At 34.8% G+C, this 72089-nt stretch overlaps 2 protein-coding genes and 1 pseudogene across 11 annotated transcripts; all 3 read left to right on the top strand.

The window, feature by feature from the left end:
* The first annotated feature begins 7407 nt into the window (after nucleotides 1-7407).
* Nucleotides 7408-11645, top strand: LOC132605926 (L-ascorbate peroxidase 1, cytosolic-like). Of its 4 annotated transcripts, none has more exons than XM_060319200.1 (10): nucleotides 7408-7770; nucleotides 8934-9062; nucleotides 9620-9794; nucleotides 9888-9953; nucleotides 10491-10539; nucleotides 10671-10756; nucleotides 10844-10923; nucleotides 11045-11147; nucleotides 11236-11294; nucleotides 11406-11645. In XM_060319200.1, the coding sequence occupies exons 1-10, from the start codon at nucleotides 7751-7753 to the stop codon at nucleotides 11419-11421; spliced, it is 783 nt and encodes a 260-aa protein (XP_060175183.1). In that variant the 5' UTR covers nucleotides 7408-7750; the 3' UTR covers nucleotides 11422-11645. The 4 variants fall into 4 exon arrangements, with proteins under 4 accessions (XP_060175183.1, XP_060175188.1, XP_060175185.1 ...); XM_060319205.1 differs by having other exon boundaries at nucleotides 7410-7770; nucleotides 8939-9062; XM_060319202.1 differs by having other exon boundaries at nucleotides 7411-7737; nucleotides 8939-9062.
* A 29491-nt stretch (nucleotides 11646-41136) lies between these two features.
* Nucleotides 41137-42340, top strand: LOC132607685 (uncharacterized mitochondrial protein AtMg00810-like; annotated as a pseudogene).
* Nucleotides 42341-44670: 2330 nt separating this feature from the next.
* LOC132605924 (uncharacterized) lies at nucleotides 44671-55219 on the top strand. Of its 7 annotated transcripts, none has more exons than XM_060319195.1 (14): nucleotides 44671-44849; nucleotides 46583-46681; nucleotides 47702-47829; nucleotides 47931-48084; nucleotides 48211-48323; nucleotides 50424-50507; nucleotides 50588-50636; nucleotides 50748-50839; nucleotides 51163-51295; nucleotides 51535-51614; nucleotides 51700-53132; nucleotides 53293-53406; nucleotides 53495-54350; nucleotides 54772-55219. In XM_060319195.1, exons 2-13 carry the CDS (start codon nucleotides 46589-46591, stop codon nucleotides 54115-54117), a joined length of 3096 nt encoding a protein of 1031 aa, XP_060175178.1. In that variant the 5' UTR covers nucleotides 44671-44849; nucleotides 46583-46588; the 3' UTR covers nucleotides 54118-54350; nucleotides 54772-55219. The 7 variants fall into 7 exon arrangements, with proteins under 7 accessions (XP_060175178.1, XP_060175179.1, XP_060175176.1 ...); XM_060319196.1 differs by having other exon boundaries at nucleotides 44672-44849; nucleotides 48214-48323; XM_060319193.1 differs by having other exon boundaries at nucleotides 44672-44849; nucleotides 51157-51295.
* The last annotated feature ends 16870 nt before the right edge of the window (nucleotides 55220-72089 follow it).

The raw sequence follows: 72089 nt of genomic DNA, 5'->3' as shown, positions 1-72089 counted from the left end.
AATCCACGGTTTTTTTTTTCTCTTTCTATTATAATATACAAATTTTGTAATTGATAAGGATAAAGATGAGATGTTGTAACCACCTTTAGAAAAATTAGGCTGACTTTGAATTCAAAAGTTCAATTAAAATTTATTTTTTAGTTTTAAAAATTAAAATATCAATTATTATGGGATATTTTTTGGTTATTAAAAAACTTTGTCTTAATTCTTATTATTGTTGTCTTAAATTTTCCGAGTGACTTGTTATTAGTTTGTCACTTGGCTTAACCACATTGCTTGTACCTCTCCTTTTTTATATATATATAGATTCAGGTTAGCCTGATTGAATTGATTTACATCGCTAGACATCCTTCTCTATCTTTTCATTACAGTTCTTCCTTCCGGAAATTATTTGCATCGATATTATTGTATTTACTATTTGTGCGTGATCAAAGCGTGTATTTCATTTGACAACAAACACTACATAAAAAATTTGGACCATAGTTATCTTTCTATAACATATTTTTGTCTTACTATAAAAAATTTCCCTCAAGTTTTTATTCACATATCAAAATCGCAAAAAAGTATCTTTTTTTTTCCTTCAGATATTGCAGATCTCCTTTGTGTTTCGGATAAGTAATATTATATTAAACTTTAAAATGTTATTGCTAAAGATAGTAACATTTAAAAAGAGGTTTAAAAATCGTATGTGTATATACACACACACTCTTACGAAGCTTAATGTACATAGTCTGAAAACCTAATTATCTTTAAACATCAAAGGAATGTCGACTGGTATTAGAAACGTTAATGGAAATTATTAGTTTTTTACTTACAAACGTTAATGACAATTACGTATTAGGTTTTTCTTTAAAATATATGTAAGTTATTTTGTTTTTGATTTGACCATCCGCGTATGTTTGGTTTGTTTAGTATCTGTATATGTTAATTTCTAATTTGTTATATAACTTGTTTAGGTTTAGTTTGGAATAAATATCAAGTCACAGTGGATTACCAAAAATAGCAACCATTATAGAGGCCCTAAATATTAGGACTTTAAATAAGACTCCAAAAATAGCGGTGGATTTTTCTTACCTTTTCAAAAATAAAATAGGTGAAATAATACAAATATAATTAAATAATAATTTGAGGAAAATATTAAATGACAGTTTTGTCTATTGTAGAGTATTTTAATTAAGGATAAAAAATTCAATCAATATTTTTAAGGTCCTTCGTACTTTTAATATAGTATAAAATAACATAATTAGCTATATGTCTCACTGAACAAAAAATTAAAATACTTTGTGCAAATTAAATGCGCTCTTGATAATTGAGTCCATATTCACTTTATGAGTCAAAAGGTTTCCTCTTTTTTTTTTTCTTTTTTTTTTTTTTAATTTAAATAACTCTTTGGCTCCTAAGATAGAGATTTGTTTAGATTCTCTACTCATAATCATATTATTTGACTTGAGTATTCCATCAAAGATTAGTGGCAGATAGCTAATCTAAACGCAAAATTTGTGATTGGTAAACAAATTGAACAAGGTCTTTTTTTAATATTAACAGTAGGTATACATAATCATCTTTTAGTAACCTTTATATTAAAAATATAATTGAGGCATGTCTCATCTGAACACGTAAAATCTGATGCAATATTTTAGTTGATTTTAAAGTTCTAAATATTAGGGAAGTAATAAAATGACTATTTTGTCTAGTCCGAAAAAAAAATTTAAAGGAAAAAAAAGGTGAACGACATTGTGCGTTGCATGTGTGCATAGCGTGACACATTAGATGGATTTAATATCTTCTGAATACGTAAAGATGATGTATTTAATTAAAATCAATCATTAATTTTACAAAAAAATTGAACCAAATTTTAAATCAACTTTCATTAATTAGCCTTATGGATTACGCGTGAATGTATATATTTGACATACAAATAAAGATATCCATATTAATAGAAATCTAACAATTAAAAACAGAAAACTCTAACCTTTTTTCTTGGCCTCCGAGCTAGGTAGCAAGGTAGAAAAAATTAGCAAGACAAAGCAATTGAATTTGTTGCATGAATCAACTAATCTATAAAAAAAAATTAGACCATTAATCACACATCAATCAATCATGTGCTGGGTTAACCTATGTAAATTATATAAGTTTATATAATTGAAAACAAGCACAATCTCAAAAGAAAAGGTCGTCGAAACATGGTCCTAAGGAGGTTGCTTTTCCACCATTGCTAATATTCTTTTATAGATGTACAAATGCACTTTTCTAACCCTAGTAGGATTTTATTTTTCATAAGATATGAGAATATAGTGTTTAATAACAACTCTACTCTTAAAATTTAATAATAAAATATTTATAATCCTTTGTTCACATTAGAAGTCACCTCATTAATCTCTTCTAAATTAAGTTGGGAACAAAATTATTGGAATAGAAGTCCTAAGTGGATGGAAAGTAATTGACATCCATTTTTCCTTTTAATATTTTTTATTTGTGTTGATTTGAATTATGGGAATTCTACGAATGGAATATTAAATAAGAAAAGAATGTAATGGCTGAATTATTAATTAATGACGATGTCCTAAATTTTAGGATAATAAATTTAATGGGGAGTGAAAGTCTTCTACTATTGCTAACAGAAAACGTGTTTTTATTTTTTGGTTTTAAAAGTATTGCTTAAATTCATTGGTGTTCAAGTAAAAGGAAAGAATTTAATCTTACTCAATTTCAAATTCCAAAATATTAGGAGTTTGTACATAGGTCAAATAAGAGTTTAATCTTATTTAATTATAAAAATAATTAAATAATAATAAGAATGTATTAAATGACAACTTTGTCTATTGTGGAGTCTTTTAATGAAGGGCAAAAATTTCAATCAACATTTCTAAGGCCCTTCATACTTTTAATATAGTACTAGTCTCTATAAACATGCAGTTGCACGTTATTCTAAGTCAATCCTAATCATAGTAAAAATAATTAAATAGTGCTATTTATTTTATGAGTTACAAGAATATTCGTATAGTATAGGATTGTAACTACTTATTACTTTTTGGAAATTCATATTCTCGGTATTTAGTTTTTTCTTCATTTCCCCATATAGAAAACATGTACGGATTTTAATATCTCAGTTGGTTGACTAGCTAAACTTTCGCCTTGTTGTTGAGGGTTCAATTTCCCACCTTATAATCCCCTCCTCCATTTCTCCTTTGCCTATCCTTAAACATGTTATGACTAAGATAATTCAATATGAGATATTAAGTGACTATGAAGTTCGTAGCTAATTTCAACTTTTCTTTTAGTGTACCCGTAGCACTACGACCAATCACAAATCTTTTTTCTCGAGAAATTTGTAGAATTTTTGTTATCTTCTTTCTAGTGTAATACAATAAAAACTCTTCGGGTAGTTAATCGTGTATATTAATCAGCAATGTAATATGTACAAATACATAGTCTAGCACACACCCCTAACTATCCCAGAATGGAAAAAAAAGCATATCCACAACTATGTGCTATGTCAAAATCAAAGAGCTAAAGTACTACTATAATATAAATAACCTCATCTCTCTTGCTATGCTATCCCCAAATAGAAAAAGAAAAGGAGATTAATTTACTCAGAATATATAATGTGAGCAAGTTCCTGGTCTACTTGAGATAATTAGTGAATGAAGTTCCTAGTAATAATAGGATACTATTCCTAACAATAATAATATTCCTAACTTAGGTTTAAGTAAGTTTTGTTAGGTTTAGGAAGTATGTTCAATACGAAATAGGATTAGAGCTTATTAAGGGTATAAAAGTCCTTCAGTATTTGAAGGATAACATTTATATTCATGCTTTTAAACTAGTATAGATAGATATAGATTATTCCATCCATCTCAATTTTTGTTATATAATTTGACTAGGCACGAAATTTAAGAAAGAAATGAAGATTTTTAAAATTTGTGGTCTAAAACAAGTCATATGTATTTGTGTGACTATAAATCATTTCATTAAGGATAAAAGAGAAAATTTTAAGTTAAATTATTTTCAAATATAGAAATGTATCATTCTTCTTGAGACAGATTAAAAAGAAAAGTGTATCACATAAATTGAGATGGTAGCTCAAGACTCATGACACTGGACCTTGAGATCTTTTTGTTTTTTTTTCCGCACTATTTGAGTTATGAATTTATATTTTCATGTTATTCACTTGCTTTCTACCTTTTTTTTTCTTCCATAAATGAAATGGATTTTGCTATGTCAGTGGGCTTGTCTATAGGGTTGGTATTTAGATCTGTTTGGATTGACTTATTTTAGGAGTTTTGAAGTATTTTTATAATAGTCAAAAAGTGCTTGTAAATACGTATTTTTTAAGTTAAAATAATCCAAAAGTTATTCATAAATTATAAGTTGATCCAAACAAGCTCTAAATGTCGTAACAGCTTAAACAAATTATGTGGTGACAGCCCCTTGGATCACCCACATGTGCTCATTTTCACGCCACATTACGAGAAATAATTCGGCAGCCAGAGAAGTGAGGACACAAGGAATAATTGGCGAATTAACTTTCATTATTTAAAAGGAATCTTGGATAGTTTTTATCTGTTCACATTTGTTTTTAAAGAAGAAGAAGAAAGATGTTTTCCATTAGAAATGACCTGCTTACCCACAATGTGCTTGTATTGATGTGTCATTTTATTCTTATTTCTAAACATAAACTATGACACCAAGAATTGAAATTAAAGTTTGTGTTAGATTGTGATAGATAGAAGGAAAAACAAAAAATAAAAACATGAGTAAATCTGTTCTTACATGATGAAGAATAATGATTTAAAAAGTCATGAACAATGAGCATGGCATAATCAGCGTACAAATAATTTGGATATAAAATTGGACTGAAAAATAAGAACATATGTATGTTTGGTCTTGCTCTTGGAACACCTTATTTTCTTTTCTATTATATAATATCTGCAGGGATATAATATTGTTGGTGCTTGATTTATAAAATTATATACCTAACTTTTAACATTTAGTATAAGGTATTTTGTCATAATAAAAATACTAGTGAATAATAATGCACTAAAAATGAAAAATAGTAAAAATATACGTAACTATGAAGAGTGCAAGTCTAATTATTATTATGAAAATCAAAGAAAGCTTGTAGGAATAAACTTGGAGAAATTATTAGGGAGCAAAACAGATGATGCTAAACTCATGCTATTATTCATTATAATGTTCTTGCATTGGGTCAAATAAAAAGTACATCATATTTATAGAAAATTAAAGGAAAAAAATAAAAAAAATTGTATTTTCCTTTTAGAGCTTAGTGTCTGCTTTAGTGTGATTTACGAAGGCTAGGTCCGGTAATATCCAAAACATATGAAAAGAGATTGGGGTTAACCTAAAAGAAAGTAAATATTTCACCACTAATGTGGACCTTAAACTTGGAAGAAAATTAATTTTTTTTGTAGAATATTATTATTATAATATAAAAAGAGAATAAATATTTTGCCATTATGTAGCTATTAAATTAAAGTAGAAGAAAAGTAATTACTACAAAATATTTCTAAATGTAGAGAATTAAAGGAAATAAAGTAGAAGAAAATATTGTATTTCCCTTATAGAGTTTAATCTAAAAGGAAGTAAATATTTCACAATTAATGTAAATATTAAATTTAGAAAGAAATTAAATATTTAATAAAGTATTATTAATTAAGAAGAAAATAAACATCATGCCATTAGTGTAGACACTAAAGTAGAAGAAAAGTAATTAAGAGCCTGTATGGATGGGCTTATGCCTATAAGCTGTTTGCAGCTTATAAGCTAAAAAAAATAAGTTGGGGTAGTCCAACTTATTTTTTTTGGCTTATAAGCTGCTTTAGATAAGTTAAGTCAAATGGGCCCAATTATTTTTTTGAGCTTATTTTAAGCACAAAATGACTTTTAAGCTGACCAGCCAAACACTCAAAAAAGCTGAAAACAACTTATAAGCAACTTATAAGCCAATCCAAACGGGCGCTAAGTATTTTAATTTGAAAGTTGAAACTACTAAGACAGTCTTTCATTTTTCTTCTTTTTTTCTCATTGTTCATTTGCACCGAGGACATTTTAGTAATTTAATATAGTAATAATTTAAAGTCTGCCTTGATGTAGGGGTGCTTATCGGTCGGTTTGGTTTTGTGTATTATCCGTTCAGTTTATTGATTTTCGGTTTTTAAATATGCTAAATCGATAAGATCTTCGTTATTGGTTTCGGTTTATCGGTTTTTGGTCCTTAACGGTTCAGTTCGATAAGAAAATCCTCCTCTAATTTTTTTTTGCTTTCTCTGGTTTCATTTGTTCATATATACACTGTCTTCATACATAAAAGACTAAAAGTCTACACAAATTACAAGCAGAAGCAAATTCAAATACGTTATTGCTATTTGCTAAAACAAACTTCTTTTCTTTCACGTTAAGTAGCAAACTTGGATGTTGTGTTAGCAAATTCAAATACGTTATTGCTATTTGCTAAAATAAGCTTCTTTGCTTTCACGTTAAGTAGCAAACTTGGATTTTGTAGAAGCAAATTCAAATAAGTTGTTGCTATTTACTAAAACAAGAAAAACTTGTTTCAAGTTTTTCACTTTTTTCACAATTAAAACAAGTACATTTCAAAAAAAAAAAAAAAAAAAATTATGACCAGACACAACTCTAACTCCAACTCCAAAATTCCAAAATGATTCTTGTGGCCAAACGCTCACTTGGCCCCGTTTGGATATGGTTTCAAACCATGTTTGGACATACAATTTGAATATTTTAAGTTGTATTTTCTCTTATAGACATAAAACCCCACAAATTGTGAAAACTATCAAAACATTTTCAATTCTTATACAATCTTACCAAATGAGCAAATCATAGTTTATAACAAAATTAGTACACTACTAGAAGGTTTTTCTAAAAAATGCAACATCAATTAATTAAACTTTACTTCAATAAAATCGAAAATTTAACATGAATGGTAATGTAACTACTATTTAATATAATCTTCCAACATAAATTAAAGGTTGGTAGACATAAATAAAGGTTGATCGAAGTTAATGAGATGGGTAATTGTTAAAAATATTTACTAACTTATGGATTTTTTTATAAAATATTAACTTATGGGTTAAATTTTGTATTTAAAAAAGTTGAAACCATGGTTTCAAACCTCAAATCATGTTTTTTGAATGATTTGGGTTCAAACCATGATTTCAAACTATGACTGAAAATTGATAACCAAACGCTAGTTTGAAATTATGGTTTGAAAATTGATGGCCAAACGCCTGCTTGGTGAAACGTTTTGACAAAAAAATTTTAAAAAATAGTACGGAGTAAAACGTTTCTGGAGTCCACGATGCAGAAAATTCAAATTCGACTTTTCCCAATAACAAGAATTCGTCATACTTTCCTTCAATTTTCAATTCACTCACCTACCCATACAACGAATCCATTACATTATTAAATTTAAACAAAAGGAAACCATTCAATTACATTACACTATTCATATTTCAATCTTTAAAAACGGAAATCATTAATAACATTACTGATTACACTATATGGAACCAATCTCAGCTGTCTAATTCATACCTCAATCCTTAGCCACACGATCATCTTAATCCTACGGTCAACATTCATTTAATAGAACCTTCGTTTCCTCCCATTTGGCTTTATAAATGTTCTTTCATTACAGTGCTTGTGGTCTGCTTGTGCTACTCTAACATTTTACCCTTTTTCTCGATATATCTGCCTTTTCAGGTTCTCATCTCAAATGCAGTTCTATTTTTGTGTGTGAGTGTGTGTTTTTTTTTAATTATATATTTCATTCACTTGTTATGGCTTTGATGTTGTGAAATATGTGCATAGATGTTTTTGACCACGATTTTTAGTTTGATATATGAGAATTTTTGTTTCTCTAATGCCTTTTTTTTGTCCGCTGGATTATGTGCTCTTAACACAAGCGGATCTGTGATTTTACATATATATATATATATATATATATTTATTTATTTATTTACTTTTCTTAAAAAATTGTGTATATATGTTTTTTCCCGATGAATGTGTATAGTCATGTAGATGTTTTAACTCCGATTTTAGTTTGACCAGAGGTTTTGGAGTCTGTTTGGCCTAGCGGTTTTGAGGTCCAAAGCGTTTTTCTTTTAAGTTGTTTAGTCATTTATTAAAACTATTTTTAAGTAGAAGCGGAGACAAAAGTATCATAAATATATATTTACCCTATATCCATCACCAATTTGTGGAATGATTTTGAATTTTATTTTGGTTGTTGTTTTCTAGTATATTTAAATTAATATCAATATTTAATATTTATTTTTTATTATATAATTGAAAATTTGAATATGTACTTTTAAATTTTAATTAAATAAAAGTAAAAGCTTTTCATAATAGATATTCAAAATAGTTTCTCTCTGCAAAATAATCTTGATAGATTCATATTTGTCATTTTTCGTGAAGGTTAGCCAAACAGTACTATCTGCTTATTAAAAGAGTCAAAAGAACTTTTTAAATAAATTAGCCAAACACAAACAACTTCTTCTATTTTTCTGAAACACTTCTCAAATTAAGCAGTTTTTGTCAAATACTTTTCTTTTCTTTTCTGAAGTTTGTGTCCGTAGTCTGAAGGGAAAATGACGCTCTATGTCTACTAGGAGAAAATATTTACGCCACGTAGCCTATATTTTGAGTTTGTTACCTATTTAGCCCATAGTTATGTATAAACACCTTTTATATACACTTTTATATATACAAGGTTGATAGACTATCTTTTGATTTCTCTATGTAAAGCAATAAATGATCTGTTTACACATTATATTTATGTTTTCTCTAACTACAATGGTTTTGTGACAAATACATAAGCCTTCTTTACTATAGTTAATATCTTGATATGTATTGGACTGTGAAACTTGGGATTTTATTTGTGCTTAATTATTGTGTAGAACAGTTACTATGGGTAAGTGCTATCCCACCGTAAGCGAGGAGTACCTTAAGGCTGTTGACAAATGTAAAAGGAAACTTAGAGGACTCATTGCTGACAAGAATTGTGCTCCTATTATGCTCCGTCTAGCGTAAGTTAATTTGGCATTGTTCTTGTATTAATGATGATAGTGTAGCTATGTTTTATGCTCCGTCTTGCGTAAGTTAATGGTTGGATGATTAGTTTGACAGTGAATACAACACATTAGATCAAATGGTATAATGAATTGTAATATTTGAGGATTGTGTATGGAAGATGGTATTACACATTTATGTATATTTGAAAAAGGAAGTGTTAGCTGAATTGAGATGTAGCAGTAACTCTTTTCCGAGAAAAAGAAGAAGGGAAATTTTCAAAAATACACTGCTCGACACAAAATATTAAGCCACGTAGCCCAATATACAATATTACAACATTATACCTAGGGGAAAGCATTATACATAATGTATCAACCTTGTATTGAAGTGTATATTTGTGTATAAAAGGTGTTTATACACAAATATGGACTAAACCGGGTAACCAACTCAAAATATGGGCTACGTGGTGTAGATATTTTCTCCTAGTAGACATAGAGCGTAATTTTCCCAAAAAAAAAAAAAGAAAGGGAAAATTGTTTAGTGGCCTTGAAGATATTTTATGTTGTTTCAGATGGCACTCTGCTGGTACCTATGATGTGTGTTCCAAAACTGGAGGTCCTTTTGGTACCATGAGGTTCAAAGCTGAGCAATCACATGGAGCAAACAATGGTATTTACATTGCTCTCCGACTCTTGGAGCCCATTAGGGAGCAGTTTCCTATCCTCTCCCATGCTGATTTCTATCAAGTATGTACTCTTGTATTGGTTGTTGCGTCTGTATTTTTTACGTTATGCTTACACAAAGTGCAGAACTGACTTGTTATTTTCTTTTTGGTGCAGTTGGCTGGTGTTGTTGCTGTTGAAGTTACCGGAGGACCTGATGTTCCCTTTCATCCTGGTAGAGAGGTTAGTCAGAGTCAGACTGTCTTTGACATGTAATGAATAGTTCTTACTTTCAAATTTGAGGCCTGATCCGTAAGGAAAAACTGACATGTGATACCGGGAACTTCTATCCTAGTCCTTTCCAATATTATCAGTGGATTGTTGCCCAAATGGTATTGGTTAAATAAGACATTATGATATGCATATGCTGAATTCTAATTTGATGATTCATACTCATCTTCCTTTTCCTTCTTAATGTACAGAAACTTTGTATTATTTTTATACTAAAAATGTGTCATGTTCATCCGTCTGCATGACTAATCATATTTATACCAACTGGATTCTAATTTTGCAGTTGGTTTTTTGAGAAGGCCATACTGTTTGATTTATTTGAAATCTGTTTTCTTGCCCCATATTTTAATGATTTGTAAAGTGATTGTTCTCTTTTTGCATTTAGTACTTCATTAAAATTTTCTTGCTGATCTATAAGTGACTTTATCATGTCTATATTAAATTACTCCTTTGGTGAAATCTGAATTTATGTTAACGTTGCTATGCCAGGACAAGCCAGAACCACCTGTTGAAGGTCGCTTGCCTGATGCCACCAAGGGTAAGTTCTTCCTTTGCAAATTGTCTTATTATAGCTTTATATAGCAGATTCTGATTGCAGAACATTGTGATGAGGAACATAAGTTTCTTTCAATTTGCCTGCCTTGATAATAATATGAAAACCTAATGCAGGCTCTGACCACTTGAGGGACGTGTTTGTGAAACAAATGGGTCTTTCTGACAAGGATATTGTTGCACTCTCTGGTGGTCATACCTTGGTTTGTTTCCTGCTTTTACTGTTTAAGTATATTTGTTGCGAGGTTCTATTCCTCCGTACTTATTTTCTTAGTGATATTTTTCTCCAGGGAAGGTGCCACAAGGAGCGTTCTGGTTTTGAGGGACCTTGGACTGCCAATCCCCTCATCTTTGACAACTCATACTTTACGTAAGAACAGTAAGCATACATGATCTTTTTCAGTTCTCCGTTTGTGGAATACTTCTTCGAAAAAAAAGTTCTCCAATATTATCAGTCTATTTTGTTTATAAGACATATTTATTATTGTCAGGGAGCTTTTGAGTGGGGAAAAAGAAGGGCTTTTACAGTTGCCATCAGATAAGGCTCTCCTCAGTGATCCTGCTTTCTGTCCCCTTGTTGAGAAATATGCTGCAGTCAGTATATATAAACTTTAAATACTTTTCATGTAAGTTGTAATTGCCGGCTGTATGACTGATAGGAGCAACTCTTTGCTTATGTCAGGATGAAGATGCCTTCTTTGCTGACTATGCTGAGGCTCACTTGAAGCTCTCTGAATTGGGGTAAGCATATATTTCATTGAAAACTCGTCTGTATATCTGCTTATTGAAGACTCATCTACAATTCTCCTTGGGATATTGTGTCTCACCTATGAAATTGTTCTTCAATGCCAGATTTGCTGAAGCTTAAGAAGGTTATTTTGGAAGAGCTGGGAGTGGTGGCATGTTTTTGTTAATGTTTTCCTTTTTAAAAGCTCGCTGGAGTTGGTTGTCTTCTTTTGCTGCTTATATCATGATTTAAATTTGGCAGCTATATTAGACTGATGTTGTCACTCTCTTCCAGTTTTATAATCTTGGCAGCTTATATTAGACTGATATTGTCACTCTATAAGCTTCTATTTCCTTTTGGCCAAATTCATGCGTCCCTTGTTGTCACCAATTTTCATTTTGATACCTAAATGTTTGTTCCTATTCGACACTTCAAGTATATTCATAAGTGTATTGAATGTACTAAAAAAGGAAGTGTGTGAAGCTCACACGCGGTGTCATGGAAAAAGTAATGAATGAAGAACAACCATGTCAAGTTGTAGTTAAAATTAAAAAAATGGTTTTCTTACGAAAAAATAAAATTTCTCTATGGTCTTCTGCTTCTGTCAAACATCCACTGCTCATCTTTTTATTCCTGATTAGATGGCGTATGCCCATGCTGCGTACGGGTCTAACACTTTGGATTATAGTGTATCTATGTTTATGTAGTTGTGTTTGGATAATGACAATATATATATTTTATATTACTAATAAACATACATAAGTTTGATATACATATACTATGTTCAAAACACGATTAATATAACATTATAGTTTGTGCTTCGTATTCAAAACTTTATTATATTAGTATTTGTTACGAATATAAAGTTTGCAAAAATTTATTAATATTTTTTAAAAGAGAAGACTTGTTTAAAGGGAAATTATTTTCTTCTCTTTGAGACAAAATAATCGCAATATTTAAGCATCAGTTGATATTTTGAATTTTAATTCGATTAATTCAAAAGTGTAAAATATTCTATTGTTAATGTATGTAGATTAGACCTAAACAATACTTATTATTTTTTATCAAATTTTGATTTGGATAATTCTAATTCAAATTATTAAATTAATTTTACATGTTTAAAACATTAATCAACATGGAATATCCCTAGCTACTAAGAATTGAATTCATTTTAGAGTAGCGTTATGTTTACGTTCATAAGGATCATGTCAAAAAGAATGAAAGTTAGCCTTAACATACCTCAAGTCGTCCAAGTAATCCAACAAGAAGCTTATCACAACTAGAGAGCGCCACTCCTAAAATGAATGCATACACTATGTTCAAAACACGATTAATATAACATTTTAGTTTGTGCTCCGTATTCAAAACTTTATTATATTAGTATTTGCTACGAATATAAAGTTTGCAAAAATTTATTAATACTTTTTAAAAGAGAAGACTTGTTTAAAAGGAAATTATTTTCCTCTCTTTGAGACAAAATAATCGCAATATTTAAGCATCAGTTGATATTTTGAATTTTAATTCGATTAATTCAAAAGTGTAAAATATTCTATTGTTAATGTATGTAGATTAGACCTAAACCATACTTATTATTTTTTATCAAATTTTGATTTGGATAATTCTAATTCAAATTATTAAATTAATTTTACATGTTTAAAACATTAATCAACATGGAATATCCCTAGCTACTAAGAATTGAATTCATTTTAGAGTAGCGTTATGTTTACGTTCATAAGGATCATGCCAAAAAGAATGAAAGTTAGCCTTAACATACCTCAAGTCGTCCAAGTAATCCAACAAGAAGCTTATCACAACTAGAGAGCGCCAATCCTAAAATGAATGCATACACTATGTTCAAAACACGATTAATATAACACTGTAGTTTGTGCTCCGTATTCAAAACTTTATTATATTAGTATTTGCTACGAATATAAAGTTTGCAAAAATTTATTAATACTTTTTAAAAGAGAATGACTTGTTTAAAAGGAAATTATTTTCCTCTCTTTGAGACAAAATAATCGCAATATTTAAGCATCAGTTGATATTTTGAATTTTAATTCGATTAATTTAAAAGTGTAAAATATTCTATTATTAATGTATGTAGATTAGGCCTAAACAATACTTATTATTTTTTATCAAATTTTGATTTGGATAATTCTAATTCAAATTATTATATTACTTTTACATGTTTAAAACGAAACAAAGTAGAAATTTGATTTTCTATTTAAACGAAGAACTATTATTTTTTAATTTTTGGTGAATATTCTTGGTTTAGCTCATTTTACTTGTCATGTTGTCTTTTGTACGTTTTTTTAAGGAAATGTCAATTAGAATTATAATTTGGCGAATTTACCTTATTTATTATTTGATCTCTAGTTAATATTATTTTTTCTTTTACGACATTAATCTCTTTTCACATTTATTTGAGTAAGAATAAAAATGAAAAAGTAATTAAATTCTATCTTATTTTAAAATATAAATATTTTAAGTATATTTATTTTAGTAAACATAATAAATAAATGACATGGCGGAATAGCAAATACAACAGTTAAATATCTAGATTAGATATCAGGCTAATATAAGAAAAAAAGGAAATTGTATGGTTTGACTACTTAACCTTTTGAAAAAAAAAACAATAATATGGGGTTCACGTTTTTTGCTGTACAATAATTTCATTGGTTGATACGCATATGGCAACGAATCCACCATTATTGACTTAATGGGGGTACTTTGAATTACATGAATATTGTTTGATTTTTTAATATGGGGTGCATTTTTATTTTTTATTTTTTATATTGCTTGATTTTTTTAATATGGGGTTCACTTCTTTTTTTTAACATGAATTTGGAGGTGTTGGGGTCCACTTTATTTTATTTTATTTTTATTTTTATATTGCTTGATTTTTTTTAGTGTGGGTCCACCTTTTTTTTTTTTAATACATCAGTTAGAGGTGGACGACGAAACCACCCCAACTCCTGCTTCTAATATAGTATAAAAAACAAATGTCAAATTTTCCGTCGTTGTCTTCTTCCTCACTGAATGACAACCTCATATTGCTAAGCAAAATCCAAACAGGGCTAGAGATGGATTCCAAAACTACCATTAACATAATCAGATGTAAAGAAAAATTCTGCTGGTAATTTGTGTTTTAGAACAGTTTGTTAGAGAAGGAATGTTTCAATAAGTAAGCAAATAATCATGAGACCTATCTTGTATTTCTAGAACTTGAGACCTATCTTGTATTTCTAGAACTGACTTTTCCGCTAGGAAACTTTTGTTAAAAAACTTCTTGAATATTAGAGAGCTGGGGAATTGGTACTAGTATTGGAACATCTACATGGATTAGGAATTGTATAAAGAGATTTGAAGCCAGAAAGCGTAATAATGCAAGAACACAAGCATATGATGCTAATCGATTTTGATCTCTCAACATACCTATCTCAGTCATTAAACTTTCAACTTAGTAAAATTCGAACACACGCCGCTGAATCTCCATAATAAGGAGGAGAAGTGAAAAATATCTCGTTTCAACAAATTTTGCAATTTAGAAATCTGTCAAGAGGATTATTTTTCACGTAGTGATTGAGTTTCACTCATTCAACAAATCATAATGTTCGCAAGAACTAATTCACCGCGTTTATTTAGAGACGATGAGTTCTTTGAATGTGATGTGTCCTTGCCCCTATATAGAAACTAATGAAAATGTGAGTTTTTAAGAAAGAAAAAAGTAAAACGCTTTTTTTTTGTCAATTCACGTCCCTAAAGAAAGTGCATACACTTCTTTCGCTATGTCAACTGTTAAAATATGATAAATATTGTAGAGATATTTAAATATGGTAGAATATAATTAGACCTTAATTGTAGAATATTCTAGAGAATCTACATTAATTGTAGGTATTTTATTTCCTTTTGCTTCTTACTTTCTTGTGTATAATAGGGATGTAATCTCTTGTATGTATGTAATGAATATAAACATTCATTCTCCAAACTCTCTCTGGTTTCTCGTTCTCTGTTTCTAACATGGTATCAGAGCCTGTCGTTTGAATTCATATTCACTCTTCTTTTCTTCTCGTGTTAATTTGTTGATAGCACTTACCGCTCCATCACTTTGCTGGGTCTCTTCTGTTTTTTCTTCTCTTTCTTTGTCGATGTCAATTTATTGAGCGAATATCATGGACAAGAATGATATTTCTCAATCTATTTCTGTTGTTCGCAATGGACCTAACCATCGTCATTGGTTTGAGGCAATGCGTAGTTTTCTGAAAGGGAGAAAGTTGTGGCGATATGTCACTGGTGATTTAACCTGTCCAAAGCAAGGTGAGACTGAAATCAATGAAAAGTTTGTTGATCGTTTGGAGGATTGGGATAGCCGAAATCATCAGATCATTACATGGCTTCGTAACACTTCTGTTCCAAGTATTCATCTTCAATTTGGACAATTTGACACTGCAAAAGAGGTATGGGAACTTCTGTTCCAACAAAAGAGGGAACTTGTTTATGAATTCCTTTCTAAGATGGAATCCATCTGGAACTAATTGACCTTGTCCGAACCTATGTTGAAAAATTCTGATGATGCTGCCAAGTTTTTAGCTTACTGCAATAATGATAAATTGATTCAATTCTTGATCGCTCTTACTAATGATTATGAACCAACCCGGGCTGGATTGCTTAATCAACAACCTTTGCCTACTCTTGAAGATGTTCTTCCTTACCTTAAATCTGAAAAAACTCATTTAAGCCTTTCGCGACCAATAGATGATTCGGTTTTTGCAGTCACTAACAGGATTGGTGGCAAATTTTGTCGCAATTGCCGTCAAACTGGTCACTTTTTACACGATTGCCCAACTATTGAATGCAATAAATGTAAGAAAAAGGTTCATATCTCTAGGAATTGTCAAGAAAAAGGTTCATATCTCTAGGAATTGTCCTCTAATATGCCGGTATGGTAAAAAGGAAGATCACTTGATTGAGAACTGTCCTACTCGTCCTCAGAACAAAAATCAATCTCGTGTGAATCAACCTTCAAATCCTGTACTTGCAGCAGCCAACAATTTTGGGACTTCATCAGTTGCCTCATCAGTTGACCTTCAATCTCTCCTCAGTCAAATCCTCTCTTCAACTGGTAATACCCCTTGCAGCCCTAGTTACTCCCTCAGGTAATTCATCTTGGTACTATGATTCAGCATATTGTAATCACATGACACACTTTTCTAAGATTTTTTCTTCTCTGACTGCTCTTTCCAGCCCATCTTATATTAATATCGCTGATGGATCCAATATGAATGTTAGTCATAAGGGATCTATTTCTTCATCAGATCTTTCCTTGCTTGATACTTTTGTTATTCCCAAATTAAAATTTAATCTTATCTCTGTTGGACAATTATGTGATTCTGGATATGATGTAAACTTTTCTTCTCGCGGTTGTCAAGTGCAGGACCCTCAGACGGGACAAATCATTGGGAGAGGCCGTAAAGTTGGGCGTATGTTTGAACTCACCAGTCTGCACGTTCCTCAATCATTTTCTGTGTCTCGATTATGTGTTGTTGCTTCTAGTTTTCCTCTGTCTTTGTGGCATCAATGTCTTTGTCATTGTTCTTTGAGTAAACTTTGCCCTTTAATTTCTAGTGGGTTGTTAGGTCATGTTGATGAGAAAAGTTTGGATTGTATTGCGTATAAACAGGCCAAACAACCTGCTTTAGCTTTTAATAATAATACTTCTATTTCAGAATCTCCTTTTAATCTTATTCATTCTGATGTTTGGGGGCCTTATCCAGTACCGAGCATGATTGGGTCACGATACTTTGTCATTTTTATTGATGATTTTTCCCGGTTTACATGGATATATCTGACGAAAAATTGTTCAGAATTATCTCAAATATATATTAATTTTGCCAATATGATTAAAACTCAATTTGGTAAAATTATCAAAGTTTTTCATCGCTAGAATGCTATGGAATATTGTAGTTCTAATCTTTTGAATTTCTTGTCTGAAAATGGTACACTTTCTGAATTTTCTTACCCCGGTACCTGCCAACAAAATGGACAAGCAGAACGGAAGCATCGATATATCCTTGATTCTTTTCGGGCCATGATTATTTCTTCATCTTGTCTTGAGCGTTTTTGCGGTAAAGTAGCTCTTACGACAGTATTTACTATCAACAGACTCCTATCTTCTGTTCTTGGAAACTTCTCTTCTTATGAACGACTTTATAAGGTAGCTCATGACTACACATTAATTAAAGTATTTGGTTGTGCTTGTTTTATCCATCTTCAAACACATGAATACACAAAATTAGATCCTCGTGCTCGAGTTTGTTTCTTTTTAAGATGTGGGATAGAACATAAAGGTTATCGTTATTGGGATCCTGTGTCAAATTGTATTCGTATATCTCGTCATGTTGTCTTTTGGGAACATATTAAATTTTTCTTACTGTCAAAGTTTGAGTCTATTCCATCAAGTTGAGTGTCATTTTTTTCTCATCCTTCTGTTGAGCTCTTTCAAAGTGATTTTGATGCAGGTTCATCTGGTGAGTTAAACATTGCACCCCAGGGTTCAGCCATTTCCTTTGGTGAAGCCCCATCTGATGGTTTAGCCATTTCCTCACTGTCAACGTTTGAGTTTATTCCATCAAGTCGAGTGTCATTCTTTTCTAGTCCTTTTGTTGAGCTCCTTCAAAGCGATTTTGATGCAGGTTCATTTGGTGAGTTAAACATTGCACCCCAAGGTTCAACCATTTCCTTTGGTGAAGCCCTATCTGATGGTCCAGTTCATGATAATAGTACAACATCCACTTCTCATGATGAATCTCAAATTGATGGCCCCACAGTTGATACTAATACTAATCCTGAGGTACCCTCATCTTCTCTTCTTCCTGATAACACCTTATCTTCTTTTAAACATCAAGAAAGAGAGAAACATCGTCCTAATTATCTTCATGATTATCAGTGTTATTGTACCATGCTTAATTTACACGAGCCTTGTACATACAAAGAGGCATCTACTTGTCACGACCCAAACTGGAAGGCCATGACGAGCACTCGGGCCCTACCTGCCGAGCACCGCTGTTATACCCCATTTTAACCGGGTTATAGTAGAGTACAACATATTGGTGATTCCTATTTATTTTATTTTAAGGAGTCGCCACCTAATTAATTTAACGGTGAATTAGGACACCTAGAGGTTAACTAAGGCAAAGTTAAAACTAAACCTTCGTTAAAAGTCTGCTTAACCAATGTGATTCCAGGTAAGGGCTCTATATTTTCCTAAAGGGAAGGGGTTAGACATCCTTTAGAATCCGTTAACTACGGTTGTCCGGCCAAACTTAGGTTAATTAATTAAAATGAGAATTTGTATAAAAGAGGACTTTAAATGCCATTTTAAATAAAACTTATAAATATTGCTAAGACTTTAAATAAGATGCTATTTAGAAATAAAACTTGTAAAAGATATTTTGCATAAAAGAGGATTTTAAATACTCTTTAAAATAAAATTCACAAAATGTTGCTAAGGTTTTGAAAGAAAAATATAATAATGCTATATAAAAATAGGTTTATAAATACATATTAATTGATTCTTTTATGATTTAGGAGTATGCACAAAAATAGCTAATATGAGTTTATTTATCCTTTTATCATTTCTCATTAACTATGCATAGCTGAAAATATACGTGATTGACTCCAAACTTGAAGGGTCATTTACAAAATATGCTTGAGTTTATATTTGCGTATTAGTGGCGTTTTGAAACATTTATGATAAAATATGATTCTTTTTTACTTAAAATATATAGGCATGCCATTTTGCAAATCAATTATTCCAATTAATAAATACTATAAATAATTTTAACATAAAAGGGAATGAAACTTATGGAACTAATGTTAATATCTATCTTAAATTTACTACCCATTATACTAAAGCTAAACCTACTAATTCATTAGGATTCATCTAGGTTAAGAAAATAAAAACAAAATAAAAGTTAATCCCATAATACAAATTAAATGCAACAACATAAAATAGAGGTGTAGAAAGATGTAATGAGATGGGCCTAGCCCATTTTGGGCTGCTGCTGTCTGCTTCCACTGTTATGGGCCTCGGCCTAGAATTCCTTTTTAAATTTTTGCTGCGGGTGGGCTGACTCGAGAGGAGGATTTTGTTGGGCTTTTAGCCCAACATCGAATGCGGAGGATGAGGAGTCCCTCGGACTCGTATGCGATGGTCATGCATAAAACAAAAGAAAGGAAGAGGATTAGTATCTAATCGACGAATAAGGTTAAACATGTACAAATTCAAAACAGGTCGATAGGTCATATATAAACTGCATAGACAAATGCAATAGCACAAAATATTCAGAGTATACCTGGTATACCTGAAAGGTATATATTAATATACGGTCCTTGTATACCCGGATATACATTAAGGTTTATATACAATGTATACTTTGAAGTATACCATACCACAGAAAAAAAAAATCAGGCAGGGCGGGGACAAACCCATACAAGCAGAAAAAAAATGCAGAAAGAAGGAAGGAAATTCGCGAGCACCAAAGACATCCCAAAGCAAGCACAAAGCACAGTTATACGTATAGCTAGAAAAGGATTACCCAGATATCTTAATATGGTTCAAATAGATAGTCAAGTGAACGTGCATATTTGAAATTTCACTCCAAATTTAATCAGCTGCAGCAGCTTCACCCCTTATTCGAATATACCTTAAAGATATATACCCATATGATTCATACAATGCTTGCCAATAAGTTTAAACAGGTTCAACTCAGCATGGAATGATCGTACAACATACAGTTAGAATGTTTTATCAATAGAGAAACTCCAATATATTTTAGAATCCAACAGAGCACTAACATATACTTAAAGATACTGAAGCTGGATCTAAGCTGTTGTTCAGCCTTATTTAGAGCAAAAAAAAAACATAGAAGGCATACGAACTGGGAAACTCAAACATCTTATCCTATAAGAAGGCTTATCTTGGCTAATTTATATTAGTTGATTAGGGTTTCAAAGAATACAAACGACACAAAGAGAAAAACCAACAGATGTACCCCAAGCCATATTCGAAAGTCATATGTTTTTATTAACCATTCCCGAGGTTCAAACAAAGACAGATCTGGAATTTTGTTTCAATTCCACAATAAAACCAATCCAAACTGTACGCAATGCAAATAGGAATAAAACCCACAAACACTTGGAAAACTATATTCATGCTCATACCATCATTAATCTATCATTTACCCTTTCAAAACTATTGGCTTAAGCCCAATCAAATGCTGAGAACTAAAGCATACCAATAATCACCTAAACAGTAATCTAATCAAGTGGCATCCTCTTTATGACAAACCACATAACCAATAAACCAAAGACAAATGCCAAATAATGGACAAACAAGACATTAAGAGACAACACAGAACATCTTATGGCAATCTGATTCTCTTTAAGTGTACAGACTTAGTTTTCACTCTCATAACTCATATTTTTACCCATCTCGGGCGAAGAAACAGTGGAAGGACGAGACCCTTTATAAATAAGGAATTTGTTCATATAGGCTTAAGCTAAAACATGCAGTTAAAAAAGGTTTAAACTAGGCAAACATACAGTCATGCTCAATTATAGAACTTATCGTATAAGGCTTCAAATGGATTAAGCTAACTTAGGCAAACCAGGTAATTCAAATACCAAAACGTCAGGGTCCTTCTCCTTCAACTATAATTACAGTTTCAAATTGAACAAACAAACTAGGCCACTTTGAGTGTAATTTGATACAGATTACAACACTAAGCAGAATAGACTTAAGGACTAAACATAGTGTCATACCAACTACAATATGAAGCAAACAAACTAAAGACTAAATACAGTTCCTCATCAACTGCCACAGTAAGCAAAACAAACTAAATAACTGAACATAATTTTCTTACCAGCTGCAACATTAAGCAAAACAAACACATATCGAGCTGCTCATGAATGCATAGGAACCAAAACCCAAGTAAAAAAAAGGTTGATATGTATGCGAATACATGTTTGGATGACAATCGACTCATTCGAAATATAAAGGACAATTTGGATTAAGAACACATTAAACCATAATAAACATCAATCTCTAAACTTCCTCAGACCGAAATGATACTTGACCTTGCTAGACATGCTTTCAAATGCGTACAACAGTCCACAGAGAACATTGTACACGTATAAATGACTATCAATACATTAAGAACATAAACCCACAGCCTGAAACAGAGAAGGTAGTGGTCACACACAGCCTTAAAACCGCTAACCACATGCTAGTATTATTCAAACGACATAACGAGGACCAAATTATCCACTAAAGAGTGAAACATACTAAGCTTAAGCTAAATAAGAACTAAACCAAATTAATCTAAACAGAACGGGAATTATATCTATCAGCATTATGACGCTGCCTAACTAACAAGCATGTAAAGCATATAAAAACACATAACACAAAGCAGAAGGTGCTCGATTCATGGATAAATAAATAAAAGGGGTGTTGACTGACCTTCTCCGGGTGCAGCGAAGTGGGTGCGGGACTTCGATATCCACTGGAACACTACAGACTCCGGTTTCAAATTTACTCGGACTCGAATCAGTTGCAGGAACCAAAAGGGAATCAGAATAATCTTTTATTTTCGAATAAATATCCAAACGATATTAAAACTGATGAAGACTTAATAATTTTAGACGGGAATTTGAAGCGATCAAAAGAACTCAAAACTTTAGGGGATTTCTGCGGCTAAACAAACTTGTTCTTGGGGAATTTCATGAATCGAAAAAAATCCTCCTTTCTTGGGGTAATTTCATGAATCCAAAAATCCTCCCTCTTTTCGATTCCACTCCACCACTATTTATAAGGTTCTTTAGGTTTTTGTGTTGAAGAAGGAGAGAGAGGAGCGGGGGGGACAGACGAAGGTGGAGGATGCAGAGGAGTGGGGAACAGGAGAAGTGGGGTGGCAGTGGCAACGTGGGGGGACAGGGCATGGTGGAGTGGCAGAGGCGTGGGCGTGAAGGAGAAGTGGGGTGGCAGAGGCGTGGGCGTGGAGGAGAAGAGAGGGAGAGAAGGAGAGAGAAGGGAGCGGGAGGGAGGATTAGGTTTTAGGATAAAATTTGGGCCAGTCGGGTCGGGTAATAATTTGGGTTGGGCTGGTCCGTTTTGAAATATTGGGCTGGTATTTGAAATGTGGATTAGGTATTAAAATGTGGACTGGTTTTGTGAATTAGTCCGAAAATAGTATGAGTTGATTGGGCTACTACATCTATTTAAATAGCTTGTGTTAAAATATTAGTCAACATAGAATATGCAATCATTAGTGCTCAGATAATAAAAAATGGCGTTGTAATAGCCGTGCAATAAACACTATTATTTAATTATGCAAAGATAAATGTGATGCGTCTGCGTAAGCTCGTAAAATGCCGAAATGATAAAAAAAATGTGAATTATAATAATAATAATAATAATAATAATAATAATAATAATAATAATGATGATGATGATAATGATGGATAGTAACTGTAATAGAATAATGAAACGCCGGTATTGATAAGAGGCTAATAATTATAGTAGAAATATAAATATATATTTTTAATTTTTCAAAAAAAAAATATTAGAAGCGTAAGTAGGTATTTCGGAGGAGAGGCGGGACAAAATTGGGTGTCAACAACTTGTCCCTCTTTGCCCGGTAATGATGAAAAGAGTTGTCGGGCAAAGACGTTGACTCAATAGCCTATTTTGTCCCGGCTAAAGGAAACTTGAGAGGATTATGACCGAACTCCGGTCTCTGAGTTGCCTACATATCTCGGACTGCACGAGAATCAGGTCGAGTGTAGTTCTGGGACAACTATGACACCTTATGACTAATGAATCCCGATTGGCCAGAATCTTTGCATAATATTATCCCAGTGTTGAATTATGATGACAATGAGTATTATGATAGAACTTGAGAATTCTGAAAAATGCAGGTAGAATACTTGGGATTAGATACGAGTGTTCGAGGTAGATCCTTGACCCGTGTCGGGAAGTCTGATTATCCTTCCTGACAAATTGCCCCAGTTCGCTGCCGAAGAAATAGTTCCACGAATTGATGTGTGATGCCAACTTTAATATTGTCAAAAGCCACAAGCTAAAAACAATTGTTAGCAATAAAGAAATATATGTGTAAATAAGACAGGGTTGGAGAAGTTTACACTTGTAACCCCTGTTTCGAAAGTTGAATCCACAACATACTCTGGAGATGAATTAAATTTATGGCTTCCACTTGAAAAGGAATTAAGTCGACATTGATATCCACCTTAACGAGAGTTAAATCCACATCCACGTTTATTTTAAGGAAATCTAAAAATATAAATCCACATCCTCTTCTACTGTACAAAAATATAAATCCACATCCACTTTCACTGTACAAAAATATAAATCCAGATCCACTTCCACTGTACAAAATATATAAATCCACATCCACTTCCACTGTACAGAAATATAAATCCACATCCACTTCCACTGTACAAAAATTATAAATCCACATCCACTTCCACTGTACAAAAATATAAATCCACGACCACTTTCGTGGTACAAAATATAAATCCACGTCCACTTTCGTGGTACAAAATATAAATCCACTTCCACGTCCACAATATCCACAATGCATAAAATAAATTCACGTCCACTTCCACAAAGTTTTATAATGGAAAAATATAAATCCACTTCCACGAAGTCATTCGTGTGAAAATGTAAATCCACGTCCACTTTCAAAAGGTTTATAATGCAAGAAAAATAAATCCACGTCTACGTCTACAATGTAAAAAGATAAAACCACTTTCACGTCTACAATGCAGAAAATAAATCCACGTCCACTTCCACAAAATTTATAATGCAAGAAAAATAAATCCACGTCCACGTCCACAATGTTTAAAATGTAAAAAGATAAATCCACTTCCACGTCCACAATGCAAAAAATAAATCCACGTCCACTTCCACAAAATTTTATAATGCAAGAAAAATAAATCCACGTCCGCATTTCACGGAACAAAAAATGTAAATCCACATCCACTTCCACAGTGCAGAAAAATAAATCCACGTCCACTTCCACAGTTCAAAAATATAAATCCACGTCCGCATTTCACGGTACAAAAAAAATGTAAATCCACATCCACTTCCACGTCCGTATTACACGGTACAAAAATAAATCCACTTCCACGTCCGTATTATACGGTACAAAAATAAATCCGCATCCACTTCCACGTCCGTATTATGTGGTACAAAAAATAAATCCACATCCACTTCCACGTCCGTATTATATGGTACAAAAAAATAAATCCACATCCACTTCCACGTCCGTATTATATGGTACAAAAAATAAATCCACGTCCACTTTCAAAAAATAAATCCACATCCACTTTCCACGGTGCAAGAAAATAAATCCACCTCCATTTTCACAAACTTTAAAAATAAATCCACTTCCACGTCCACAATGTTCATATGAATCCACATCCCCTTCCACAATTTTATTTTTTATAATATAAATCTACTTCCACTTCCACGTCCACATCCACAATGTAAAAAATGTAAATCCACGTCCACTTTAAAAATAGTATTGTAGAAAGGTATCCACGTTTATATCCTAATCCATGTCCCGTTGTGACGGAAGTTAAATCTATAATTATCCCCACAATTTAATATATGATGCAAGATTTCGATCTTATTATCTTATCAAACACCACATTCTAAAAGAACTTGTTAGCGACTTGAAATAAATAAATATGTACCAATAACAGGTGTCCAATGTCAATATCCACTTTGAAGAAGGTAATCCACGATTATGTGCACTTGATCCATCGAGAAATGCCACGAGTTAAAACAACTGTTAGTGATAAGAATATGTAAATAGCTGGGTTTGAAAGAATTATGCTCACAGCCCTTGGTTGAGAAGATAAATTCGTGTCCACTGTTGCGATCAAAATTTCATGATGAGTGGAACAACATCCATCGTTTAGCGCAAGCTACCTTTGCATCCACATTGAAGAATATTTGCCTTTTTGAAGAAAGCTAACTCTTTGATCACGTCCATAATTAAAATTTTAAGAAGAGTCAAATATGCACCACATTCATGTTAATTGAACCTGTCTCATCAAAGAAAAATTGTGAGTTTAAAAGAAAATTGGTTGACTTGTGCATATCGGGGAACTTGGATCTTGAATTGATTCTTGTCTTAGTCACGTCCACGTTCTTCGAAGCCTCACCACATATTTTGCCTTGCCGGGGAGTTTCAGTTATAAAAGGTGTATTTTGAAAAACAAGAGCGACGAGATTTGGATGATTTCGAAGGGAAATACTTAGTGACTCTAATGGATAAAATAATTGTGAAGATTCAAATTCAAACTTATCAACATTTTTAGAAAGATATGGGCGGACTTTTATTTAAAATCGTTGAACATTTAAGACCACTTTTGTGCTACTTCTAAGAATTGTCCCAGTTTCCAGTCCTGGAGGCACTTGGTTCTAAACAATTGGAAAGTGAGAACTTATAATGAAAGTTTATGGAAGCGATTTGACCGATTTCAAAAATTTGTCCCAGTTTCAAGATACTAGGACATATGAATTTAAAAAGTGGGAAGACCAAAATCTTATATAAAATATTTATGTATCTCATAGGAACCAAAATGGTTGGACAAACTGAAGATATTGAAAATTTTAAAATAGAAGGGCCGAACCCGCCTCGGGTTGCCTACGTATCTCAAAGGAATCAGGCCAGACGTAGTTCGTGAGCAAAATAAGAACTTTTGAGTTTTTGTTTTAATAATAGGGAGGGCCGAACCCGATGTGGGTTGCCTACGTATCCAAAAGGAAATCAGGCCACACGTAGTTCAAACCCACAAAACAAAGACACTGAAATATTTTGAAAAGAGTGGCCGAACCCGATATGGGCTGCCTACGTATCCAAAAGGAAGTCAGGCCAAACGTAGTTCATTACAACAAAACAAAGTCTTAATTTTAGAAAGGCCGTAACAAAACATAGAGGCGACATGACAAAAAGAAACTAAAGGTTCTAGCTGATGCCTCCGGCCTATTACAAAAGGAAATTTAAACTTAAATTACTGAAAACTCCCGGCGAACCGGGGCTAAGATAAAAGTCCAATTCTTCAACTCAGGTCCTGGCTCGGCAGCTTATAAGGTCAGTATTTCAGCAGAGTTTTTGATTACCACAGCATGATCATCTTCATCTTCCACGAACAAGTTCTTGATCCCTTCCATAATATCATCATAGGCAACTTCAACAGTCAGATCTAAAGTTTTTGAGACGGCAGGTTTTGAGAAAGTTTGATCAATGGTGGGAATGGGTTTTGGCAATAAAATCTCCTTCGCTTTATTCTTTCGTGCTTTCTTCACTTCTTCCTCAGTTGGTTCATATCCCAAACCAAATGTAAACTATTGCGTAGGGAGAACTACAGACTCAACCCGCCCATTTAATGTCTTTTCTAACCCAAATCCAGGTTGGTACCCATTTTTCAGCATTTCCTTTGCAACCATAATAGCGGCGCACGACCTTTTTGATTCTTGAGTTTGACACACTTCACCCACTTTAGTGACATTCACAACCTCCCAAGCATGGTAAGTTGTTCCATCGAACCCTCCTGTTGCTTCGATGAATGGGATGGATTGTTCTCGATAGATAGACGTGTCCCCTTCTCCATGTATGCATATTTGTTGTTGATCCCACTCAAATTTGATAGTTTGGTGCAAAGTAGATGGTACAGCTCCAGCCAGATGGATCCACGGTCTTCGTAACAGCATGTTATATGTCGTGGAGATATCAAGTACTTGAAAATCCATAATGAACTCAACAGGTCCAATCATCACTTTCAACTCTATTTCTCCAATAGGACGCCTTTGAGCCCCATCAAATGCTCGAATATTCATATCACTTGTCTTGAGCTCACTAATATTATATCCGATCTTCTTCAGACTTGTTAGTGGACAAATGTTAAGTTCAGAGCCCCCATCGATCAACACTTTAGACACAAACATGTTACGACACTTGACAGTTATATGGAGTGCTTTGTTCTGACTGCACCCCTCTGGTGGGAGTTCTTCATTATCGAAGCTGATTTGATGACTGTCAAGCACGCGCCCAACTATCGTAGCTAGTGTCTCACTAGTTGTTTCGCTTGGAACATAAGCTTCACTCAAAATCTTCAAGAGCGCATTTCTGTGTACATCTGAACTTAAAAGCAAAGAAAGGATAGGAATCTGGGCATTGGCCTTTTTCAACTGATCCACAACTGAGTATTCACTTGCCTTAATCTTCCTAAAAAATTCCTCTGCCTCTGCTTCTGTCACGACCCTTTTGGGAGGTACATTGCTCTCTTTAGTCTGCCTCAATCTAGCTAGCTCTTCTGGGGTATAGCTGTCACGACCCAACTCCGTGGGCCGCGACCAGTGCCCTAGCTGGGCACCTATACGTACCTGATACCCAATTTAGCATATTATCAAAATAATGTAATATAATAGTAACATTAGTGGATGCTACAGAATTTAGCAGAAAAGCAGACTTGGCACACAGAAGCCGATAAGGCTGTCATAAAACCAAAACATCCCAAACATATGTACAGAACCCACACAGATGTATCCACAGACCTCTACAGAACATATCATAATCATAAGACGGGACAGGGCCCCGTCATACCCTGAACAAAGTACATATCCAGATAGCAGTGACAGACTGTACCAAAAGATGGGCTCTGTAGAAGAGAGCACCCCAAAATAGCAGAAATGGGATCCTAAACGTGCGGATCAGCAAACCTGTCGTCCGTACCTGCGCGGCATGAAAACGCAGCCCCCGAAGAAAGGGGGTCAGTACGAAATATGTACTGAATATGTAAAGCGGAATCACAGAAGTCAAATCATAATGATTACATAGAATGGGTACAAAATCCAGAGTGTCAAATGCATATTTCCAAATCAGACAGAATGTGTACAGAAACATATGTCATATCATATCATATCCGGTCCCTGCCACGGGACTCGGCAGACAGAGTGTGGCCACCCTCCCGACGCTGGTGCCACTATACAGAGGAATCAGAAAAAGGGGCGTGGCCCCGTATCATATAATGTCATATCAAAATGGCCATAACAGATCAGATCAGAATAGGCGGACATGGCACATCATACTCCACAGACCCATGTACGCGTATACCTGCCCCCTCACATCGGGACGCGGCGAACAATGCAGAGAATTACGCTTGACAACATATCCTGGCCCGGGCTCAGTGTGGGAAACATTGGGACATCCACGAATGGAGTAGTGAGAGACTAATGCAATTTAAAAATATCATAAGTATTTTCAAAGACTCGATGAGGCGTAGCAAAGACAAACAGATCAAATGGAGTCAGACGGAATCAGAATTAATACAATTCGGATATCATAATAATTTACAGAAATATAACTTTACTGAAGTCATTCCGAGTGTCCAAATAATTTATAAGATTTAATAAAATATTTAAAATAATATTCGTTAAGCGATTAGTAGGGTAATTAAAACATTTCTTTCAAAAATCGCTTAAAAAGGAAGCTTTAGCATATTAGGGGCAAAACCGTAAATAGTGGGCCCGCCTCGGGACAAATAAGGCGGCGGGCTCAAATTGTGCCCTCTAAGCATATAGTGCCACCTAAAGAGGTTATACAGACATTCTATGACTTTCTGAATAATTTAGAGCAAGTTTGCATAATTTCAGAAAAAAACGTATCAAAGAGGTTCAATTCTACTGAAGGAAAAACTGAAATTTTGTCTTGCGGATTCCGAGGGCCAAGAGGTCCTTCGAGGCCCGGATCCGACCCTAATACACTAAGGGCATGCCAAGGGAAGAATTGGGTTTGCTTTACATACCTTTCACGCTCTTTAAGCCTTTCCAAACTCACTTCCCGTTTCGTCGAAAAACTGCAATTGGTCAAGTTTACCAATTGTAAGCTATGAATACCAAAGTTCCAACTTAATGCATATTTGGTTACCGAAATTTCGGCAACACTTCCCCTATACATATGACACCCCGAGAATTCAACTTGGCTAGAAATCATCAACAACAACCCAAACGACAACATCAATATCAACAATGAACATTAAAAACACAAATATCCTTCAACTTGTCATTTTTCTCATAAGTTGACATAATCTTCAATTCAACCCAAACTTTCGAACTAACATCATGAATTCACATCCATTATCACTCAAGATCATCACAATATAGATTTAGAGACATTTCATTTCATTTTCCTTAAGATATACACTCGATATCCATAATATACAACTTTCCGCCAAAGTCTTAACTTATGCAAAACATCAAATCTTTGGCATACAATTTCATAATAAGTTTCCAACTTCCAAATTCATCAATGATCACCATAATTCACAACCAAACAACTTCATTTCCTTAATGTCGGAAAATCATACTAAAACGACATAAGTTTCTACATTCCAATTCAATACAAACTTATATCATTCTAACTTCATTTACATATCAAGCATCACAATAACACAACTAATGCATTAAACAAACTTGATCCATTCCATTCCAAATCCATTATACCACACGGCCATAAGCCTCTTTTAACACTTCAACTAAATCATTCAACTTTCAATCCCAATATTCATTTCATCACAATCACAACTAGAATATAACATGAATTCAATACATTTTGGCTATACAACATAGACACCCTCACGGCTACACACCTACAACACACACCCATTTTGCAAACTTCCATTTCTTCATACAATCAACACATTTCTACATACTACAACACAAACAAAACTCAACAACACAATAAAAAGGTAGAAATTCTTACCTTTTCTTCAAGTCTTCTTCACTTGAATATATGATCACTTTGGAGATTCTAATGCTTCCCACTCCAAACCAACTATACCAAGATACAAAGGAACCTCGAATTAGTAGGAATTTAACAAGAAATGAATTTTTGAAGCAAGATTTTGGTGGGTGAAATTCTATGGTCAAACCCGAAATCACCCTTGCTCTCTCTTCTATTTTTGTTTTGTTGTTCTTATCTTCTAGTTCTTTAGTCTTCTATGATATAAGTAGTTGAAGTGCTTGGTCACATGACCAAGCACATGACCAACTAATATGGGCTTGGATCAAGGCCTAGAGTGGCCGGCCTTGCACCCCTTTTTGGGCCTCACTTTCAATTCAATTTTTTTTGAGCCCAATAGCTTATGGATCGTATTTTGTAATTCCCGAAACTAATTTCCAAAATTCCAAAATTGCCCTTAGCCTTGTCCCACACTTTCATGACTCTATTATTTCATGCATAACTCCTATGTTCAACAAAATATCAAATTTGACCCCATATCTCAAGAATCCATTATTTATCAAATTTTTCCAAACGTGTGAAACACGGGTTATAACAATAGAATCTTCTAGACCTTGTCATTCCTGACGTCTTAATCTTGTCAGTGATTGTTTCCTTTCCTCGACATTCCATCCCAGCTTGTTGATAATTCCATGGTACGGCTTTGGTATCGAACACTGGTACATGATTTGGTGCTTGAACTGCTTCTACAGGCATTGATGAAGCTCCTAGTATCTCGATAGGTACACAACCCCTTATCACTATAGCCGGAGAAGCAATGGCTACAAGACCATGATCTTTCACTCTATCCACAGGCACTATGAATTCGGCTGGATCGTCATCATTTTCATCTATTCCAATCATATTTATCGTGGCCCCATCATGGGTCGGGAGTGGATTGTTAACCACATTTGGTGCCGGTTGTTTGACCATGATCTGTTTTGCTTCAATAAGATCCTCAACCTTATGTTTTAATGAGTAACAACGATCAGTGGAATGACCCTTTACCCCCGAATGATATGCACATGTTTTAGTGGGATCAAAACCTCTAGGTAATGGATCTGGAATTCTACCTTCCACAGGATACAATAAACCTGAAGCTTGCAGTCTTTCAAAAACAACGCTCAATGGCTCTCCTAACGGTGTAAAATTGCGGAAAGGTCTATTTGGGCGAGGTGTGGATACATTGTTTGGATGATGAGATTGTGACAGTGGAGATAGGTATGTTGGTGGTCGTGGAGCTCGATATGCTGGTTGTGTGTTGTAGACGGGGTAGGAAATTTGTGGTGATTGAGGTTGGTAAGATGACAAAGCTTGGTTGTATGGATGTGAAGAATATTGGAAATATTGTGAGTGGGGAGCGTTAGACTGGTACCGCGGAGGTTGTTGATGGTGGTATGAGGTGTTTCCCAGATCCATTACCGCTGCCGCTTTCTTTTTTTTTTCTTTCCATTTCCGAGAGCACCAGTTTGTATAGCCCTACTAGTAGACTGTAAAGCCGCTAGACTTGTTATTCTCCCTGTCTTAATGCCATCTTCGATCATGTCCCCAGCTTTGATCACCTCTGCAAAATTTTTTCCACCCATTGTCACCAAACGTTCATAGTATTCCGGTTCTAGTGCTTGAATGAAGAAAGTAACCATTTCTGTCTCCTCCATGGGCGGGTGTACCCTAGATGCTTCTTCCCTCCACCGTATAGCATATTCTTGAAATGATTCGATTGACTTATTCTTTAATTTTGTAATCGAGATTCTGTCAGGAGCGATCTCAACATGAAACTTGTAATGATCCACAAAAGCGTTTGCCAAGTCATCCCAAGTACGCCATTTGGTTGTATCTTGCTTAGAATACCACTCCAAGGCTTTTCCACTCAAACTCTGATTAAATAGTTTGACTCTTATCCCTTCGTTTTTCCCCACGCCAATCAACTTTTCACAATAGACCTTTAAATGGAAGAAAGGGTTTCCCGACCCATCAAACTTCTCAAATTTTGGAATCTTGTAACCTGGCGGCAATTCTACTTCCGGAAATGCACATAATTCCTCATACCTCACACTTTGGTTACTACCAAGTCCACGCAAACTTCTCATGGCATCTTCCAAACTTTTGAGCTTTCTATTTATCATTTCATCATTAACTGACCGTGCCTCATTTTCGACTTCGACATAATGATCAACATCTGTGCGACATTGTCCTTGGGTTTGTGTCATGGGTGGAGCTGTGGTATAAGTATATACTGGCGGAACTTGATGCGTATTGGTAACATCATGTGTCGGCGGTATGAACTGAGTTTTTGAAGAGGTGGCTGTAAACAAAAGAGGAGCATTTTGAGTAACTAGGTGGACGAGGGGTTCGGAACGAACTGGCTGAGAAGTGGTAAAATAATTTGCTTGGTTAAGTTCGTCCAAATTTGGGAATGGAGGTGGCATAGGCAAAGTCTGACGAACCCCATGAGATGGAGTCATATGTGGTGGCGTTTGAGAAAATGACCGGTTTTGAAGTACCATGTGACTTAATTCAGCAACTCGTCGCTCTAGACGAGCAATGATCTCCAAATGTGTTTCTGGTTCATTAGAGGATGTAGGATCACTCGTGATCGGTAGACTAAGAGATGTCTCAGATGAAGTGGTTGCATTGATCAAACTTTGCTCCATTTTAGAATGAGTCCTTTTAGTTAACCAGGTGATTAGTGATGAGTCAGAGTCTGATTTCTTGGCTCTCGACCGTGTGAAATATGGATGTTCCGCCAGTTCCCCTTTAGCACAAGTCAACCTTTTGTTTTGAAAAATGAGTTTTAAAAGAAAAAAAGATAAAACAAGAAAAGAAAAAAGAAAAAAGAAAACGAGTCAGTATGGTATAAGGACATGTTATTGCACATAAACACATTATTGCACATAATACATCGCGTTCTATAATGCAAGGGACCTCTTTATGCCAAAGGTAGGCCTAACGAACATTTGAAGGACAAACATGTCTTTTATGTATCATTCCATAACTCTTCCTAAAACTAATTTACAAGAATAATAAAAATTTATTACATACCGGTTTAATAATACAATTCAAAGTTAATCTAAGATATCTAACACTTCATCTCCACTAATTTCTTTTAGTTGTCTTCAACCCTTCGGCATTAATTGGATGCTCCACGACAACCTGCAACAAAATGTCAGTTTTTCCTGAAATATTTATCTATAGAGTACCAGGTCCACATATTCCACATATTTGTCCTTCAAATAATGCACATAGATAGTGAATAGCGCCACTTAGAGTCATAGACTCATTTGGACATTTGGTAAGGTTGACTAATGAACTTAATACACCAAGGGTATTAAGCCTCTTAGGTTTAAAATGATGCATGTCCTTACAAGGTTTTGGTTTTCGCTCTACCTAGGTAGACTAAGAGTGGGTTTACTTGACACAAGGTTCCGGAGCGGATTGCTCGAGTGAGAAGGCTACGCGGTCCCCGTTATTCGGGCACCCCGCGCATACGCCGACTCTCCTAAAATTTTGGATTTTTGAAGAAATTTGCGGGTGCGCAAAACACACCTCGCGTGTACGTGTGATAGTGTGAGTTTTCCAGAAATGGAGGAAATATGAATGGAATGTCAGTTTAAGGAAAGTAGTAACATAGAAAATTTGTCATAACAAAACAGTCATTTTAAAAGCACATAAGAAATCAATAAAGCAAAAATAAAGGCAAAACACCCAGAACATCCAATTAATTAATTATTAACCTAAGCTGAGTCGCCAAGCTGTTATACCCCATTTTAACCGGGTTATAGTAGAGTACAACATATTGGTGATTCCTATTTATTTTATTTTAAGGAGTCGCCACCTAATTAATTTAACGGTGAATTAGGACACCTAGAGGTTAACTAAGGCAAAGTTAAAACTAAACCTCCGTTAAAAGTCTGCTTAACCAATGTGATTCCAGGTAAGGGCTCTATATTTTCCTAAAGGGAAGGGGTTAGGCATCCTTTAGAATCCGTTAACTACGGTTGTCCGGCCAAACTTAGGTTAATTAATTAAAGTGAGAATTTGTATAAAAGAGGACTTTAAATGCCATTTTAAATAAAACTTATAAATATTGCTAAGACTTTAAATAAGTTGCTATTTAGAAATAAAACTTGTAAAAGATATTTTGCATAAAAGAGGATTTTAAATACTCTTTAAAATAAAATTCACAAAATGTTGCTAAGGTTTTGAAAGAAAAATATAATAATGCTATATAAAAATAGGTTTATAAATACATATTAATTGATTCTTTTATGATTTAGGAGTATGCACAAAAATAGCTAATATGAGTTTATTTATCTTTTTATCATTTCTCATTAACTATGCATAGCTGAAAATATACGTGATTGACTCCAAACTTGAAGGGTCATTTACAAAATATGCTTGAGTTTATATTTGCGTATTAGTGGCGTTTTGAAACATTTATGATAAAATATGATTCTTTTTTACTTAAAATATATAGGCATGCCATTTTGCAAATCAATTATTCCAAATAATAAATACTATAAATAATTTTAACATAAAAGGGAATGAAACTTATGGAACTAATGTTAATATCTATCTTAAATTTACTACCCATTATACTAAAGCTAAACCTACTAATTCATTAGGATTCATCTAGGTTAAGAAAATAAAAACAAAATAAAAGTTAATCTCATAATACAAATTAAATGCAACAACATAAAATAGAGGTGTAGAAAGATGTAATGAGATGGGCCTAGCCCATTTTGGGCTGCTGCTGTCTGCTTCCACTGTTATGGGCCTCGGCCTAGAATTCCTTTTTAAATTTTTGCTGCGGGTGGGCTGACTCGAGAGGAGGATTTTGTTGGGCTTTTAGCCCAACATCGAATGCGGAGGATGAGGAGTCCCTCGGACTCGTATGCGATGGTCATGCATAAAACAAAAGAAAGGAAGAGGATTAGTATCTAATCGACGAATAAGGTTAAACATGTACAAATTCAAAACAGGTCGATAGGTCATATATAAACTGCATAGACAAATGCAATAGCACAAAATATTCAGAGTGTACCTGAAAGGTATATATTAATATACGGTCCTTGTATACCCGGATATACATTAAGGTTTATATACCATGTATACTTTAAAGTATACCATACCACAGAAAAAAAAAATCAGGCAGGGCGGGGACAAACCCATACAAGCAGAAAAAAAATGCAGAAAGAAGGAAGGAAATTTGCGAGCACCAAAGACATCCCAAAGCAAGCACAAAGCACAGTTATACGTATAGCTAGAAAAGGATTACCCAGATATCTTAATATGGTTCAAATAGATAGTCAAGTGAACGTGCATATTTGACATTTCACTCCAAATTTAATCAGCTGCAGCAGCTTCACCCCTTATTCGAATATACCTTAAAGATATATACCCATATGATTCATACAATGCTTGCCAATAAGTTTAAACAGGTTCAACTCAGCATGGAATGATCGTACAACATACAGTTAGAATGTTTTATCAATAGAGAAACTCCAATATATTTTAGAATCCAACAGAGCACTAACATATACTTAAAGATACTGAAGCTGGATCTAAGCTGTTGTTCAGCCTTATTTAGAGCAAAAACAAAACATAGAAGGCATACGAACTGGGAAACTCAAACATCTTATCCTATAAGAAGGCTTATCTTGGCTAATTTATATTAGTTGATTAGGGTTTCAAAGAATACAAACGACACAAAGAGAAAAACTAACAGATGTACCCCAAGCCATATTCGAAAGTCATATGTTTTTATTAACCATTCCCGAGGTTCAAACAAAGACAGATCTGGAATTTTGTTTCAATTCCACAATAAAACCAATCCAAACTGTACGCAATGCAAATAGGAATAAAACCCACAAACACTTGGAAAACTATATTCATGCTCATACCATCATTAATCTATCATTTACCCTTTCAAAACTATTGGCTTAAGCCCAATCAAATGCTGAGAACTAAAGCATACCAATAATCACCTAAACAGTAATCTAATCAAGTGGCATCCTCTTTATGACAAACCACATAACCAATAAACCAAAGACAAAGGCCAAATAATGGACAAACAAGACATTAAGAGACAACACAGAACATCTTATGGCAATCTGATTCTCTTTAAGTGTACAGACTTAGTTTTCACTCTCATAACTCATATTTTTACCCATCTCGGGCGAAGAAACAGTGGAAGGACGAGACCCTTTATAAATAAGGAATTTGTTCATATAGGCTTAAGCTAAAACATACAGTTAAAAAAGGTTTAAACTAGGCAAACATACAGTCATGCTCAATTATAGAACTTATCGTATAAGGCTTCAAATGGATTAAGCTAACTTAGGCAAACCAGGTAATTCAAATACCAAAACATCAGGGTCCTTCTCCTTCAACTATAATTACAGTTTCAAATTGAACAAACAAACTAGGCCACTTTGAGTGTAATTTGATACAGATTACAACACTAAGCAGAATAGACTTAAGGACTAAACATAGTGTCATACCAACTACAATATGAAGCAAACAAACTAAAGACTAAATACAGTTCCTCATCAACTGCCACAGTAAGTAAAACAAACTAAATAACTGAACATAATTTTCTTACCAGCTGCAACATTAAGCAAAACAAACACATATCGAGCTGCTCATGAATGCATAGGAACCAAAACCCAAGTAAACAAAAGGTTGATATGTATGCGAATACATGTTTGGATGACAATCGACTCATTCGAAATATAAAGGACAATTTGGATTAAGAACACATTAAACCATAATAAACATCAATCTCTGAACTTCCTCAGACCAAAATGATACTTGACCTTGCTAGACATGCTTTCAAATGCGTACAACAGTCCACAGAGAACATTGTACACGTATAAATGACTATCAACACATTAAGAACATAAACCCACAGCCTGAAACAGAGAAGGTAGTGGTCACATACAACCTTAAAAACGCTAACCACATGCTAGTATTATTCAAACGACATAACGAGGACCAAATTATCCACTAAAGAGTGAAACATACTAAGCTTAAGCTAAACAAGAACTAAACTTAATTAATCTAAACAGAACGGGAATTATATCTATCAGCATTATGACGCTGCCTAACTAACAAGCATGTAAAGCATATAAAAACACATAACACAAAGCAGAAGGTGCTCGATTCATGGATAAATAAATAAAAGGGGTGTTGACTGACCTTCTCCGGGTGCAGCGAAGTGGGTGCGGGACTTCGATATCCACTGGAACACTACAGACTCTGGTTTCAAATTTACTCAGACTCGAATCAGTTGCAGGAACCAAAAGGGAATCAGAATAATCTTCTATTTTCGAATAAATATCCAAACGATATTAAAACTGATGAAGACTTAATAATTTTAGACGGGAATTTGAAGCGATCGAAAGAACTCAAAACTTTAGGGGATTTCTGCGGCTAAACAAACTTGTTCTTGGGGAATTTGATGAATCGAAAAAAATCCTCCTTTCTTGGGGTAATTTCATGAATCCAAAAATCCTCCCTCTTTTCGATTCCACTCCACCACTATTTATAGGGTTCTTTAGGTTTTTGTGTTGAAGAAGGAGAGAGAGGAGCGGGGGGGGGGGGGGGGGGGGGGGGGACAGACGGAGGTAGAGGATGCAGAGGAGTGGGGAACAGGAGAAGTGGGGTGGCAGTGGCAACGTGGGGGGACAGGGCATGGTGGAGTGGCAGAGGCGTGGGCGTGGAGGAGAAGTGGGGTGGCAGAGGCGTGGGCGTGGAGGAGAAGAGAGGGAGAGAAGGAGAGAGAAGGGAGCGGAAGGGAGGATTAGGTTTTAGGAAACTATTTGGGCCAGTCGGGTCGGGTAATAATTTGGGTTGGGCTGGTCCGTTTTGAAATATTGGGCTGGTATTTGAAATGTGGATTGGGTATTAAAATGTGGACTGGTTTTGTGACTTAGTCCGAAAATAGTATGAGTTGATTGGGCTACTACATCTATTTAAATAGCTTGTGTTAAAATATTACTCAACATAGAATATGCAATCATTAGTGCTCAGATAATAAAAAATGGCGTTGTAATAGCCGTGCAATAAACACTATTATTTAATTATGCAAAGATAAATGCGATGCGTCTGCGTAAGCCGGTAAAATGCCGAAATGATAAAAAAAAATGTGAATTATAATAATAATAATAATAATAATAATAATAATGATGATGATAATGATGGATAGTAACTGTAATAGAATAATGAAACACCGGTATTGATAAGAGGCTAATAATTATAGTAGAAATATAAATATATATTTTTAATTTTTCAAAAAAAAATATTAGAAGCGTAAATAGGTATTTCGGAGGAGAGGCGGGACAAAATTGGGTGTCAACAACCGCTAAACATGCTTTCCTATCATGATCATAAATAAGAGTGGACCTCGGGGGTCACCAGATGAAATTCTGTTAAATCATATGAGATATGCTAAAAAAGATATGAGCCCAAGAAGACATACTATACAACCATGCTAGTCAAAACTGTGCAAGCCGAGAAGGCCATCATGAAATACTACTATACAACAAAAATATAGGCCGAAGGGGCTGTACAAAGTCTAACGATACCATGATAGTCTACAAGCGTCTACTGGAGTATCTGATATAAAAAGGTCGGGACAGGGCCCGCCGTACCCATATGTATACAAAAGTATAACGTACCAAAACTCTACAGCAACTCCGGAACAAGAGGAGTGCTCCAATATCAGCTGAGTTGCAGCTTACAGTGGCGTATCGTCTATCTGTCTACCCGAACCTGCAGGCCTGAAATGCAGCGCCCCCAGAAAGGAACGTTAATATGGACAAAGTACTGAGTAAGGGGAAATAAGGGAACATAGGATGAAATGAATGCAACTTGTATGACTGAATTGCCTCTGTGGGCCAGAGATATACATAAGTATGGTGCATGCATGCATAAGGGTCATACATATATATGCGTATATAACACATGTCAAGCCCCTGTAGGCATCCCATCATATCATATCGGCCTCTGTGGGCATCATCATCATCAAGTGACCAACTGATCAGGTGATAGTGCATATATAACGCCGTCACCTTCCTCATACCCCATATATATATATATATATATATATATATATAATACATAGTATGCGCGTGTATAACGCCTGAGAGGCCATAGGTCTGTACATATATATACAAAATGCAATGCAAGAATGTGATAAGAGTACATCCCGAGCCTGTCGTAGTGACAGAAAGTTGTTACACCTCCGAACATTCTTATGAGATAGAATTTTCATCAATAAGTGACTCTATGAATCATACTGAATCTGAAGAAGAGCTTACTGAGAATAACATTCTTAAACATTAATCAACATGGAGTATCCCTAGCTACTAAGAATTGAATTCATTTTAGAGTAGCGTTATGTTTACGTTCATAAGGATCATGCCAAAAAGAATGAAAGTTAGCCTTAACATACCTCAAGTCGTCCAAGTAATCCAACAAGAAGCTTATCACAACTGGAGCGCCAATCCTATAATAAAGGAATGCATATACAACTTAAATGTGGCTAGTATATCACGTATATCAATGATAACTCGATTCTAAAGTGAAACAAACAACATTTCCCCTATTTCGTAATCATCACCACAAAGTCTACAACCAATAATTAACATAACAACCTCATATGATCTTCGTTAAACTCATATCCACAACATTTAAAGATATACAATTGAGCAACCCGATAGACGCTTGTATACGACACTTCCTTCTTCCAAATACACCAAGTATAACAACCTCAACACATTCTCAACATTAACTATTATCCCCATAACAATATTTTGCTCAAAACACACTAACAATCATGGCACAAGCTAGATTACAACTCAAAATAACATCAAGTTCGTGTTTAAACCTTTCCTGCAATTTCATTCTCTCAAACCTTAGCATAACCATCACATAAACTCATAAACATGGAAATAAGATGAAATCTTACCTCAAGAACTCAAGAACACTTCAATTTCAAGATCCCTTCACCTTGAAGTATCTCCCAAAGCTTCTACAAGAAGAAGAGACAAGCTTCAACAAGACTTTGAAAACCCTAAACACTTGATTCTCACTTTTGATCTCTGATTTATCTTGGGTTTACTTAGAAAATGTTTGAGAGGGTTTCTAAGGGTCTGTTGGGAATGAAAAAATGAAGGAAAACGAGCTTGGACCTTTTTAAAGACTTCAAAAACATTTCCACCGCCTTAAATGTACGCCCTCCATGTACGGGTGTACTTCCATGTACGTCCCGTTCTTTTATCACGTACCTAGACCCTAAAAAATCCAACATTCTGCCAACTTTTGGAAAATACGGGACATACGTTTTTTTGTACGGGACGTACATAATCCCATACTTCTCAGATTTGCGATCTGTTAGTTGCATTGGAAAGAAGACTCTTTAAACTTGAATTTACATAGGTTCTGCATTCCATAACTCGTCATATGCTAGAAGATATATGTCTCTAAATTTGGACCAAAATTCTGCCAGGTTTTTCCCAATTTTTCACGAACTTAATTCCTTCGATTCACTTAACCTCGAAACCTTTAAATACTTACTTAAAACTTGTTAAAGGTCTCTCTTAACCTTATAGGAGTTCTATGGACTCTCCGACTTACGTTAGTTTACTTGCGATGAAAACGACGCAAATTTACGAGGTGTAACACTACTGATCCTTATTGGCAGTAAGCTATGAAAGAAGAATTGCACGCCTTTGAAAAGACTCATACTTGGGACTTAGTTGACCCTCCTTCTGATAAGATTTTTGTTGATTGCAAGTGGATCTACAAGATTAAGACACGATCTGATGGCTCTGTTGAAAGATACAAAGCTCGATTGGTAGCTAGAGGATTCTCTGAAGAGTATGGAATTGATTATGAGGAGACCTTTGCTCTGGTAGCTCATGTTACCTCTGTTAAGACCCTTCTTGCTATTGCAACAACTAAACAATGGGGACTTTCTTAAATGGATGTCAAAATTGCTTTTCTTAATGGAGATTTAGAAGAGGAGGTTTATATGAAACCACTGCCGAGATACAACTGTCCTCTCAATAAAGTATGTCGTCTTCGCTATGTATTGTATGGTTTGAAACAAGATCTACGAGCCTAGTATGCCAAGTTTAGTTCTACATTGAGCAAAATCGAATTCTTTTCTAGCCCGCATGATACTGCTCTTTTTGTACGCAAGACAACACAAAGTATTGTTCTTTTGCTTCTTTATGTGGATGATATGATTATCGCTAGTGATGATATGGCTGGCATTTCAGAGGTTAAAAAATTTTAAGTACCAATTTTGAGATAAAGGATTTGGGTTCTCTCAATTATTTCTTGGGCCTCGAAGGTCTCACTTTTGATGATGAGATTTCTCTATCTCAAGTTAAGTATGCTTCTAATTTGTTATCAAAAGCTGGTATTAGCGATAATAAAACAGAGAGCACAACTCTTGAGCCTAATGTGCGGTTTCTCCTACTGATGGTACTTTATTGTCTAATGCTACTCTTTATCGGACACTTGTTGGTAGTCTTATCTATTTGACTGTTACTCGTCCAGATATTGCCTATGTTGTTCACATAGTTAGTCAATTTATGGCCGCACCTCGTTCTACTCATTATGCTGCTGTTATTCGGATTCTTCGTTACATCAAAGGCATTTTTTTCTATGGACTTCATTTTTCAGCTAATTCTTCTCTTGAATTACAAGCATATGTTGATGCTAATTAGGGGCGTGATCCCACTGATAGACGTTCTACTACTGGTTATTGTATTTTTCTAGGAGATTCTCTTATATCACGGAGAAGTAAGAAACAAACTCTAGCATCCCGATCAAGCACTGAATCAAAATATCGAGCACTTGTTGACACCACTACTGAGATATTATGACTTTGTTGGTTATTGGCCGACATGAATATTCCTCAATCTTCTGTCACTATTCTTTATTGTGATAATCGCAGTGCCATTCAGATTGCTCATAATGATGTATTTCATTAGCGTATAAAGCATATTGAGATTGATTGTCATTTTACTCGTCAACACATTAATCTTGGTGTCATTCGATTGGCTTCTACTGGATCTTTCGATCAACCAGCTGACATTTTCACCATGCCTCATCTTTCTAGACGTTTCCCAGTTCTGGTGACCAAACTCAATTTGGTTTCTTCTAAAACATCTTAAGTTTGAGGGGGGACGTTAAAATATGGTAAATATTGTAGAGATATTTAAATATGGTAGAATATAATTAGACCTTAATTGTAGAATGTTCTAGAGGATCTACATTAATTGTAGGTATTTTATTTCCTTTTGCTTCTTACTTTCTTGTGTATAATAGGGATGTAATCTCTTATATGTATGTAATGAATAGAAACATTCATTCTCCAAACTCGCTCTTGTTTCTCATTCTCTGTTTCTAACATCAGCATTGTGTTTTTAATTGACACACTTGAAAATATGTTGAGTGTCTAATAGATATGAGCCTTAGTTGAGGTGTCAAAATAAATACTAGCGTCAACTTTAAGAGGTCACTTATGTTATGTATTTGGTCTTTCCTTTTTGTAGTTTCATCGTTTTTGATAAATTTTCATTTTGATGCCTTGATATTATTTTGCTAAACTTGGTACTTGAAGGAAAGAAATGACCGATGGAGTTCTACACTCCAACTTGTCCCCAAAAATCCGGTGAGATCTCTTCTCTAAAAGAAAGAAGCCCTGGATCAAAATCATTAATTCAACTTGCCCATAAATTAGACATTGACAAGGAGAAAAGGTATCTAATCATAATTATTTCCTTGACAAAAATTTACACTATGTTGCCTAGAATGACATTGTCTTCATTCAATGCTCAACAACACTAAATCTTACTTTCTCTGAGCTGCTTGGTTAAGACATTAAAGGAGTGTCTGGTCTGGAGGAAAATATATTAAAGAAAAATGATTTCTAGTTTTTCATGTTTGGTTGGTCAATTTTTTTTTTAAAAACATTTTCTCTAGAAAAACAAGTTCTTTAAATATGACATAAATAACGTTCTTAGCTCTGGTGACAACGACGACAACTTGGACGACAAAGGAGAAAGGTTTCACAAGCTTCTCATGGACATTGGCCGGCGAACAATACAGAGGTAGTTCAGCCCTCTTAACCAAACCCAGTAGCCCCTTCAACATCTATGTATGTAGGATTATTAAAGCAACACATGAATGGAGTTTCTTTACGGACTATTCATGTGAATCTAGTAGTTTACGTTAATTGAGAATCTCATGTTACTTGAAGATCATCAAAAGTGAAGAGATTGATCATGCAACAAAACTTATAGTATGCAGTGTTAGGCAAATTCTCATATGATAAGCCAGACGTGAAGGGATTTCGTAAAGTTCTACCAAATCAGTTGTGTGGGATAAGAGTGTATGTAATATTTTTATTTTTTCAGTTTCCCACCGGTGTTCGGTATTCGCATTGGAGTTCCACTACATCCGGATTCGCGTTATGTAGGGCCCCATTAGGGGGGAAACGCTCCCTACCAAGAATATTTCCTGGTTCGAGCCCTCTGATTACGAAAGAAACATCTCCATCCACTGCACCACATTCTTTGATGGTAATATATAATATTGACTTGTGTTGTCCTAATTAAACAGTGTAGACAACTTTAAAAGAAAAGGTTATTGAGTTTTTCTCTAAAAATGTTTGTGCAAAGATCAAACTTGCTTGGATAGCCGTAACTTTTTTAAAAAAAATTTGTCTTCCTTCTTTGCTTATCACAAGCAATCCCTCCAAGCAATGAATGCACTAAAAAGCACGCTATAACATGAAAGAAGGTTTCTGCGTGACTAAATATGGTATTGAAAAAGGCTCCGCTCTCTCTCCCCACCATAGGACCAAAGACAGAAGACTAGTGCCTTGCGCTTACCTGGGTACGAAACTCGAAACTCGATCTTGAAAGAGTGAAATCTAGCCTTTTGTCTTTATCCTAAAAAATTTGTGAGTATTTTCTAAGTAATACAATTTTTTATTCAGAAATATATTTGATTTACTTAATTAGGTCACTATTATGGATTTGAAGAAACAAGAGAGAGAAAATGGAAAAGAGAATGAACAAAAAACTCCTTGCATTCATTCTATTCTTTCTTTCATTAAAAACAAAGACAACATCACTATTTAAAGAACTAGAGGGAATAAAATAAGACGAAATATGCTATTTTCCTTATAGATGATAAATTAAAAAGAAATAAACATTTTGTAATTAATGTATATTCTAGATTTAGAAGGAAAATAAACATTCTAGAATATTTCTAAACTAAAAAAGAAACTAAATATTCTACCATTAATATAAATCATAAATTACAAAAAAGTAAATATTAACATAAAATAGCTTTTGCCAAAAAACTTTTAAGCATAAACCCTTTTAAAAAGAGAAAAAAACTTTTCTGGTAAAATTTCAGAAAGTTCCATATAAAACGAACAGCAACGACGTGTGGTACTGGAGAGCATCAGCAATTCAGATCTAACAAATCCGAACCCGCAATTTAAGTTAGTACCCGACCCGACCCGTAAACAGCACTGGCGTAGAGCATAAAGAAAGCACCCAATCAATCATAGAAAAGCCGACTTCTCTCGCACTCTCTCTCTCTCTTGACAGGCGTGTGTGGTTCTCTCTCTCTCTGCAATCCTTTGCGATTTTCCCCTTGTCGATCGCTGTAAGTACAAATCTTAAAACCCTAAACTTCTCAGATCCTTATTTTCAATTGATTTATCTTAAGATATAACACTGTTTGTTCTTCTCAATGAATTTTCAACTGTTTGGATGATCTCTCTCTCTCTTTTTTTTTTTTTTTTTTTTGAATTTTGCTTGATGAGGCTTTGATTTGAGTTTAATTGGTGAAGTTCTTTGTTTTGTCTTTTTCTTTATTTGACTTTTTTTTGGGGGGGGGGGGAGGAGATTTTGGATAATTCTTATTTTTGACTAGTTCGTTGTGTATTGACTGTGCGCTGTTGCATTGGATTTTTTGAACTGTTTGGGTGCGTTATTTATTTCAATTTTGCTCGATGAGGCTTTGATTTGAGTCTAATCGGTCAACTTTTCTTTTATATTTTTTTTAATTTAATTATTTAGGAGATTTCAGATAAGTTTTTTTAATATGATTATTTAGTAGATTAGTGAAAATTCTTATTCTTGGACTAGTTCTGTGTCTATTGAGTGAGCGCTGTTATATTGGATTGATATATTTGATGAATCATAAAAAGGGATTGAGCATTGGATTGGTTCGGTAACTGATCTAGATTTGGTGTGAATTTGACGTTGATTTCTTAACTATTTTGAAATAAAATATGCATATTTGAAAAATGTTACTCAATCACAAATTTTTATAGTAAAAAAAAACAAAGGAATGTTTGAGAGGAGACGCTCCATTGAGGAGGTGTGAGAGGTTGGATATGTGGATATGAGGAGAGGTAGATGTAGGTTGAAGAAGTATTGGGGAGAGGTGATTAGACATGACATTACATAGCTTCAGCTTACTGAGGACATGACCTTAGACAGGACATTACACATCTCCAGCTTACTGAGGACATGACCGTAGACAGGACATGACACAGCTTCAGCCTACTGAGGACACGGCCTTAGATAGGAGGGTATGGATATCGCTGATTAGCGTAGAAGGTTAGTAGGCAGTTGAGGGTTGTCTCGTTTTTCGACGGGATTAGGCTTGGTGGTAGTCTGATGCATCGTGTGCCTTGTTCATGTAGTTTCTTGCTTTTGATATCTGTTGTTTACTGTGTTTCGGTTACGCATTATTTCGCGTTTGTTACTTCTCTTTTTATCTGAGTGCTCTGTACTGCTTTTCTTGTTAGTTGCCATGTTTTCTTCACTGTCGTATTTCCATTCCCATAGCTACTTTGATTTGCGACACTTGAGCCGAGGGTCTTTCGGAAACAACCTCTTTATCTCCACGAGGTAGGGGTAAGGTTTGCATACAATCTATCCTCCCCAGACCCGTTTTGTGGGATTATACTGGTTATGTTGTTAAAAAACCGTAGAATGTTTGAAAAAGTACTAGTCTAATAAAAAAAAAAATGTTACACCAAATAGTAATAGTGTGTCGAACAACTTGGGACGGTTAGCTTTAAATATATATGTCGTTATTTCTCAAGAAAAAAATCTCTATGTCATTGTTTGGTTTTCATTTTGACCATTCTTTTGCTTTGAGATTCTGTTCATCCGTAATTGATGTAGGAGGTCTCCTGAAAAAATCCTCAATTGGAAGTTGCAACTCTCTATACAGTATGGATTGTTGTGTGATGAATAATTTTTTTTTTTTTTGGCTTGGAAGTTAGTTATAAGTTTCTTGTAAACAAAAGTGTCGTACTAGTGAATTGATTGTGCAGCTGGAATATATTTCTGTTAATTATGGCATTTTTCATTCTGTTGAAGGCAACAATGAGTGACCAGGGAGATAAGACATGTCCTCTTTGTGCTGAGGAGATGGATTTGACAGATCAGCAGTTGAAGCCTTGCAAGTGCGGATACGAGGTTTGCAGATGCTGTTTTTCCTTTATATTTTTTAGAAAGTTCTTATTGGATCTATCATTGTTTTGATGATGGTGGTGTTTGGGCGAACTTTCACGCAGCTCGACTATTCCACCTACTTCCCACCAACACAGATATCGGGTAATTTTGCCTACCCAGGCTTAGGCAGATGAGAAAGAAATCACCTAGCCTTTTTTCTTTGTTGGGTTGAACTTTGGTCTCCAAGGTTTCCACCCACTACTAAGCCACATCCTTTGGTGCTCCTTTGGAATGTGTTCTTTAGGGTACGTCATCGGTAGGAGATAACTCCTCAAGTGAATATAGCAATTGCTTTAAAGCTTTTGAGGGTTGGGTTTTTGATTTCTGGAATGTCTACTGCATGTCCAGTTCAAAACCATGTTGTTTCTGTTGAGCCTTCTCTTAAACTCAAACCTTAACTATTATATATAACGCAGTTGCATTGCTGTAAGCTTTGTTGGTATAGTAGGACGCCTTCTCATGATGCACCCTTACAAATATGCATTAATCTGCTTTATTTAAAACCAAGTTTGTTATCTCAAAATGTGTGGGTGGATTCGGGTGACTGAATTCACAAAAAATGGGGCAAAATGGAAGAAAAAAAAAATCTATATAGGCGGTACCAATTAGTTGGCAATATATTTAGTCATTCTAGTATGTCTACTTCAGATCTTATGTTTTTTACGAGTCTCTTTCCCATCAGAAATTTAGAAATTAGTAGGAAATATAGAGAATTTCTTGTGAACTTGTCCCAATTTTTATTTTATTTATATTATATTGGGATGAGATTCGTTGTATTATATTAGTCTAGCATGAGATTAAATGGGCGACATGGTCAGTCATCCGTGAGGATTCATATGGCCTGATTTCAACTTGCTTCCGATAGTCAACCTCTAATGGTGAATTAAGGCGTAATTATTGTATTTTCTTTCACATGTGATCTTTAGTCTAATGGTGAATTTATCGGTAGATGTAGGTTTTAACATTTGATACATGTTTTTTCAGATATGTGTCTGGTGTTGGCATCACATCATGGATATGGCTGAGAAGGAGAATACGGAAGGGAGGTGTCCAGCATGTCGCACTCCTTATAACAAGGAAAAGATTGTTGGCATGGCAGCAAAATGTGATAAGTAATGAGATGAACATATTTTTCATTCTTAAGACAGACTCTATAAGGAGCATGAACATCTGTATTTTCTGAGTTACTCATAATCTTTGATGTTGAAAACAGGGCAGTGGCTGAGATGAACATTGATAAAAGGTTGTCCTCTCGCAAGGGAAAAAGTAAAACAGCAGATTCTAGGAAGCAACTTAGCAATGTGCGAGTCGTTCAAAGAAATCTTGTTTACATTATGGGGTTGCCTCTCAGTCTAGCTGATGAAGATGTATGTACGTTTGTAGTGAAATTTTCAACACCCCTCAAGAAGAAAAAAAGAAAATAGAACAGTTAACTAACTGCCATTGAATCTGCCTGTTATTCCTCCTCACTTTTTTGTTTTATTGCTCAAAAGCAGCTTCTCCAGAGGAAAGAGTATTTTTCTCAGTACGGGAAGGTTCTGAAGGTGTCTATATCTCGTACAGCTGCTGGCGCTATTCAACAATTTGCAAATGATACTTGTAGTGTGTAAGTTTTGTTCCTGATATGAGTTACCTGGCTACTTGAAGATCGACTATTGTAATAGGTGTTATTGTCGAAATACTTTGTATGCCTCTCACAGCTGTCCAAGTTTATATGATATTGCGTTCGCCTTTATGTCCTATAACACATTTCAATTTACAAGTTCCTATATATTGTTGCAAAAATAAGATGTAGTACAAGGCCTCCCAAAAATTAACCAAAGCATCTGTACCCTGTGTTTTTTAATCTTATCTCCTATGTTTTATTTTTTTCCTCCCCCTGTTGCTTTGGAGGGTCACTAAGGCCTCATTTGTTTACATTAAGATTAAGACGTCTAAATCTGAATACACATCTGAATATTAAGATGTGCATTAGGATCTAGATGTCTGAATCTGAATATACATCTGAATATTAAGATGTGGTCTCTAGATCTGAATACTGAACGATTAAGACTGTTTGTTTTCAATATCTGAATGTGCATATGGAATTAACCAATATATCAATGAAATATTATAAAAATCTTATTTCAGCAAAATAAATTTATTTTTTGATAGAAAAAAATATTTTGAATATTTATATTTGATAAATAATTTGAACTATCTAAAATGCAAATAAAAGTTACTCCATATATCAATATAATAAATTAGTGTAACAAGGTAACACTAAATTTTTTAAGAATTTGTGCTTATTATTAAAAAAATTGGTAGATCTTTCTCTATCAATTGAAAGTGATAGAGAGCTATTATGGCTGAATCCCACAAGATGTTTTCTAGTAAGAAAATTTATTAAAATAAGATAAAAGGGGTAAACTTTTTGATACTTGACACAATTTCTGAACGTTCTCTGTTGTTTCTTGAAGCTTGTATTATGTATTAAGTTCCAAATTTGATTAGAGGGTTATGTAGTATTCAATTTTATTTATTTTTTTTTTTTTTTAATTTGTTGTTATTGTCTTATAGAGTCACTGCGATCTTTCAAAGATTGAGAAGTGGAGGTAGGGATTTTATTGAGAAGATGGATTCACTCATGTTTAATTTTTCTGGTGCAGATTAGAGCATGAACTAGGTAGATATACATGAGATTTCAAACAGTTTTTAAGAGACTCCAAAAAACTTCAAGAAAACGATTTTGCTATTACGGTTAATTAGTTAATTTTTGCGCTTTCAAGAGTTCTTGGTAAACATCAATGCACCCAAGATGTTACGAATATCAGAAATACTAGACTAAATTATGAAAACTTACCAGTTCAAGAGGTTAAAAGTTGGTATCTGGTTGAGAAAGGATAGCTAGAGGCAGAGAAGAGAAGCCGTGGAAGATTTTATGAAATAAGAGTATTATTTAAATGAGTCTGAATGGTGTTAAGACTCTGTTATAGATCTGATTCATTCAGACCTATTAAGAGGCTTCATAAGGAAACAAAACAAATGAACTTAATGGGCTGAATCTGAATGACTAAGATTCAGACCTTAAAAACAAATGCACTTAATGAGCCAAATCTGAATGATTAAGATTCAAACCTCCATTAAGTGCAAACAAATGAGGCCTAAAGGATCATTGTGAACAATCATTTCGTTTGATGTCAGCCACTTGTTTGAGCCTCTTCCTTGTTTCTCAGTCTTCACTTGAAATATGCTCTTTGTAGATAATCATTTTTCCTTAAAAAATAACCTCTACTATGATATACACCTTGCATGTGGGGTCCTCCACCCCATCACTAAATGTTAACTACAATAAAAAATAAAATTTGCTTCCTTGGTGAATTCCAACTTTTGCAAAGACAAATTTGACATGACACATTACCTGTGTTGATTCTTTATAACTTTCTGGCTCTGAAAATTCTTATTGTTAAAAAATGCAAGCTGCAGGAATATGTGTTAAGGGTAGTGTATCCACTGAACATCCAACCAAAATCTCACTTAGTTTTCTCTGTTAAATATTGACCATGTGACACACCAACTCGTCCCCTTCTCTTTCTCCAACTATGAAGCCCCTGATTCCTTGTTGTGCTTTCATCATAAATTATGTTTGCTGGTTGAAATCCTCAATTCATATTTAGCTTTCAATCAAAAGAAAATCAGTTAACAAGTGTTGAAATGTTGTGTACAGATATATTACCTATTCAAAGGAGGAGGAAGCAATTCTGTGTATTCAATCTGTACATGGGTTTGTTTTGGATGGTAGACCTCTAAGGTTAGTGCGATGATTGGTTCGCGTACACAACTAACTTTGTTCTGATTTTGCATTAACCATTTTAATTTCGTTGTTTGCAGAGCTTGCTTTGGAACCACAAAATACTGTCATGCTTGGTTGAGAAATGTGGTATGAGTTTGAATTTTAATTTGGAATAAACTATTGACTAGGAATTTGCATTTGATCCTTATATCCTTAAGTATCATAATGTAATCGAGGATTAGTTGTCTTTTGGTTCAGCCCTGTACCAACTATGATTGTTTATACCTGCACGAGATTGGGTTGCAAGAGGATAGCTTTACTAAAGACGAAATCATATCAGCTTACACAAGGTATTGGGATTATTCAGCTGATTATTCCTTTGGCGGATTTAACTGCAATTTATGAATAATGCAATAGCTGCCAAGTAGTACGTAACAAATGTCAATGAACTTCGAATTATTAAGTTCATTTTCCAGGGCTTTTGCAGGAGACATCCAACTTTAGTCTGTGCAACAAACTATTCCAAACATTTGTGTTTCAGTAGGTCTCTAGTATACATACAGCTGTGCCAGTATCAGAAGTCCGGGCATTATTAGTCTGCATGTCTCTGTCCTATGCATGTAAATGTTCCCTGGATAGCTAATTAACTTGCATAATTATTTTGAAGGAGTAGAGTTCAACAAATTGCTGGTGCCATTAATAGTATGCAACAGCGATCAGGGAGTGTGTTACCACCGCCTGCAGAGGAGTACTGCAGTAACAGCTCTGCTTCTGTAGACAAGCCTATTAGTAAAAAGGCTGCAACTGTAAGATTGTCTCGTTCCATTTGCTTACCATTTTCCTATTCTCTTTGTTTGCTTTTTCCCTTTCCTTGGATCAAAGGAAAAGAGAGTATTGTATGTTGGGGTTGAAATGCGGGGCGGGGGGGGGGGGGGGGGGGGGGGGACTTTTGTGGTCTTAGATCCCAAACAGTTCCATCTTTTTGTGGTCATATTGGATAATTGTGGTTTACATTCATATAAGCTTACTGTCATCTGCCATGCAGAATTCAGCACCCAGTGCTAGAGGCTCCCCACCAAATAGTAGCTCTGGTAGATCTGCTGCTCTTCCTGCTGGAGCTTCATGGTATGCACTAAGCAGATACTCTTTTATTATCATTTGTATTATTGTATATGGTGCTATTTGTTAAAGTTTGATCTTTGTTGACTAGGGGAACACGTGCATCACATAATCAACATCGACCTGCCAGTGTACCATGTTCTAATGGACCTCTTAATAAGAAGCCCCAGACATGTAATCCAACGGTATTTTCTACAGCTGTTGAAGGCACAAGTCAGGCTTCATTACTGCCTGCCTATGCAGGAAAAGTAGTAGTTCATACTGAAGATAGTGGAACTACTCAAGAGAAAGGGAAAATAGGGACTTTAGAACCTGTTAAGCAGCATGCAGGAGCAGATCCTCGAACCTATACTTCTGAGAACCCCACTATTCCGGTACCTTCTTCTTCGTCATCTATGAACAGTCAGCTACATAGTACCCCGTCCATGTCTTTGAAGGACAAAGATAAACATATGATAGCAACCAGTAGTACAAATGCATTCGATATTTCTGTAGTGTCTAACGGACCTGGTTTTACCAAAGATTCCAATGATGCCACAGATGTTAAGATCCAGAATGTATGTTCTGATATGTCGTCGTTGAGCTTTGGTAGACAAAAAAAATCACAGCACATCTACATTGATCAATATAAGGAGTCCATGCCGTTTGAATTGACCGGGGTATCTGCGACTTCTGCAGATGAGATTTGTATCTCAAGAGAAAAGTCTGACGTGAGATTGGATACGCAGAGCGAAGTAATGCAAGTTTCTACTCCTGAAATGGAGGATGATTTGCTAACCTTTAATGAGCAGAGACATAGGGATCCTGAAGTAGTTATTGAGAAAGTCTATTCACCAAATCTTTCACTCTCTTTACACTCCCCAGCTCAGCCTAGTGGGTATTCTCCTCAGCTGACTAATGGTGTTGGACCTGTTAGTGCCAATATGCAGTTGGACAGGAGAACAGATTCAGTATCACAGCCTTTTTGTGTTGAATCATTGACTAATGAATACCTGGAGAATGTATCGAACTGTATGGCTGATTTGCAAGCTATCAATAGAAGTTATTCTCCGTTGCCTGACGAGGGTAAGAGGATGCACATGGAAAGGTTTCAAAGTGAAGCTCCTAGCGAGAACTGTAGTACTAATGTAGATACTGGAGAGAGCAGTATAATATCTAATATTTTGTCTCTGGATTTTGATCCTTGGAATGAATCATTAACTTCTCCTCAGAACCTTGCCAAGTTGTTGGGAGAAACTGATGACCAACAAGGGTCTCTTAGAGTGTCAAGCTCAAGAAAATTAACCAGTAACCAATCGAGGTTCTCTTTTGCAAGAGAAGAACCAACCAATCCTGATTTTCAACCGTCTCTAAGTTACATTGAGCAAAGTTTTAATCATTATCCTCATGGTCATGATTTTCCTAATAGCAGAAATTATCAACTTGATAATATTGGTACTCGTAATGGATTCTCCGTAGCTAATAATGAGGAAACAGTTGGTTTTGGCAGCAGTTTTTCTCATCTCTCTTCCAATAAGCTATCAGGTCTGTTCATGGCTCATCTTTGTACTTCCTTCTTCCTTAACTGCATCTTATATTGTACATTGTTTCAAGTTTCATTTTTAAATGTACTCGTTAAAAAAGAAGAAAAAAATGAAAAGTTTGAGTGACTTGGTTAATTTTTTCCACTGAATTTTCATGACAGTGTCCAGACCTCAGATGTCGGCACCTCCAGGGTTCTCAGCACTAAACAGAGCACCACCTCCGGGTTTTACTTCTCATTATGAAAGAATGGAACAGAATTTTGACTCTCTCCGTGGTCTGTTATTACAAAGTTTTTTTTTCTACTGTGTTGACATAGTGTGTGGAGATTTTAATGGTTTATGTCAAATCATTATATTGTGCAGGAAGTCACTTGCATGATACCTCCTCTTTGCATAATCAACATCAGGCTTTGCAAGTTGGAAATGTGAGTAATGGAGACATTGAGTTTATGGATCCTGCTATTCTGGCAGTTGGTAAAGGGAGGCTTCCTAATGGCCTTGATCTCTCAAGCTTGGACATGTCTTCAAGTTTTCCTCCACAATTAAATACTTTCGAAAATGAGGGAAGGCTTCAGTTACTGATGCAAAGATCTCTAACTCCGCATCAGAACCAAAGTTTTGCTGATATGGGCAACAATTTTTCTCCATTCGGTGATGCTTATGGAATTTCTTCCAGGGTTATGGAGCAAAGTCTGGCCAACAATCAACCCACATATGATGGAATTTCTTCTAGGGCTCTGGAGCAAACACTGGCCAACCATCAATCTCCATTTTCACAGCTCAATGTTCCCCAGAGTAGGAACTCTGTCATGTCAAATGGCCACTGGGACAGCTGGAATGGGGTTCAGAGTGGAAACAGTTTGGGTGTAGCGGAACTCCTCCGAACAGAAAATCTGGGTTTTAACAAGTTCTTTACCGGATATGAGGAGTCAAAGTTCTATATGCCCAATTCTGGCAATTTGTATAATAGAACATTCGGGATGTAATTGTGGATCAGAGGTTCTTTTGGGCTGAGTAGCTTTAAAGAATCAATGAATCAGAATGACCATGTGACTTAACTGATTTGCTCTTAAGATGTTCAAATGGCTAAGTAGACGTGAGGAATCACGACAGTCTTGCTCTCTGAAAGGCGATGTTGATTCACGCCGTCTGCATGAAGTTGGCTTTCAGATTGGTGTAGGAACAAACCCTCTAAAATAGGGTATCCAGAAACCAACAGGTTAGTACTTCCTAAGTCTACCAACTTTCCTTTGGTATACTTGTCACCAAAGTAAGTGTAAGGTTGCAAGAACAGTTTAGGTGACAAAAATCAGCCAGTGCTGCAGTATATTCAATGGTCTTGAATCTTGATGAATACTTGTATCGTGCAATTTCCTTCCCAATGCTGTATTGAAGTAGCCAATATCAAACTAAGAAAGATTTTTAATGATCTGCTCTCCACTTAGAATATAGTTCCTGGAACCATGTTTAAATATTTGATTTTAGTTTTGAAAAATTAAATCACTCCTCCTGCTTCCTACTACTGGCATATGTGGCCCAGAATTATTGCTTTTTGACATTTTGACAAGTAATTCGTGTTTAATATGTGTTTTCATAATCATTGATTCCTGCCTTTTGGTTTATGAATATGATTTTGCCAGTTGAAAGCTGAGATCGAGGCTCAACATGGTGGTTTAGATAGAGCATCATGATTGACTGAATCGGCAGGTGATTCTCCAGTCAGTGTTCTTGGATGTGGGTGGAGAATCAGGTCATATTCACACACTAGAAAAAAGATACTGAAGACAGCTCATTTTTGTCGAGAGGAATAATGTTGTAGCTTGTTTGCGGGTAAATTGGGAAGAGGTAGTAAGTTAAAATCTGTTTTTTGTTTTGCTCGTTCGTCTAATTATTTTGCCAACGAAGTTCATGTTCCAACTATGAGGTGGACAAGACTACTAGTGCACTGACCAGATAAAGATAAATGTTTCATTCTTTATTGAAGTGCTTATTCTCCCTATATCCTTTATGAAGGATGGCCTGAATTTTTGGTCTGTATCTAAATTGAGACTAAGGCATTTTATTACAACTTGTCTCCATTGATCTGTATTTTTGGTCTTTAATGTTTTCTGTGAGTTCCCCAAGTTGAAGGATGGCCGGGAATTTGATTTTGCGCCTTTTATTGTCGTCTTTAGAGGTTCTAAAGGAGGAACATATGATCTAATCCTGTGACAGCCCTGGTGAGCTTAAATGTATAAACAAGGTAAGTGAAAATTCATATACTCGATTTCAATTTGTTTGGGGCTGAGGCGTAGTAGTAATTATTGTTTCATGAGTGTGCTGAGTTACGTGTAGCCTGGTTATTGAAAAAACTGAAATAGGTGGCTAGGTCTTTATGAATCTGGACATAGCTAACCCATGCCAAAAATAAAATAAAATAGCCCTTTCATGTTTCAGCCATGGATATGGCAACGACCAACGAGGCAGGAGTGACCGTAGGGAGTAGATATTTCATTTTGAATTTTATTTATTTATTTATTTGTATAAAGGAACATAATGAGGGCTATGCCAAAATACATATTTTCAGCTTTTCCTACCATTGGAGCTCTTCTTTGAACACTTCAAGACAAACTCAGATCAAGCCTTCAAAAAAATAAAGCTGCTTAGCTATTACTTACTTAAAAGGAGGAAAAAGGAAATGAAAGGAGCTCCATTAATTCGTTTGATTCCTGAACTATTCTCCAAACTTTACAACTTAAACCAAAAAAGAATGTTTAGTGTTATGCGAAGCTAAACTTGAGAAAAGAATGTTAGTGTTATGCGAAGCTAAACTTGAGAAAAAATTTCGCTTTCTAAAAACCACCCTAGCCTTCCACGCAAGCTGTAGTACGCTCATGGTGTTTCACGATCAGTATTGGAAATGAATGGAGTATTACGTTTTTTCAGGCCCCTTTGATATCTTATTAGTCAAGCGCTAGCGCCCTTTTAGAGTCAAGTCTTTTCTGTTATCAATGAAATCGAAAGAAAGAAAAAAAACCAGTGCCTTTCGTATGGATCGAGACTTGTAGCTTGATTCTTTACTCATTCCATACTGGGAAGAATTGTTGCATCACAAGCCTCCCTCTGAGTCCGATTAGAAAAACAGGGATGAAAGGCCTAGTTTTCGGTGAGCTAGTGGGATTCAAGTATGAATTTGATTTTTCCGAGCTATCGGATCATAACTCTTCTCACTCTGGCCTTAGGGTTCTTCTTTCAACAATCTAAAATCCTTTCTTCATTGTAATTATCATGTTTTGTACATGCATTTCCTTCTTTCTCAAATGTCTTTTATATTGAGCGCGTGAATTGGAATCTATATATAATATAAAGCTAGACATAGACAAGGTGATGTGGCACCTTTCTATGGCCTCCATTCCTATTTATCTTTTTTCTCATTTTTTTGGCTTTTTCTCTATTTTTCCATATTTTTCTTCAAACTCACTCATTTTATCCATTTAATGTTGAATAGTTTATTTCACATTGATTAGGTCTTAAAAGCTCTTCAACAACCCTCATCAGCACGTCCCTTTGCTTTCTCATTGTATTTTTACCTTCATATTTTGCTCAATTATTGTATTTAAAAGCCACAATATGTCTACTAATATCCCTGACTGTTTTTTACGTAATAAAGTCAGTGGTAATTGTTTGTTTTCTAAATTAGTATTTCGAGATTTTATATTACATATTTGGTCCATTGACTATATGTTGTTTTGGTGTATTGAAAAATTATGAGCAAGGAAGAGATGATCGAGAAAATGGTGCTCTTTGTTGCTGCACCATTCCTATTTTTGGACTATGAGAGGATATAAAATATTGCTTTTTTATCTTTCTAGAAAAAAAGTAGTGATTTGTACCCTATTTCCTTATTTCAATAACGACTGATAGTGGGTTTTGCAGGGTGAGTTATGAGAGAAATAGTGGTTGAAGCTATATTCTTAGAAGTTTTTATTAGTACAATAATTACATTTTTTTTTATCTTCTACAGTTGTTTCTTACTGTTTTTTCGTTTCTTAAATAGGAGTAAATTTATAGCACTCGATTATACAACACTTTTCTGTTTAATATAAAGTGTATGATTAATAGTATTTTTTCAAAATTTCAGTTTTGAACTATTTTTAATTATTAATTAGTGAAGTATGCATATATTTGAGATTTTTATTAGTAAAGTACTTACATTTTGAAAAAAAAAAAGTTATTATCTTTAACAGTTGTTTCTTACTTTTTTTCGTTTCTTAAATAGGAGTAAATTTACAGTACTACTCTATTATACACCACTTTTCTGTTTAATATAAAGTGTATGATTAGTATTATTTTTTCAAAATTTCAGTTTTGAACTATTTTTAATTATTAATTAGTGAACTATGCATATATTTGAGATTTTAAATTTAAATAATTTTTGTATCTTCTTATAACATTAAGAAATGAAAAGAAAATATTTTTTGGATAATTTTTTCCTATAACAGCCGAATAATATTTAAATGACAAATGTTGTTATAGATATATAACAACCAATTGTTATAAAAGTCGAAAAATCAGAACAACCGAAACTTTTATAGAATGGCCTAACTGTAGATGATTGATTAAGAAATACACATTACCTTTACAATATAATCCATTTATAAAAGGCAGTTCTACCTTTTCTATCTATATTATAATTAGTAAAATATTGATGTATTCTATGATTAATTTCCTAGTAAGAAATAAATGAACGATTTTAAAGAGATTTTACGCTTCCGGTCTAATATGGTGCCAGGACAGTCCCGGTTTGGTGTCTGCACATAATGTTAATGTCACATAGAAAGATTATTATAGGAAAAAGGAAGCTACATATAAAAATGTAGTAATTTGTTACTCCCTCCAAATCAAAAAGAGGGTCCATTTAGCCATTTGCACTCCTAATTCCTAGATAAAAATAGATTATTCGACTAAAATGTCCATAATTAAATAAGTTGAGATTTGATCACTTAACACTTAATAAGGGTAATCTGGAAAAGCAAGGTTAATTGTTTTTTGATTTGGTAAGTGGACACTCTTTTTTAACCAAAAAATAAAGACTAAGTGAACATTCTTTTTTATTCCGAGGGAGTATAAAACTTTTTGGAAAAAAAAATCATGCTAACTTAGTTGAACACAATTAATTTCAAGTCCCTCCGTCTCTGATTAGTTGTCATGTTTTACTTTTTGAGAGTTAATTTGATTAATCTTCGAAGTTAAATTGGATTAGATTAATTGAATATTTTACAATTAAAATTAAAAATTCAAATACTATGCAAAAAATATTACAAATTGTAACTTTTCTCATAATAATTTAATGAAAAAACATATTCTTAAATCTTAAATATTGATAAAAATTTATGTAATTTGACGTCAGAACTAAAATATAATCACTAATTTAGGACGGAGGGAGTTACCATATTAAAAGTGTGTATATTTAATATTCCGGCCAAGTCCAAAAATTTGTTGTCTCAACGTGTTATTTTCTATGATATCTTCTGAAAAGGGGTCTGAATTAATTTAATTTTGTTCTTTTTGGTACATTCTGTATCTGAGTTGATGTTGTTTGCGAATCCAAAGAACAACTTTTACAATTTGGACCCAGTAAACACATCACATCATTGAGATCTGTTCACATTGGATCATAATTAAAAAATTCGAATAGGTCACCGTGCGATGCCGCGTCGAAAATGGTCCCATATCCCATGGAATAGGATAATATAGGGAAATTAAAAAATATATACTGCTCAAACCAATACTTGGCATTCACATAATTTTATTTTCAGTGTGTACTTCTATGGTTAAAAAACAATTCCTATGTGTTTTATATACTTTATAAACATATAATGACCTCTACTGTAAAACATATAAATGTTTTTCAGGGAATAATCATAAATTACTCATTATCCATGAACAGTGAGAATTTACAATGAGTTATATTGTACTCCCCCTGTCCTAAAATAGTGTTGTTTTACCAAACAAGATTTAAAATAATTGTTGCTTTAGAAATCCAACACATTAACTAGTAGTAATTATTTTCAACTTCCTTATATTAAAGAACTATTACTTGGTGCTTAATTCTAAAAAAACATTTAATAAATAGAGGTAACTTATTAAATAATACTTTTATTTCTTATTTTTCTGACGTGAAAAAGAGCTAAAACAATATTTATTTTGGAGCGCAGGGAGTAAAGTCTAGAGTGCGTGCAATCTTTAAGGATTCATTTAGCAATTGAACCATTACATCACAAATTATTACATTTATCAGAACGAAATTTTAAAAAGGGCTGTGTTGTCATTGATGCCATAGGTTTGATGAGGTCATGGTCCAGTCATTTGTGATCTACTAAAAAGATGTAGTACAAATAAATTGTTCTAGAATTGTTCAATCTTTGAAGTGCATGAACCCAATAGCTAAAGGTTCTGTTCATACGGCTCCACATTATTATTGGTTTTACTGTTGTGATTTTTCTCCAGGAAAGGATAAGGGAAGGTTTTCTTCTTTCCCTTGACTTACTTTAAGGAGAGAAATCCTCTTACTTTCTAGAATTTCTTACACAAAAAAAATTTGAAAAGATTAAACAGTAGTTGGCTTCCATATTTCTAAATGGGAAATATGTGCCTAAAGATTGCCTCCATTATCGAAGATTTGATTTTTTTTGTTGATATGATTAACATAGATATCGTTACATGCAATGTTGATAATTTTTTCTTGAATTACTCATAATTTCAATTGACTCTAGATTTTGCTGATAGAATTTGTAAAAGAAGAGATGAAGGGGAGATTTGGTCCCACCGGATATGACAAAATTTATCTGCAACAAGTTGTCATAAGTATAAAAAGTAAAGTACAATAAAAAGAAGTGATTTTATTTATTAAGATTGTGATAATAATTTCGGAAAAGGGCCAGATATACCCCTGAACTATGAGAAAAGAGTCAAATATACATCTCGTTATACTTTTGAGCCAAATATACCCCTCATCCTTTAAAGTTGTTCATAGTGGACATTCGATCCTATGTGATTGTCACACATTTGATGAGGTGGATGTCACGTGGCATGCCACCTCAACACCCCATAACCCATGTTACTCCTCTCCTCTCTTTGTTTTTCCACCACTAAAATTTCCTTCCCCTCCACCGCCATTGCCACCATTACCGCCACCACATACATACGTTTTTCCTCGGAATCCCTAATCCCGCCAACTCTCAAAGCTTCAAGCTTAAGAGAGAGCACTGAGCACTAGAGATGAGCGCCAAGAATGCTACCTCACTTACAAATATTCAATCCTGCTTTCCTCAACTAGACCTTAAGGGTCAAACAGTTGCTGTAACTACTTTTACATATATGCCATTTCTTTTGATTTTCACAATTTTACTTCCTTCCATTAGCTCATTCTCTAACATTTTTTTGGGTTACAGATAGTTGGCCTTGGAAAATCAGGGTCAGCTGCTACAAAGCTTGCTCTTTGCTAGGGGGGCTTCTGTTATAGCCTTTGATCAAAATGAGAATTAGGGATCAACATTTAAGGTACCATTTATGGTTAGTACAATTTTTAGGATAATTTAATTTTGATGTTTGTAAAAAAGATGTCCATGATTTTATGCAGCTAAATGGTTTGTTGGATCAGAAAGATTTGATTTGAAGACAGTGTTTGGTAATTTTGATAAGCTTCTGAAAGAGGCAGATATAGTAGTTGTTTCTCCTGGAGTTCCCCTCAAGAAGTATGGTCTTTTCTCCATTATATGTTCGGTAAGCAGAATTAGTATGATTTTGGGGCTGATATGTTAAATTGATATTCGATTTTGGTTATGTCCAGAAAAAGAGATGGTCGTGGGGCGGTGATGGTGGCAATGGTGGTGGAAGAAGGGGAGGGGTAAAATGGGTTAGGGGGTGTTGAGATGGCATGCCACGTGGCTGTCACGTAGGATCAGATGTCCACCACAGACAACTTTAACGGATGAGGGGTATATTTAGCCACAAAGTATAACGACAAGGGTATATTTGACCCCAAAATATAACGAGGGGTATATTTGACCCTTTTCTCATAGTACAGGGGTATATTTGGCCCTTTTTCGTAATAATTTTGTCATTTTGTGTATCGCTTTATTCTTCTCTTCTAATTTTTTTCCGCGATTCGAGGACTGTTAATAGCGTATCACGTAGGATGATGTAGACCTCTTTGTGAAGTATTTTGATCATCAAGAACATCGGGTAGCACTTGATATTTTCAGTTTATTGAGAAAGAACGCATCTTAACTTGATCTCTTTGTGAATAAAAATATTTCATGAGCTTATGTGATATTCAAGATGTCTTCTTGATTCTTAATCTCTTTTGAATTTATGAAATATTTGAGATGCTTATTCAAGGGAATATGCACTAGGAGCTAACGTTTAGGGTGAATTGCCGCCAAAAAAACTCTTAACGAATCTTATGATTTGAAGACTATGGTTTGAGCTAGTCTCCTAGAGGCACATCTTAAATAAGTAAAATTCGGATGTCTACGTACTTAGCAGTGGGATCGGGTTTAAGTCCCCACGGTACGAAGTCGCCATTATTAGGAGCATTTTATCTCTCAATGTGGGACTTTTTGGTGCGAATCTAGATTTAGTCGGGATCCAATACAAATACCGAACACCGGGTGAGAAAACTAAAAATAATAGTAAAACATACATAAATAGCTACCTTTTAATAGCTTCTAACAAGATATAACTGTAAAATTGTTAATTACGAAGAGTAGCTAGTTTTTATGTTAAAATGTGGGTATTTTATTGTCTTGAAATACACAAATACAAAATCGGGTTGAGTAAAAATAGGCTATATTTTTTTAACAGATTCTTCCTTTTCTTTTTAAATGGTAAGTCAAATTAAATCAATCATATTTCACGCATAACGGTTGATGTTCAATAACAGCGCACGTCTTTCTCTACCCCTATTACTCCATTCCAAACAGAAATATGCTGAAATATATTGAAATACACATAATCAATGGCAAAAATAATACACTGAAATATACTGAAATTAGATAAAACACAGTGAAATACACGTAATCTGTAACACCTCGTAGCTTCGGGCGAAAGTTTGACTCATAAGATGATAATATAATGGAACCAATATGAGGGTTATAGGAAGTGTTTTGAAAACCAATTAAGTCATAAGAAATGTCTTTGGGCAAAGAAAAGTAGGAAGCCACTCTACGGGGCATGTTTGCAAGTGAGTTTGTAGAAGGTCTTACTTCCTACGACCATAAACCCTTTATTAATTTGTAATTTGGGAAAACTTCCTTGATGAAAGTTGTAACCCTTTGAAATAGATTTCCAACTGTATATTATGGGTCGTGAACAGAGCTATGTACAAGAAGTTATGCCTATTTTACCGAACACTGTGTAGAACCGACACCCGTCGCTTCTCGGGGCGCGTGAGAGAGCGCGCGATGTCCCCGCTTCGCGGACCGATCGCGCAACTCTGAGTTTTTAGCTGCAAACTGTTGCGCGATGCACCCGCATCGCGGACCCATTGCGAAACAGGTCGATTTCGGGTCAAAAGTCGAGTTTACGCGTTTTTTTGTTATATTTGGGATTTGGGGTTTATTTCCCCAACACCCCATTCACGAAAACTCACCCCAAATTTAGAGAGAACAAGTCCTAAACTTCAAGAACTTCCAAGGTAAGTTTTATTATGATTCTAGGTTGAATTCAAGTCCTTAATCCCTTTCTAACTTGAGTAAACTCTTCTAATCCATAGAGTTAGGATTGGAACATTATTGTTGGATGTGGAAACCCTAGAACCCGAATTCAAGAGGATTGGACTTCAAAAAGGTAATGTTTCTACTCTCTAAACATTTATAGTTGTGAATTGATGAGTTCTTGGGAGAATAGCAAATGAGTTTGATAAAGAGAATTATATGAACTATGCTAGAGTTTTTGGATTGTTGACTTGGGATTGTTGTATTCATGTGGGTGATGAAGAATGATGTTAATTACATCTAATTGAGATTGTAGAATCAACTAGAAGTAATAGAATGGGGATTGAGTGAAGAAAACACCATTAATGAAGGTTGTGGAGCTTCATGCCCACCAAGTGTTTGATAAAATGCTTAGATGATCAAAGCATGAATATTGTTGCTAATATAGAATCCCTAAGACCTGTATTGTTATAGATTAAAGTTGAAGGGATTGAAAGACATTGTGATACGCTCAAAAGCAGGAAGTCAAGGTATGTAGAACTTCCATCCACATGTGGGAATCTCTACGTTCTTCCCCATGATCCGTTTCTTAAAATCCATGAAGTTCAAATCCTAAGGCATTAAACCCAACATATTGGTAGCCCGTATTTATGTACATGAATTTTGTATCTATATTCGTTATTGTATTCCTAATCTTCCATTACGGTTATTAGGAATCCTAGCTTAATCCATGAATCATGAATTCTTCCTCATGTGTTCTCATTATGTTTATATGAAACTTTATGATTTCATCCAGCAAGTTACAAGCATGTTTTCAAGTCAAGTATATATATATATATATATATATATATATATATATATATATTATTACGAACTATTGTTATTACTCATGAACCAAAAATATGTTTTGCAAGACTATGACAAGTTATCTCATGAAAACCATGTACAAGCAAGTTATGATTCATGAACACTATGTACAAGCAAGCAAGTGCCACTATTTTACATGTTCATGTTTTGGGAGTTGCATTAATTACCGAGGAGGGCTTCAGATAGCCTGAAACTACGTAGCCACCGTAGGATGAGGATCGCTCCACCCATGTCCCGGACGATCTCTCATAATGACTGGATCTTTTCATATTTTATCAAATCTCATGTACCCCGGCAAGGACTGAGTGTTCTGCTGGCGGGACGCAAGCACCAGACCATGGATCAGTTATAAGTTATTGCTCTCCCTACTTATCATGTTTTACTTATGATTATATATATATATATATATATATATATATATATATATATATATATATATATATATATATATATACACACTCATGCTCATGCTCATGTTCATGTTCATGTCCAGGTTTTCAGTTTCAGTTCTTATCATGTTATTCCATGTCCCATGTTATTTCTTTCAGTTGTTTTACATACCAGTACATTCAATGTGCTGACGTCCCCTTTTATTGCCCGGGGGCCTGCATTTCACGATGCAGGTACGAACTTACAGGACGACGCCTCCGCTCATTAGGATCTGCACGTACCAGCTTATTGGTGAGCCCCATCTCATTCGGGGTTTAGTTAACTTTTGTTTATGATTAGTTATGCATCTAAGGTATGCTGATGGCCTTGTCCCAGTAAGTATGTTTTCCAGTCAGACTCATGATAGAGGTTTCATAGACTAGACAAGTCAGTTATGTCATGTCAGACATTCGGAGTCGTATAGCCATTTTGGCTCATTCATGTTATTTCCGCACTCATGTTTAAACAAGTATTTTTATTAAGTATTATGACTTACTACGTTTTTATAAAGGCTCATCATGCATTCACGTTATATTCCGCTTATGTTATGTATTATGATGATTCAGCAAGCCATGTGGTTCGCTCGATCACATGCAGTCAGGCATCGAGTGCCGTGCTACGTCCAAGCCATGGTTCGGGGCGCCTTTTTTGTGAGGAATCTTTTTGTGGGTCCTACATACTGGGGTATTGTCTATGCCAGGGTACAACCGGTTCGCACCTTGATCCCTCTTCACGCTGCAGCACTACGGGGTATCGAACCCGGAATCTCAGGCTCCTTTACATTCCCACAAGGGAATCGCCTCTTACCAATTGAGCAGCTCAATTGGTAAGAGGCGATTCCCTTGTGGGAATGTAAAGGTGCCTGAGGTTCCGGGTTCGATACCCCGTAGCGCTGCAGCGTGAAGAGGGATCAAGGTGCGAACCGGCTGTACCCTGGCATAGACAATACCCCAGTATGTAGGACCCACAAGGGGATTCCTCACATAATCAATGGCAAAAATAATTAAATATAAACAGAAATACACTGAAATATATTGAAATACACATAATCAATGGAAAAAATAATACACTGAAATATACTAAAAAATTAGATATACTGTTTGTTAATACACTGAAATATACTGAAACATTTTATCAAACACTTGGTCGGCATGAAACTCCACAACTCTCATCAATGGTGTTTCTACACCAACAATCTATTCTCTTGCTCTTAGATGATGCTACAATATCATATTGCTATAATCAATACTATTCTTCATCACTCATAAGATAAACAACACCACATGATCAGCAACACATAAGAAGGATTTTCCTCTTCTTTCGGCCCATCCATGGAGATTTAGCAGACGAATTGTTATGGCTGAGCTTCGGCCATTGGCTGGAGATCCTCCACTGCTTTCCTTGTTGCTACTTCCTCCACCAACAATAACTGTTATACCCCATTTAAACCGGGTTAAAGTAGGAGTACAACATATTGGTGATCCCTATTTGTTTATTTTAAGGAGTCGCCACCTAATTAGTTTAACGGTGAATTAGGACACCTAATTTATTAACTAAGGTAAAGCCTAACTAAACCTCCGTTAATGGTCTACTTAATTAGTGTGATTCTAGGTAAGAGTTCTAGACATCCTAATGGGAAGGTCTTAGGCATCCATTAAGATCCGTTAAACATAGTTACCGTCCAAACTTAGGTTAATTAACTAAGTTCTAAAATTTAAGAAAATAGCTTTGAGAAAAAAGATAACTTATAACTAACAAAGTTTAAAACATTATTATATGAATGATACACTCTATATGGTGAAAATAAGTACTTAGTATTCAGAGCGGTAATCCTAAACGATAAAATCTACCCCTTTCTAATCCTACGTTATCGTGAATAACCCAAACAAAGATGAGATAAAATACAAAAAAAAAAAAAACACACACACACACACACAAGTAAATCAATAAGCACAGCATAGTTAGACGCTAAAGGAAGAGGAGGATGACGCCGTGGGCGCCCCCCCAAGGCTTGTCCTCTCGCTATTTCATGCATTCTAAGGAAGATGATGATGATTTCAAGTGCGGGTATATCTAGTCTCATCTTGAGACTCCACAATGCGAGAGTCTCGAATTAAGACTCCATTTGCTCCCAAAGTGTACATGCAAACGAAAGAGGAGATAAAGAATGAGTATAAAAAAAACACAAGAGTTCTAACAAAATGCTTGCTTGCTTAAAGCATCGTACTTTGGTTTATGTTTTACAAATAGTTTAAAATGACTAGTAAAGCCAAGCTTCAAAACAGTCCCTAACTCTTATAATTTGAAATCTGGGAATTTATTTCTTGCTCAAAGAAAACTTGTCGAGTCACATTGTTTCAAAAATAACATAAGCATCTAAGAGCCACACAAAAGGCATAACAAAGCAGAAGCTAGCAATCAGGAAAGTCCAGCAATCCTCTTTCTCAAACACATAGCTAATAAACCAAAGATATAAGCCAAGTAATGGACAAACAAGACATTAAGAGATAGCACAGAACAACTTCTGAAAACCTGATTCCTTTTAAACATACAGAATTAGTTTCCACTCTCATAAGTCATACTTCTATTCATCTCAAATGAAGAAACAGTGGAGGGACAAGACTATTTATAAGTAAAGAATTTGTTCATATGGGCCTAAGCTAAAAAAATGCAGTTAAAGGAGGTTTGAGCCAAACCCTTTCCCCGTTTTCCCCTTTTTTTTAAGACAGACCAACAATAACACACAAAAGAGGAAAGGGCAGTTTCAGTTTTATCCAAGCATGCTTAGAGTGAAAAAAAAATTCTTTATTACCACAAACAAGCATACAAAATTGGGCCAAGAGCAAGCTAAAACTTGTTTTAAAGCTCTGTTAGAGAGCCTCCTTTATTACAATCTTACCAGACCAGCTACCAACCATGACACTTTCATTTTTACTGATTCAATGGCAATGTGAATAGTCACAGAAGAAATGGCTTGTAACATCTTTTAAAACACAACTTATTCATAGTATCACTCTTCTTGAACCAATTTTATACTTATAACATAAACAGGAGCAAACATGAGGAAGGGCAACCAATGTCATCTATTGATCAACTAGTTAAGGAATAAACAAAAAATCAACAGTCAGGACAACCATCAAGATTTTGCAAAGTCATTACTCAGGGCTAAACTAATAGATGGATGATTAAACCAATTCAAACAGATAGTTATCTTGACATGATGCTATTTGATAATACAAGAAATGGCATGCTTACACAAATAAATGATTAAACCAAACCAGAATCCATCTAAACTAATACTAAACATGTGTGAACTACTAAACTAAACAACAACATAGAACATACTTAACCATAAAACATGCCAATATAACACATAATTAACTGCAAATAACTAAAAAAACCGCACAAAAAATGTAAACGATAAAAGGGGAGGGGAATTACCTTTTTCGAGTGCAGCGAACTGGGTGCGGGGCCTAAATCTACGTTCGAACTCGATTATATTTTTTATACCAAAAAAATGACAACGACCAACAGAATCTGGGAGGTAAAAAAAAGAAAGAAGACAACAAGGAATTATTTTTTTTAGAGCAGTGGCGGCCGCTTCCAAAAAAAGAGACCTCCGGAATGAGGAATTAGGGAAGAAAGAACGATGTGGGACTATGTTTGGATGTGAAAATCATTTTAGATGGATTTGAAATCCGAACCTTGTGAAGAAAATTTTTTAAATCCGAATTTGAATTTCAGTCAATACAAAGACCATCAATGTTTTCTGCAAAATCGTACCTGTCCATGACAGAGGAGGAGAAAAGATAAGGAAAAATAAAGAAAAAATGGGATTATTACCATTTGAAAGGCTGGCAATGGGAGAAGAGGACGAGATTCATTAATTTTATTGCCCAAATTGGGCGGACAGGGAGTGCGAAGTTGAAAACACATTGAAACTTTAGTCGGAATTGCTATGTTGACCTGGAGGAGTTGGGGAGGCGTTAGAGTTGAAGGATCTGCTAGGGTTTTGGGAAGATGAATGGAGTATATGGGCTGGATCAACTCAAAGGGGTAGTGGGCTAGTTGTTTAAAATGGGTAGTGGGTTGGCTTCAACAAATTAGGCCTTAGCCCAAATAGTTTTTTTTTTTTTTAATTAATTATGGGCTGAATTAACATAATCGTGTGGGGAATGTGGTATAATAATTTAGCCACTAGCATTAATAAGGTGTAATTTAATGAAGCAAGAATATTGTTTAGGTTATGGCTTATTATGCAAATGAATAAGTAGCAATATACGATGTATTAATAAAGCGACCGTTCCTAAAATAAAGTAAGGACGAAAATAATATATTTAGTTTATTAATAATTATTAGAAGCTCAAAAGAATGAGTTGGAATAAGGGAGGGACAAAATTGGGTGTCAACAACAACAATCACGACAACCATCGTGACGAAGATCGTGGGGAAGCAAAAATGAATTGGATTCTGAAAAAGGATAGAAAAACAGTGAATATTGAAGGTGGAAAGAGAAACGTTTGTGAGAGATGAAAGAGAAATAGGAGTGGAAAAGGGAAGAAACCGTATGAAGTGGGAGAGATGCCGTAAAATACGCTTGGTTGGAGGAAATAACCGTGTGTATATTGTTGTAGTTATGATATGTAAATAAAAAACTCATTTAGCTACTAATAGTTAATTAATTAAATAGTAGTTATCATCCATAAATAAATCTTAGAGATAGTTATGCTAGGTAAAAATTCTAAAATAGTATCTAATTCAAAAAGTTTCTTATTATTTTCTTCTATTTTTTTTTTAATTTTAATTTATTTTCTTCTATAAAACCTGAACTTGTCTCATTAAAATTCAAGCCCACATGCATCATAGCAAGTGGCTACCCACACGTGCACACAAGTAGGAAACAAAAGAAGCAAAACCTTGCTAGCAAAGTAATTGCTCACCCCACCCCAGTCCCCTTCAAAACAAAAACTCCACTTTTTTCTCTCCCAAACACAACAAAAAAACAAAGTCCTCTGTCTCACTTGACCACTCTTTCTTCAATCCTCATAGAGCTTTCAATATTTTCCCCATTAGTCCTTCCAATTTACTAGTACACTTCACTCCAAGATTTACCTTTGTGAAAATTTGTATTATTCTGTTTGTTTGAGAATTTATATATCATCCACCAGCTTCTCAAAAATGAAAATCCAGAGGTTGAGCCACAAAAACAGAGAAAAAACAAGATTCCCACCTAAAAGAGGTCAGATTAAAGTTAAAATTTTCAAGAAAGTAGTGAAATCAGTGGCTTCTGTTCTTATGATGATTGTTAGTTTGGAAAAGAAAAAGAGAGGAAATGGAGGTTGCTTTGGTCCAATACATGTTCACTCAATTGAAACTTAATCATCAATAAGAGACGTGATAAAGTGATAAATACTTTTTCAATCTCTAGTTAGATAAGATTTCTATAAGTCAAGAATCTATCGAAAACAACCTATCTACCTATCAAAGTAGGGTTAAGGTCTATTTACGCTCTATCTTCTTCGGGTCCAACTTGTAGAATACTGAGTATGTTGTTGTTGGGTTCAAATCTTATTGAATACAGAGTCTTTTTTATCAGATAGCTTTATCCTCAATATGAGATTTTTGGTGTGAGTTCAAATTTCGTCGGACTTATCCACCAACCAGTTGATAGTGCCAAGAAAATTTCACACCCAAGCTCGCAACACATTGATTTATGACCTCTGGCTACTATTCTTCGTGTGATTTTAGCTCATTGTCTTTTTTCTTGAAATGATTTATTTTTACATGGTGTGCAGCTTATCTCATCAGTATTGTTGTACTACTAGATCCTTTTAATACATACTGAAAATCTGAGTTGATGTTGTTTGCCACTCTAAAGATTAATTTTTTTGGCCAAACAATTTGACCCCAGACCCAGTAAACACATCGCATCATTTAAATCTGTTCACATTGACTCATAACTGAAGAATTCGAAAAAGCCACTGCCCCAAATCCCATAGAATAGTATATTATAGGGAAATTAAAAAATATATACTGCTCAAAGCAATACCTTGCATGCACATAATTTTATTTCCAGTTTGTACTTGTATAGTTAAAAAAAAGAAGCTAAATACATAGGCAGTCCCTTGAATTTGTTCATATATTTAATTTAGGCGCTTGACCTATTAAACACTTACATTGTACTAAAAATGTATCAATTGAACACATTTTTACAATTCCAAACAACATAAAGTGCGTGAATGGCACTTGCTATGATGTGGCAAAAACAGCCAGTTGTGAAAAGAGAGATCAACAAAGTAAATAAAAAAAAAAGAAGGCAAAAAATGAAGGAAAAAAAAGAGCTGGTCGAAAAAGAACTCCGGCGCTCTTCCTTTCCGGCAAAGTTGCAGTCCAAAGGATTTTCTTTTACAGTTAAGGCAGCAACAATGCTTGGATATAGCTCTCCGTAAGAATTTAGGCATTTAGGTCCATGAGATATTCCTCAAAACGCAAAATCCTCTTTGCTGGCGAACTGCTCGTCGGCAAAAATGGCATTGTGGGCCATTCTAATAACAATCTGAACCATACAACTCAGGATCCACCATCTAATAACCCACCCACAAAGCTTGGTGCGTTTTGACCATGGAACCTTTTGAATCTTCAAAATCCTTTTTTCCGATCGGAAGCTATGAATATTCCGGTCATGGTGGGAATCCTAGACAGGCTAATCTAAAAGGTCATCAGTATATGGGTTCTTCTTACCCTCAGAATAGTCCACACCCTACAGAAAAATCTTGCCTGAACTCAGGCCGGAATTTTGGAGAAGAAGACCAGAAATGTATTTCACGGCAAAACTAAAAAAATAAAAATCAGCGGAAATTAATTACCCTCAAGTTCAGGTACATTACATGGGACTCGCCATGTCAGCAATGTGTGTTCAATTGATACATTTGGAGTATAATTTAACTGTTTAATAGGCCAAGCTCCTTAGCTAAAGTGCCTAAATGAAATACATGGACAAATTCAAGGGCTGCCAATGTATTTAGCCTTAAAAAAAACTCCAATGTGTTAATATACTTTTATAAGCATATAATGAGCTCTATTGTAAAACATATAAATTCGGGGAATAATCATGAATTACCAACGGTGAGAATTTATAATGAGTTATATTATAAAGTTTAGCCTGCATGTAACCTTAAAGGATCCATTAGCAATTGAAGCATTAAGGGTTTGTTTGGCATCGAGGAAAATATTTCCTTACAATTATTTTTTCACGTTTGGTTGGTCAAAGAGGTGCGGAAAACAAGTTTTTTAAAAATGAGAAAAATTACTTTACTAATAAAATTAGAAAAATAAGTTCCATAAGTGACATACCACTTTTGTCACGACCCAACCCCGTAGGCCGCGACTAGTGTCTGTGTTGGACACCCATACGTACCCAATAACCCAAACCAACATATTAACAGAATATATCAATACAATGATCAATTGGCACTGCTAGTTGTCACAGATGAACAGTTATAGCACAAGGAAGCCGATAAGGCTATCACAGATCATATCAACCCAAAACATATACAGAACCCACACAAGTATGTCTACAGACCTCTACAAAACATGACAGAATCATAAGGCGGGACAGGGCCCCGTCATACCCCTGAATAGCATACATATATACAACAGCAGCAGACTGTACCAAGGTATAGGCTCTGGACAAAAGAGCTCTCCAGAATAGCAGAATAGATGTCCTAGACAGGTGTTCATTGTCTCCTCTCAATCACCCAATACCCCACTCCCTGACGATCCTACTCTCGTCCCATAGTGTTTTGTTAGGTTACATTTTAAATACTTTGGGGTAAATTTTTGTATTAACTTATCAAACACTCGAAATTAAGTAAGAAACCACTTATTTTCTAAGAAATATTTTTCCTCATACCATACACACCCTAAATACGGATTATTACATTTATCAGAACGAAATCTCAAAA

Source organism: Lycium barbarum, chromosome 8, assembly GCF_019175385.1.
Source record: "Lycium barbarum isolate Lr01 chromosome 8, ASM1917538v2, whole genome shotgun sequence".
NCBI lineage: Eukaryota > Viridiplantae > Streptophyta > Magnoliopsida > Solanales > Solanaceae > Lycium > Lycium barbarum.
Note: the sequence above shows the minus strand (reverse complement) of the source record. Positions and strands in the feature narration are given on the sequence as shown.

Coding starts and splice junctions, on each gene's coding strand:
- LOC132605926 (XM_060319200.1), top strand. CDS start 7,751: ATGCAGTTCTATTTTTGTGT. Junction 9,795..9,887: donor CCCATGCTGATTTCTATCAA/GTATGTACTCTT, acceptor TTTTTGGTGCAG/TTGGCTGGTGTTGTTGCTGT. Junction 10,924..11,044: donor TTTGACAACTCATACTTTAC/GTAAGAACAGTA, acceptor TATTATTGTCAG/GGAGCTTTTGAGTGGGGAAA.
- LOC132605924 (XM_060319193.1), top strand. CDS start 46,589: ATGAGTGACCAGGGAGATAAGACATGTCCTCTTTGTGCTGAGGAGATG. Junction 48,324..50,423: donor GCAAATGATACTTGTAGTGT/GTAAGTTTTGTT, acceptor TGTTGTGTACAG/ATATATTACCTATTCAAAGG. Junction 50,840..51,156: donor ATCATATCAGCTTACACAAG/GTATTGGGATTA, acceptor ATTATTTTGAAG/GAGTAGAGTTCAACAAATTG.